The sequence below is a fragment of the Ambystoma mexicanum genome, chromosome 10 (genome assembly GCF_040938575.1).
Source record: "Ambystoma mexicanum isolate Mex_15411 chromosome 10, UKY_AmexF1_1, whole genome shotgun sequence".
Classification (NCBI taxonomy): domain Eukaryota; kingdom Metazoa; phylum Chordata; class Amphibia; order Caudata; family Ambystomatidae; genus Ambystoma; species Ambystoma mexicanum.
Genome location: NC_090932.1, coordinates 30,726,304 through 30,798,392, shown reverse-complemented (window position 1 = coordinate 30,798,392; position 72,089 = coordinate 30,726,304).

Genomic DNA, 72,089 nt, shown 5'->3' with positions numbered 1-72,089 from the left:
AGGACATGTGTTTCTGTTGCACTATGTGGACGCATGGTACTTCACATGGATGGTCTGTGTGGATTTGGCATTGTTTTATCTGGCCCACCTACCTGATTCTTCGGATGTCTGCACTCCTTTCTCCATCCCTCCGACTCCCTCTATGCTCTCCATTCCGATGGTGGAGGCACATATTTCTTCCCAGGGGGTCAACTTGATGGGTGATTCAGGACCTCCCCCGGTGGCTGTGGCAATGTTGCGGTTGGCAGAGAGTATGCTGCGGACGCGTATCCGCAGGTCGTCCCATCGCTTGCGGCATTGCTGTGGGGTGCGGGGTGCGGTCCCCACCGCACTTACCCGCTGTGCCACCAGAGCCCATATGGCCTTCTTGTTTGCAAGTGCCGTTCTGGTCATTTGCGTGGAGAAGACGACGGCAGCATTCTCCTGGAGGGTCTCTGTTAGCACGGTGAGTTCCTCACGGGAGAAGTGGACCTGCCGCTTGCGGTCGCACGCTTTCTTCGCTGCTTTTCCCATTTTACTTGGTTTCGCTAGGGTGGTTGACGGGTTGGGGTGTGTTTCAGGGTGGTAATTTTAGTGGTTGTGTGGTTTTAGTGTTTTTATAGGTGTACGGCGGGATGTTTCCCGTTCCGGGCCCATGTTTTAACTTCCGTTTCCGTATATTTCCGGTCACCGTACTTTACGGTAGGCGCACACTGCGGTGACCGCTGAGAGGGGTGGCGGTATTGCACCTAGGGCGCCGTACGGCGGCGGTGTGGGCCGTTTTGGGGTCATTTCCGCCATCGCGGACTTTGCACTTCCGCCGTGGCGTGGTGCTCGTGCCCGATGGGTCGGAATGGGCCGCACTTTGCTCCTTCGTGCAATGGCGGAAACGCTATTTACGCTGTGGCGCTCCGGTCAGTCGCTTTCCGCCAGGGTCGTAATGAGGGCCATAGTCAGTAATTAAAAGCTGAAACGGACCATTCCGTCAAGGTATTACGCCTGTAATGATTCTCAGTGTATGCACAGGAGTAAATGCAATTAACCAAAAATAATGCAACAAGTTCTAACAAATTTGGAATGAACCAGTCTTCCGCAATCATTTCAGCCAAACTCTCCCTAGTCACATGTGCAGGGTAATGCAGCTGTTCAAGCACAACCTTTAATAATGCTACTGGCATCTTTGGCTTTCCAGTGCTATCTTGTCACCATAATGCTTCAGTGGGGGATAAAGAACCCCCCTTTCCTTCTGTAATTCCGGCTCTTCCTGCAGTGCACTTCCTTGAATCTCCATTAATTGGGTCATTGACAATTTGTTAAACACTTCTTGCATTACCAAGGTCATGAATACTTTTTCCTTAACACTAAGAGTATCAAAACTCGAGATATCTGGAGAATATGCAACCCTTTCGGCTTCTACATTTCTGGCTTCATTCCCCCAAGAGATAAAATCTGTTTGCTTAGTGTGAACTGCACATTTAATGACTGCTATGGCCACTGGCAGTTGTAGTGCCTTAATAAGCCTGTCCAATAGGGATGTGTGCTACCCTGGATTGCTGTCTGCACGGAGGTAGCACCTCCTTTTCCAACGTGCTAGCCTTGCATGCATAGTTGACATCACATAGGCGGAGTCACTGTACACCATCACTTCCTGCCTTTCATGTTTCTGAAGTGCATCAATAAGCGCTACCAATTCTGCTGCTTGCATCGAAAAGTGAGACGGTAGCCTTGCACTTGCTAGTACTTCAAATTCTCCATTATCAATGCCTCAATACTGCTGCACCTGAATGCCTTTCCCCACTAGTCGGATCAATTTTTGAAGAATCATCAATAAAGAGAATTTCCCCTCCTGGAAAAGCATGTTCTTTTACACTAAGTATTTCATCATAACAGAGTCATAGAGCAGCCGATGACAATTCAATACTTGTAAACTTCTCGTTTGCGAACACGGCAGCTGCCACTGATTGTTCACAAGGAAAGTGTGTACCTCAATGTGGTTCTCTGTGTAAGCACTGCTGTCATGACTGTCCCATTTGTGTGCGAAAACAAATAACATTCCTCGGCATAGTTGGGAATTCCCAAAACAGGAGATGTACAAATTGCCCTTTTCAACTCCTCAAACCCTTCCTCCATTCCCTCAGTCCATTCTATTTTTAATTTATCAACTTGTGCTTTCTTTAAAGCTTGCAAAAGGGGTTTCATGATTGAACTGTAATCAAAAATCCAGGGTGTGACATAGCTGCATAGCCCGAGAAACTGTTGCATCTGTTTCACTGTGTTTGCTTTTGCCATTTTCATAATTGCCTCACCCCTTTCAGGTGTCATCTTCTTTCCTTCATGTGAAATCAACTGCTCTATGTATAACCCTCTTTCTTGGCAGTACTGTAACTTCACATTGTCCAGCTTGTATCCCTTGTCAGCTAGAATCGTCATCCACTGAATAGAATCTTGACAGCACTCATCTTCCATGGTGCTACAAATTAAAATGTCATCCACGTATTGTATCACCACACTCTTAAGATCAATATTGCCTAGATCCATCTGTAAGACTGTTAAATATTGATGTGGACACACAGTACCCCTGGGGCAAACAAGTATGTTTCAGTTGAGTTTGGCAGAATGTAAAGGAAGTCAAGTCTTGTGAGTCTTTATGCAACGGGATCGAGAAAAAATATTTTTTCAAATCGATCCCTGTGAGATATCGAGCTTCCACTAGGATAATACACAGTATCGTCACCAGATTAGGAACTAAAGGAAACTCTGCTTTTACAATCTGATTGATAGATCTCATATCTTGTATAACTCCACAACCCTGCCTTCAATTTTTTGATTGGATACATGGCGGTATTACACGATGATTCCGATGGCACCCGAATACCTTGTTTCATCAGTGCTGAAATATGCCCTCTTCAGCCTCTCGAGACATGGGGTACTGTCTTGCTCGAGGTAAAATTGTCCCTGACTTCAGTTTTATTTTGACTTCCACTATCCCCTTCAATATACCTACGTCACAATGGCCTGTGGTCCAAAGGACACTCAGTACTTTTTCCAAGTCTTCCTGAAAAAATGCCGGATGGTGCCACATTATTGCCATTCACTGTGGGACGTCCCTTTTCTCTATTCTTATCCAAATGTGATGCTCCTAAAGAAAACTACCTCATTCTCCGTTTTGTTGTCCATAAACATGTCGTCATTAGTAATGTCAGTCAATCTGTGCCCTTCCTCGAGAGCTATTTACTTTCTCCATGGTCTATCCTCATCATCCATTCCTTCGAGCATCCCCATTTCTCTTAGTACTATGGCTGCTTCTAATTCTATAGGGATATTCTGTCCCCCCTCTTTGTCCATAGGTATCTGTGTCCTGTGGCCTAAACAAGAACTCATCAGGTATCCACACAGTTTTCCCCACTAAGCCAGGTAGCCATGTCAGTAGAATGCTCACTCCATACAGAAAAAAACACCTGGATCCACTGGAACACCTAGTAGTGCCACTTTCCCTGTGAACGCCAGTATAGATTTGCCCACATTTAAATAGTGTATTCCTGGAGTGCAGCACACTATCCCTTGATCAGTAAATTAAATCGTCATATTAAGTTTTGTCATTAAATCTCCTCCCAAAATGTCAACTGGTGTTTGTCGCAAATATAACAAAGGAACAGACATGTCACACATTCCTATAGAGACTGGCAATTCATCAGTAAAAGGAACTCAACTCCAGAGACCCCTTGAGCAATCATGGCAATTCCCGACATTGGATATTTTTCCTCTTGTATACACAAACGAGCAGCCCCAGTATGTATTACAAAATAAAACAATGTGCCTCCTATCGTCACATTGACCTTTGGTTCCTCTTGGGGGTCTGGTGTCACAGATGGTACTGTACACATGAAGTCACACTGTGAGCCGTCCTATTGTGGGTACAGGCATATTCCCATCCCTGTGAACAGATTTCCTTCGACCACAGTGGCACCTGCTATTCCGGGTGTCAGCACTTTTCCTGTGTTTGCATACTGCTGTGTCTGCATAGGGGCTTATTGCAACTTCGTTGTGGTGAATTAATTTGCACTCATTCTGGTTGCTGTGCCTGCTGCACTTGCAGCATGTATGTCTGATACAATATCTGATCTTGGGCATACCCTTCCCTAGTTTGTGTGTTATATGGTGGAGGATAAGCTGTCCCTCCTCTTGAGAATTGACCATGTTGTACATTCCCTTGGCTCCCACATACACGTGCAATGTGCCTTGTTATCCCACAAGTCCAAAATATTGGGGATGTTCATCTGACAAGTCCCCCTTGTTTAAATCCTCCCTTGGTATTATTATCCTCAATCTGTGCATGCAGAACCCCACCTTGATTATTCTGGAATCATCCTCTTCCTCTATAGCCCACACCTCTGCCTCGTGGCATGAACCCATATCCACCTTGGTCCATCAGGCACTGATTACTCTCCTTCGATGCACCCATTGCTTCCTGCATTCCTATCCTTCTCTGCTTGTCAATACTGCCCCTTCCATGGCACATTTTGATAATTTCTTCTGAACTAACTTGGTTTCCTTGATTTTCCTAGTCTTATCTTTCTTCCTATTTTTCTCTTGCAGTAGTCAACAGTGATGCACTATTATCAACTGTATCTCAACCCACAGGTTTGCTTCCATTCCCACTTATTTTTTTTTTGTTCATCGGCCACTGTACTGGCTCAGGTAACCCCTGACATAAAATGTTGTAAAAGAATGCCACCAACATTTCCCAAGGGTCGCAAGTTTCAATTTGCCATTTCTCTTGAATATCCTGAATGTAAGCAAAAGGGTCTCATCTTCCTTCATCTTACGTGTCATAATTGCACCCATATCTGATGTATCGGGATACTGTACCCTGAGAGCCCTCCACACATCAGCTGTGCAATTATTAAACGGCGCTCCGTTGTGCGCTGTGTTTTGTGATTTAACAGTTGAATACCCTGTTCTCCTCCATATGCCATCAGCCCTTTCTCCAAGGATAGCTGACACGATACCCTTTATGTCCCCTATGGCCAGCGTATATTACCTCCTGTCATTTTTTCTAACTCATAAATCCATTTCCCAGCACCCGAAGTCAATCTCAGGAGCTTACACCTTAAATTATCCTTGAACATCTGCGGCAATGAAATATACTATGGTCTTGCTCCCCCTTTTTCCAATAAGGGAAACTGCGTAAACCCTAACCCACAGTCAGCTCCCATCGTCAGCCTATCCATGGCAGGGACTATTGTCCTTGACACTCTTCTTGACGGTAGCAATCTGAACCTGCTCACATATGGCTGTGATTCTCCCTTCTCACTATACGATCGTCCTCAGGGACATTCTGGATATGGTATGGGATCTGGCATCCTATCCTTAGGTTGTTCCAAATCTGACCATCTCACTTCTTTGTCTATCTGCAGGGTTCCTTCAGGGGTGCACGCGCTCCCCACTCCTGCTTCGAGGAGGGATTCTCTGTCCTCGTCTGACATATCTTGTCCCCGAGAAGTGGGACTATCCTCCCCTTCACCCTGGTCTAACTTCAGTCTGCATCAGGACTATGCTCTATGCTTGTGACTGAATGGAATTTCTTCTTCGATTCGTGATTGAAATGCTGGGGAATGATCCCTCCTCCCTCGACTTCCATAACGTAACTTTAATTCTTGATAGGCTTTATCGATCCTGTCTCCGATGCTTCCTTCATCAAAGTTTTCTTCTTCCAATACTACTCTAGATGCCACTGACCTTGCCACCTTTATCAGAAGTAACTCTTCTGATCTGTCTCATCGTATTGCTCGGATTGGCCCTACTGGTTCCTTACAAATAAAACTAATATCAAGATCCCTCTGTCTCCTTTTTTGCTCTAGTTCTTCATCAAATTTCCTTTGTTTTCTTGGCTCCCTTCTAATTCTGTCTTGCCTTCATTCTTCTCTCCTTATTCCTGCCCTTCTTTCCTTTTCCTCTCTTTGCCTCTGTATCCTTTTGTCCCTTAATTTCTGTGCTTCCTCCTCTTCTCTCTTCCTTTCTTTTCTATCCCTGCCTTCCATCACACTCAGCCTATTGTCATACTTTCTTTGCTCTTCTGCACATCCTCTTTCAATCTCTTCTCCCGTTCTCTGTCCCTTTTATCTTGTTTGTCCTTATCTTCTCTTTGCCTCACTTCCTCAATGTTTTTCCGATCTAGATTGAGTAAAATCTGTCCACCCATACATTTGTTCTGCACAAGTGCAACATCCTCAGTTTTTTCCTTCTCTCCTTTCCATTTCTTAATTTCCCTTTCTATTTCTGTTGATATGTTCGACCAGTAAACTATTTTCTTCCTTGTCTTGTATGATCTTATAGATCTCTTCTTTTGTCTTTTCTCCTCTCGACTATAGTCACTATTATAAGTGGGCGGTTCATATATTGGATTACTATACCCTGTCACTGCTCTCACCTGCTGTAAAGGGTACAACCTCATTTCTTCAATGCTATCGCCTTTTACTTAATGTGAGGTAAGGGGAGCTGAGGGCTCAACACCTTCCTCCTTACGCTAATTAAGCATTCACTCCTCAGGTGGCAGATCCTCTCTCTCTTCCTGGTACATTTTCCAGAGCTCTAGAATCGCTAACCTTTTATCTAATGTCTTCCCTGTGTACGCTGAGTGCCGGTATGTGTTCATGTGTTGCAGTACCGCTTTTGACAGTGACCCCCTTGTGACCATGGCATGAACATCTAATCTGCCGCGCCTTTCACCCATTCCGCACTATACTGTTTGAGGTTGGGCATGTGCTTTGGTAGTGTCTTGCATAAGTGCATAAGAGGAGTGTCTCCCATGATGACAATTCTCAATTGACTGTCAATACTTACCAGGCTTATAAAATAACTTGTATACTTTAGTTTGATTACCACTTTTTCAACACTTTAAAACAACAAATATGAGCGTGCACCATCAATCGCCTCTCAAGCCTCTAATTTCTCAATGTAGCTATCTCTACCTCTGGATTGGTACCAACCTCTTCACTATAGCTCCTCAACTTTTCTCAATTATTTCACAACTTCTATCGTTCTTTGATACTTCTATTTAACAAACAGCATGCAGACTAGTCAGCTTTACACATTTATAAAAAAGACTGTTATCACACTTTTTTTCTCCTTTGCCTTTTCTTAATACCTTGCGCAGGGTTTGATACGTCACTGTACACTAACCTTTTCATGCATTATATTTTTCTGCTCTACCCCAGTTGGAATTTGAGACATTTCCTTCTGAAAATCTCTTGAGTTTAGGACTCTAGGCATTATCTCTTCTTCGCACAATATTTCCTGTTACTCAAAAATGATCACAACCCCATTCCCTTCATTTGCCATTCCCCTTAGTCTACTCATCATTAGTTTGTTAATTGACTCGAGGCCTTTGGTATCGTCTCCTCCTCCAAACGATCACTTTGCCTTCCGTCTACAGAGCACCCGTGGAAACCGGGCAGGGATTTCATCAAGGGGGACCTGTCAACCGTCTCGGTTTTTCTTGCACAATTTATTCTCTGGTGCTTTTCACAGGAAACCCTGCCATCCTCCGGCTAATGGTGGAGGATGCCCGATCATCCGAAACTCTGGAGCAGAACTAATTTGGATCTTTTTGAACCATCCTCTGCTACCACGTGAGCTTAGAGCCCTTTGGGTAACACACATGCAGTGGATTGGATGCAGCATAACTCTGACACCAAATAATTGAACCAACTCAGGAAGACGGCAAGGTTTTCTGTTTTATTATCAATTGTCTAAAACAGGGAGATGCAACGGACATCAACGGACGTTCGCTCAAGCTCTCATGCATTTCATTACAAATCACAGTTATATAGTAAAAATTCATCATCCGTGACATCATAGTACGTGGCAAATAAGAGAAACCTATGAGTGGTTGTGATACGATCAAGGGAGACATCTAAGTATCCTTTATATATTGGGTTGGGTTATGATTGGATCTTAATGTCAGGTGGACAGCTTGGTCCCAACTCTAGTGGAAGTCATCTTCCACACTATTAAGTACACTGTATATCTTTTTTAATTTTTTATTTACTTGACTTAATTGTGTTTACAATTTTTGCAAGAGGATTATCATATTTCTCAAGTCTCAAGAAAAATGAAATCGCCTGTGTTCAAAACTCAGATTGCCACTGTCGAGCGTGTTACTTTAGGCAAGAGTGTGATCCGTACACAGTATATCATTTGCTCTCTAAACTATATGGCCCTCCATTATATGGCCGTCTGCAATTGGTTGGCACACTTGTTCCATGTCTGGAACATTCGGTTCACTTAGCAGCATGTAAGCTCATACCGAGGTGTCAGCAGGTGGACATGACTTTACCTCCCCACCCAATTAGCCCATCGTCTCATATCACCTGTGCCTTCTGGCATGAAGATTGTCTTTGAACTTGCAGACTATTCTTGTCTCTGGGAATATCAGGGGTGCAAGTGTGCACTATTGTTGTTTCTAGGACTTCATGCTCAACTCTATTTCCATCCATGACTCACGTGACAGCAGACCAAGATTTGGACCATTTTACAACAAATACATTTCTTAAATGAATAAAACTTGGAAGGCTTGGTGTTCTTCCTTAGCACCTTAACAAGGGATGATTCAGCTTTGCACGTTCACTGCCTTCAACAATAGATAACCAGTCTTGGCTGCCTTCAGCCTTGAGACCAGGCCAGACAGCTTCGCCATTCAAGTCAGTGATCTCAGCTAATTCTTACTGGGACACAATTATCGGTCCTTCTTCTCCATTGGTTTGACCTTACTAAATTCATGACACCGATGTCCAGCTTCTATTTTAGGACGTCTCAGCCTGCAGCCTATTCACTACATGTAGCCAGCTTCTTTGATCACTTAGTCTACTTGCGTTTCTGCATCTGTACATTAATTGAACAGTTTGCACTTTATGCAGCGCTTTTCAGACATGCAATCTTCTCGTCACATATAACAGTTTACTCGATTCTTAACTTCATCAATTTAAATAAGGGTCATGCATTTTCTCCAGCCAATGTTCTTAGTGCGTCACGCTCATCTTTCGTGACATCTCTAGATCCTCTTTTGCTCTTTTTCATATTTCTTCAGGGAGTTCCTCCCTCAGCGTGTCGTCTCTTCAGGGATGCATTTGGTAGGGGTTTCTCAGAGGGTACATTCTTTCTAATATTCTCTGCAGAATGGTCACAACTGTTGGTGTAAACTGTGGCACTATTTCAGGCTTCCAGCATAGAGGTGACAGGGGGGCGAGAGTTCCTGTCGAGGCATTCAGCTGCGCCACTACACTGTGCTACAAAATTGCAATGGGTACAGGTACATGTTGGTAGTTGTTTGCCCTTTTTCTCGATGGATCGAAGTGATTCCATGCACGCATCCCGATGCCAAATGTGTTGCAAAATTCCTCGTACAAGAGGTATTCCTTAGATGGTGAGTGTGCAAAGTCCTCCGATCTGACAATGGACCGAATTTTGTAAACTAATTGTTTGTGCAAATCACATTCCTGCTGGGTATTAAACATCAATTATCTTCTGCGTATCACCCAAAGGCAAACAAGCATTTTGAGTGACTCAATGGCCTTCTCAAAGAGAGGATAGGCAATCTGAAAATAACCCAGAAAACCACCTGATCTACTGACTTTACTCAAACCACCCACCTTGTACATTGATGATTCTGTTTTTTGTGAAGAACTTTGTGTGAACGTGGCACAAGCCAAGATTTGAAGGGCCTTTTACGGTGGAAAAAGTAACTTTTACTTAAAGTGCAAGGAAGGCCCTCCTGGCTCCAACTCAGCGACATCAAACTCTGCAAAGCAGCGATCCACATGCCACCAGTCCCAGATGATAAACCAGAAGAAGGCGTGATGAAAATCCAGACGAGTTCAACAAGAAACAGACAGCAACCTGCGAATCAGAGCCAGGAATACAGTGTTGTTCTTATATAAACAATCAACTTGCTCAAATGACCTTCCTCCCCATGAACATTTTACCTACATAACAGAGCAATCACTTGTATCTTTACAACAAAAAAATAGGGATAACAGATTATTAAAATATGTTACCTCTAAGAGTACTGCTGTATATAATTATTGCCTTTATGCTCCATAGCTACTGTGCCTTGAAGACAACCAAGGTACCACTTATCAGGCTATTAATAGATCCCAAGACTAGATTTGTTTTGGAAAGGATCCATCTGGCCATCATGATACAGTTTTGTTGTAGCCAATAGTTTCTTGACATCAATGTGAGGGTTCCCAGTGTGCAGAATATACCTGGAGAGGAGAAGCAAAATGATGAATAATTCAGTTAAGTACAGCCCTTTGGCACGCAGACCGTATTATGGCCGTGCCCCCGTGCAGCAGGTGGACACACTAGCAGTGATGATTGTTGCTGCCTTTTTTACATTCTGCTGTCTCTATCTCTTCCTTTTTCTGGCAGTACGAGAAGTCCTTCTATATAATGTGCTCGAGTCAATGCATGCTAACGTGACACCCATTCTATGTTAGATGATACAATACAAGAACCCTTTCCTATCACTATCCAACAAAGAGAATGATTTGTTCTGCGATGATTTATTCTCCTGCCTTCCCACCCTTAGGGATGGTCTCAGGTGGGCCACCAGAATCCTATATCCAATGAAAATACAGACTAGTTTACATTATATATTTAGATAATTCCCTGTACCAATCTCACCTTGTCGTAGGTTTTAGCAAATGCAATGTCACCTATGACGTATCTTTCGACTATAAGCTAGTGGTGGGCATGACATTTCTTGAGAGCACTGAGCTATATTGTGCTTGTTGCTGTCTTTTGTTATAGTGATTGTTAATAAAACAGGCCTTTGTCATTCCGCTTGACTCTTCCGTTTCTTGGGACTGGGAATCCAGGCCTATCCGGTCTGCGCAGGGCTGGCATTTGTTCCATTTCTTATAGAGCGCAACACGCCCGTAGGTCTCAGTGTGCACAGAAGCAGTTGCCAGACTCCCTTTTGAAGTTCCCCACACCCTTGTCCATCCTTCAGGCCCCACTATGGGGGCCAGCCCCACAGTTTGAAGACCACTGCTATAACATATGTGTGTTACAGTATGCACACACACATTCTAATCCTACTCCGTGACCTCCGACACTCTGGACTTCGATCCCTGAGGGTGTTCCCACCACTGGTGCTTTGAAACAATAATAATGGTGAAAGGTGCTATATACATGACAACAACACTATACAACAACTACAATACAATACAACTATCACAAGGGACTCCTCAACAAGCCACATGTTTCAAATGCCCACACAAACCTGCTCTATGTTACAATAGCTCGTGAATAATAATGCAGGCTGAATGTAAGACGAGGAAAACGTGAAGAGGTGCACATAACTCATCTTGTGTTGCGACTGGTGTAAACAGTAAATGCCGCATGGCATGGGTCACCACCGAGCGAAAGACGAGAAATTCCACCCTGGTGCCGCGCATACGATGACAAGTGCCTTCTTGGGAGCTCCATGTAGCACACAGAAAAGATAAGCCCGATAACCCAGTGTAATCTATGACAAGCAGAGCCTTGCTCGGTCGCTGGCCACCCCCCACGCTGTGGCTCGCCCCCTCCTAGAGACCATGGCCTGCTTTCTGGGTGCACATCACGTCTGTTTTTGTCCACCTTGTTGGCCACTAGTTTGAATTCGGGGCGTTTGCAGGAGTCATGTCCCCGCACATTCCACGCGGCACTTGCTGCCACTCCCGCTGTTTGCTGATACGCCTCTGGGTTTCTGACGCCCGGCCCCAGCAGCCTGGCCGGCCCCCACTACCCGCTGCTCCCTGAAGATTAACTCTCTGTCGGCCATATGGAGCCAGAGCCACCACCGCACGAACCCCACTCATTTTGCTTTCTGCACTTTGCTGAAATAACGGCTCCGTTTTTCCTGAAACAGTGAGACCTGCCGACGGCCACATGGCCCGCAGACACCTGCGCCGTTGCTTAAAGCGAGCCCCCATCTGCCAACCTACTAAGCATTGTCTGGGGGGCTGGGGTTCCCATCACACACCCTACAGCCTTCAGAGGGTGTGTGTGCACCGGATCATTGTAGACAACACCAGAGGCAAAGGTCATTGTGGAACCTCGCTTCATTGAGTGCCTACTACAGTGAACTGCGTGCAGCCGACTCCGCCTTTCATCCATCTGATGGTGTTAAAAAAGTAATACTCAGTTACGTAATACCACCACTTTTTATTGACAAACCGATTCATCAGTCTGAACGTTTTTTCCACATAGAAATGGTGTCATGATATTAGGCCAAGATGTAATAACTGTGATATAATGCATGCTGTTGCAGCGCTTAGAAGCAGGAGTAATTCTGCATGCACGGCTGTCTGAGGGCAAACATCCTACATATAGTTCTGTAGGGATGTCTTGGCATTGTGGATTGTGTTGGCAAAGACAACCCTCCCCCGAGACCAGGCTTCCCCCGTCAGCACCCCCTCTTCTAAAATTAAGCAAAGGCACTCATGTTGTCCTCACATCCACACCCGATAGTGTCCGAGTGAGTATAGATGGCTCATTCTTATGAGCACTTTAATGTCAGGTTGAGTGTTGTGAAAAATGACATGAACACTAAGCCTAGGTTGTTATATGCACTTTACGATTCGAGCAGGCAACCATTGTATCACAAGCATATAGGCAACTATTAAGATCTATGCTCATCCGATGTCTTCATCATATTCTTTGTATGTATGCAAAGCAGCCAGGAATCCACAATGGTGCTATCTGTCCCTTTCCCATTTCTATCAAAACAATGTATATGGTTATTCTAGACTTTGATAATATGCTTTGTTCGGTAAGGCAAGTGGGACAGTGCTATTATGCCTGCATTATAAACTGGAAGAGATCATTCAAATCAAAAAGTGTAACATTGTAAAAAAAAAAAAAGGAGACAGTTTACGTTAGTCCTCTTGAATAAGTTCCCTATTTATTACCTTAGTTTGCCCCAAATACACGCCAAGGGCCCAATTCATGGCATGTTTTGCAGTGCAAAGCCATTTTGTACTGCGTAAATTAATTTGTATTGACTTTGCATTGCAAAAATACACATTGCACAGTTCCATGAATCAGGGTGTGTGTCGGCAGTGCAAGTCACTTTTCAGAAGTGCAAAGTCACTTTGAACCGGGCAAATATTCCATGAATCGGGCCCATGTAGCCTCTCAAAGGCTTTCTTAGACAGGGTCCAATTGAAACCAATGGTCTGTTTCTTCTCTGAGCACGAGGGCAGTGGTTCAATTTGCAAGATGACCAGTGTTTTCTTGGTAGTGCTGCTGAAACCCATATACATTTGTTAAAATATTCAAAAACAAAAACAGTTCACAAAAAATAGAAAATGCCAAGCACACTTGTAGAGCCTGCACCCGGGTCTTATAGTTTTGTTATAACCATAGCACCCGCCCCAGCCGGGCATATCTTGATGTCCCTCGCGTGCGCTGAACTGGACAATGCGCCTTAAGAAGTGTGATGCAGACATTCCTGCAGGACACACAGGACACATGCAGTGACAGGATATGTCTCCAGATAGCAGCGATGCCTCTGCCGCTGCAACTTTCATTCTACCTTTCCCCGTAAACACGCCTGACTCCCTGCAGCTTCCAAGGCACTGCGCGTGCTGCTGCTCCTGCTGCTGCTCCTGCTGCTGCTGCTGCTGCTGCTGCTGCTCCTGCTGCTGCTGCTGCTGCTCCTGCTGCTGCTGCTGCTGCTGCTCCTGCTGCTGCAGGCAATGTCTGCGGTGGCTCCAGGAAGCTGACACTTGCGGGGGAGAGAGGGCAAGAGAGAGATAGAATGCGATATAAGAGAGTTAGAAAGAGAGAGCGACAGAGAGGACAGAGATGTGTGTGTTTTTGAGAAGAGAGGAGAGATGTGTGTGTGTGTGTGTGTGTTTGAGAGAGGAGAGACAGATCAGAGATGTGTGTGTGTGTGTTTGGGAGAGAGAGAGAGAGAGAGAGAGAGAAGAACAAGAGAGACAGAGAGCGGGAGAGACAGAGTGAGAGAGCGAGTGAGAGTGCGAGGGAGAGAGATGGGGGGGGGGTTAAGCTAGGCCTGCCTACGCTGTCTTCAGCTCCTTATCAGTGCCATTATTAATGGGACGGATGTAAACGAGAAAGGCGAGTGGTTTGGTCCTGCTCCTTTGAATTTGACGAGAGGTGTGGGTGGGGGTGGAGGGGCAGAACCAAAGCTGGTGTGGAGAGAATACACAGCAGGGTGTGCGTGGATTAAGAGGCCGGTCCAGAACAGAGGGACAGATGTCCGAGTTTTTTGATATTCGCAGGCAGCAGCGGTTGCCACGCAGTCTCCGCGTTTGTGCTGAACACAGAATTGGAGAAGTATTTTTGAAAGTGCGCACATTTTCCCCATTGTGATGAAACATTTGTAGATGCTTGTGGTGGGTGTCGTGTCATCCCGCGGGCCTTTCCTCTGCCACCATGAATGTAGCCCTATTTTGAGGTGGCAACTTTTGCAGATCATAGAACATGTGTTCTTCTGCATAACGTGGGCATATGTCCATATTTGCACCAACACGCTTGCTCATTCCGTTCGCCACCCTTGATACCCCCACCAAGGAAAAAGGTGCGTCATGAAACCTTCTTTCTTTGTTGGAATAAAAAGGCCACTAATTTATTTCCACAGCATTGTTTATAACTACCAAACTTGTAACACTGCAAACCAAACTTTCTGAAAATAGTCCTGAAGGTGCGGCGACCAGCCGACTGCTCCGTGTCCAAACCTTGCTTCCCCCTTTCCCAACAAAGTCCAATGTAGGCCAAAGCTTCCCCAACCATTTTTGTCTGAACCCTGCCTTCCCTTGCAGGTGTTCCTGGGTTGGGTGAGTGCCGTTTTGTCGGGGGAAGCCGAGCCCTCATCGATACCTCCAGCACCCTTGCGAAAACCCTTCCCGCTTTTCCACGGCTTGCTGGTCGTAAAAACACTGTCTCGCCGTTCTGTGACAGCAAAGGCCAGGCCTTGCAATTCTGCCATCCTATAACCACAGTCGGTGGGAGGAAAACAAAACGAAACTGGTCCTCCTTCCACAAGTGTCCGGCGGTGTCCTTCTACTGCAGTGTCCCGGTGGATCAAACCCAGCAGCTTATAAGCCCCCTGTCCCGGCCCTCTCCTTTGTCCGCTTTTGCAGGCATTTTTGCCCATTTGGTGGGTTTCCAGCCCCTCGGGATTCCCGGGCATGTCTGCTTTCCTCCCCCTTATCCAGGAGGGTGGGAGAAGAGACGCGCCCCGTTATTTGGGCGCCTCCTCCATTTATTTTGTCATCACCTCCAATTCCGTCATGACAGATGTAATCTTGCACATGTGCATTTTGTTGCATACCAGTTCCCTCTCAAACGCGTTCACCTAAAACTAGGTGTGAGATGAGCAGGGTTACTGGAGAGGAGGTCTGTCAAGGTTTAATAACACAGCACACTCCAGCCAGGGACTCCTTCCCCGACAATGAATGTGGCGCACAATAGACATGCTTTCTTTCTTTAATAACCCGAGGATTCGTTTTGAGTAGAGCCTAACCCGTCTCGCACCCACCTTTCACAAACACCCCATGTCACAATGGACTAGGAACCAGGCCGGTGTGCATCAATAAGATATTTATTTAATTTATGATTTAATGAAAAAGGAAAAATATTCAAAATACTATTTTACAGCAGCCCCCTGTGTCGTGGCAACACAGATGCACGACTTCTTACAAAACAATGGGTTCAAAAGCCTAACACAATTCAGATTGATATCTAATGACAAAAACAGGAAAAATTGTTTTAAAGCAACTGACAGCACTAAGGTTATGCACTCCGCCCTGAAGCATTCACCCCCAAACATCAGCTAACTTAATTCCCTTTGAATTGGAGGCAGTAGCAGGGAGCAAGGATAAAGAGAGAAGAAATGAATTTAGAATACAACCCACCACCCCAAGATGGGAAGTCAGAAAAGAAAATGAAAACCTGATTTTTGAGCAAAACGGCAGAATCGGATTTGCTTGTTACTGGCAAAGCAACTCACAACCGTTAGTGGGACAGCTAGGAAGGAAATTTGTGTTGCCACGCTTATGGACGACTAATCAGCACACCAGGGCAACGTGAAAACATGGTAGGAAAATCTATTTTTACAGAGAAGAAAGCAAATGCAAACGAAAAAGACACACAGTAATTGGAAATTCATTTTTACACAGGATTTGTAATGACAGGCAGATGAGGAAAGGGGCTTAGCTGTCAAAAAATCGAAATCGTTTTTTAAGGACAAGGACAGAGGCATATAACCGATAGGATTATAACAGAAAGGGATTGCTCTCATTGGGACTACGGTTTGGGTTTTTAATGGGACAGATGTAAGTTAAAAGTTCCAGGGGTGATGCACACAGGACACAGGCAAATTTGTTTTTCAGTGACAATAACCAATTCTGTTGACTATATGTTAAAGACTATAGTTATTATGAAAGACACTGGCCACAATAGGGTTAATTTCGAAAATGTAACCAACCTGCACTGTGAATTTCCTTCTGGGGGAATTAATTGATTTACTTAAAAATTATACTAAGGACTTATACAGACAATAGAAAGATCAATCAGAGAAATACTCTAACATACACACGCTAATACAGATTATTCTATGGAAAGGTGAATGAATTATACTGGCAATCTGGAACATTCAATGGGATTTTCTATGGCATCTATGTTACAAAGAAAGGGGTTTATGCAGTTTGGGACTGGGGCTGGTTGCTACTTACAAAGTAATCCTTGGTTTGGGATTCTGGACAGCCAGGCTGGATCACAGGACTCTCTGGACAGCTGGCAAAGGGATCTGGTCTCTGCACTCTCATTCCTGGATGGGATTTTGGACATCAAGGCTGGATCTCAGGACTCTCTGGGTGGCTAGGCAAGGGATCTTGTTTCTGCACTCTCTTGGATGTGATCCACTGGGTAAGGGGTATGGTCTTTGCACTCTCTTGGAAGGGATCAGTCGGGCAAGGGGTCTGGTCTCTGAACTCGCTTGGATGGGATCAGCTGCATCCTCTTCTTTCTCCTGTCTCCCCAGATTCTTGTGTGTGTGTGGATTTGACCCTTGTATCTAGTACAGTCCACCCTTATATAGCCAGAATATTACAATTTATTGTACAATCTGGGGGAAGTACCCTAGAATTACTCCTACCCTGGCATAGGACAGCCACCATTCTTCCCTCCACCCCCTGACATCATTGGTTCAAGGGGAGAGAGCATCATTGGTCTGTTTGGCATTTATGACAGTTCTTTGTTCTCTTGGCAAACGTTTAGCAAAATGTAGTTATAAATCATAACTTCAAATGTATACTAGTCACCAACATAGGAATTAGATAGATGGTTTCAGTGGGCCACAGGGAATTAGACAGTCTGATCGCCAACTCTGTGTGAGGTAGCATAGCCCGTTGGCACATGTTTGCCTTTTTCATGGAATACATACCAGTTACGATTCTGCAAATGATCATGCATATTCATAATGAACATCTCCATCTTCCCACCGATTGTCATATTTGTCCCATTTTAAAATCAGACAGAAACAAGTCTTGACTGGCCATTTCAGTTCACTAAATCCTTGAAACATGCACTTAGTCTCTGAAAATCCAACTGGAAATTACATGGAAAAATATCATAACACAACATTATTTCTTATTCTGAGTGCTGGGGGAAAATGCCTGAAATGCATTCATCCTTTAATGTCAATTTGGAGGATCTGACACATATGAAAAGGCAGTGCTTCAACCCCCACAGCCAAATGTCTCCCCATGGCTCAGTTTGCAACAAAGGACTTGTATTGTGCCCTTTGAAGTTTGTCAGTTTGTCCCTCAGAGTGGGTGAAGCAAGGAACTCACACATTACTGGGTCAAGCTCTAGCCACACTTGCATTCTTTGTTTTTCTGCTAGGACTGCCTTTTAGTCTGGCAGAACCTGTAATTATCATGCCCTCAGCCCCTTCATATGTCCTTACAGAATAGTTCACTTATAAGTGTGACTTCCAGGGGAAGGCCAGGCTTCCAATTGAGCCCAGAACTGGTTTTTACTGGTTATTCTGAGTCTCAAAGTGATTGGCGTATTGTGGGGGAGAGCATACTGTACATGGCTTTGTCAGCCCCAAACCCCCAACATATTCACTGACAATTCTGTGCAAGCAAAGCTACCCTTTTCACAGTGGCTTTTAACAGACATTTTATTTTCCTTTTTCCTCTTTCACACGTGTGCAAGCGTATTTGTTTGAGATGTTGTTCTGTGAGTCATAGGATACTTTGAATGTGTCCTTCTTAAATAAGTTTGCATTTTTTATTGATCCATAGACACGGAGTGGAGACCCTCTGCACAGGGTTCTTTGATTTGACACTGGAGAAAATAACAAACTAAGCCGTTTTCTTTCATTTGCAGTGTTTCAAAGTGCTGACATTCACATGAAAGGGAAAACAAAAGCAATGTCGATTGCAATGTGAAATCCTTGCCCCTCACAGGAATGAACAGTCAGATAATTCTGCTTTCTGATGTATTGGCTAACTTTTTGGCATTCAGATGGAATAAAGTAAACGCAGGGAGGTTTTCCTAGCAGCGCATAACTTTGTGGCATTTCTGTTGAAAGAACAGCAAATGCAGGGCCATCTTGAATGTAGCGCAAAACTTTGATCTTCAGATGATAGAACAGCAAATGTAGGGCAGTTTTGAATGCAATGCACAACTTTATGGTTCAGATGAAAGGAACAACAATTGCAGGGTTGTTTTCCGGGATGCAAGGTTCACATGCTTGCCACACATGTACCAGGGAGAATACAACACAGCAACTCTGGTGGCAATGTTTAAATGTGGTTTTTAGGTGAAGAATTTCTGTTAGGGCCTGTAAATGCACCCCACAGATTCCCCCACTGCTTTTCTGTGAATTCTTTTTGGGGAAGAGTAGGGCAGAGTGAGGTTTTTGTTTTGGCGGAATTCTCCTTCATCAGGGAGCGGCACTCCAGGATCCCCTTCCATTTTAGCGTTGGAAAGTGTGGTGCAGTACCCTCTCCAGGCTGGAATGCAAGGAAGTTATTTCTCAAATAGTAGATAGAAAAAAAAACAAGTTTTAGTACTTTTTTCGGACATTATTCCCGGAAGATTTACAACAAGGGAACAATGACAACAATAATGCTTGCAATTTTTTTATCAGACATTTTTATTTTGGTATTCTTTTCCCGTATATCAATTTACTCTTCTTTTTCATGTTTTCAACACCAAGTAAATTACTCCCTGTTGTCTATATGATTATGATTTTCTTCCATCTGGGCTCCAATGCCATACCTGTATCCTTTAGAGTATTCTTGGGCTCTACCCTCACTGGGCCCTTCAATCAGCCACAAGTCCTGCTCTTTTACTTTTTGTGGGGATGGTGTATTGTCATGCTCGGCCTGGGATGGGGACCTCTTCTCCATTTTTGAACTTCAAGTGCCTACGGAAGGCTTTTTCAGGATTGTCAAAGCCCCTGGGGTGACCCTGCAGTTTGGGACAGGGCTTAGCAATTAATGGGATCCAAATGAATTGCAAATTGGTTGAGAATGTTACTGCCTAAGTAGAAGGCAGAAGGGACACCTGCACGACCCAACAATTATGCTCTATCCTTTTACCAAAAATAGAAATGTTTAACATACATCCGGTAAGCAAGAGATGTTTGGAATTGGATATGTCCAGCCCCCATACCCACTGATACACTGACTCAACACTGGGAAGGGTCTGATCTTTTGAGAATTTCCAGAATAACGCTTTGCTGATGAAGCTTTCCTCACTATTCTCAGCCTACTCTGGCGAGAAGAGGTTCCCCCCTCATTTACCTGAATGGGAAAGAACAGCTGTTCACCCTTTCCCAGCATACCGGCTAAGCTTTGAGCTGGCATTTCATCCCTTTTTATAATGGGACTTGGGTTTTCAAATTGTGGATCGGTATAAAATGTCAGGGTATTTCCTTCCAGTGTGGAATGCAACTTGGAATTGGAAGGAAGGTTGATTTTCAGGATTGGAGAAGAGTTCCCATCACCGGTTTGTTGTCCTACAGCAATTACAGTGATGTCGGGGACTTGATTGTTCCGGAAATGGAACTCAATTTTGTCAGACGGCTGCTCAACCACGTGGCATGTGCCATTTAGACTGACATAATTGGTGCTCTATTTTAATTTCATTGGCCGGTTAGTCTGCATCTAGAGGATCTTGTTCAGTTTATTAGTGGAGACAACCTCCGAAGGAGGTAATTCCCTAAGAGACAGGGAGTCCCCTCTGGAGTTACGACTATTACTGTGTGTTTTACCTTGTGTCGCCCAATTGTGATCTCCAGATCCGCAGTCCCCTCGACAGGAATGTCATTCCCGTCGAAGTTTCTGGAGTTGTCCAGGAAGAGGTGTGAGTGGAATTTGGTAACTCTACCCCCTTCCTGAATTAAGTTTCTCAAACGCCCTTTTGGACAGAAGAGAGGCTTGGGATCCGGTGTCCACCAGTGCTAAAATTGCCTTTCTCCTTTGATTCTGTGCTGTCCCCCTCTTCCTGGAGACAGTCCCTTGAATCGGTTTGTGGGGAGGATCCCTCAGTTATTTTGGAATTCTCAGGATGACATTTCTGGGATTCAGTGCTAGGTGGTTCTAGGCCAGTCCCCATACCTACCCAGTCTGAGTTATGGTCTTTTGGGACACATTTTTCTTTGGGAGGAATCTCCCCATCCTTGAAAAAGAAGCCTTTCTTCCCAGAATCCTCCAAGAATTCTTCCCCTTCAAACTGGAGGACACTGACTTCCTCCAAAAAATGGGTCTTCTTTGTCTCTTTGTTTCTCCTACATACCCTCTGTTCCCTAGGTTGCAGCTTTTCGTGGTAGGAGATTTTCAGAGGTCTCTAGGGGCTTTTCAGGGGTGTGGAAGGAAGCTCCTTCTACGGCTTTGCATCCCTCTTCCTCCCGAGCCTCCTCCTCTGGAACCTGCTGGTTGTCGGTGTTCTCTACCCATCATTGATTCCGGTGTGCCAGACCCTGTATTCGAGCTGTTCTGAGCAGCCATGACCTTCTGAGGGTTCTGCTGAGTCCTCAACATTCGACTCAGCTCTTTGGTCAAGCTCTGGACCTGGCGCTCCAGTTGGGACACCCTCTCTGGCTGATAAGGGGGTCCTGAGTCAACTTGTTGCTGCTCTCGGGAAGGGTAACTGTCCCTTCTGCCCAAATAGCCTTGATATGGAAGGTTTCCCTGGTAAAATTCCATTCTTGGCCTTCCTTCTCTCTGATTTGGTGGTCTAGGCTCCTGAAAGTGGGGAGAGAAAGGAAGGTTGTTTTGAATGTTGGGGTTTTGAGGGTACCTGGGGAAGAAACTTAAACTAGAGGGTGGAAGATTACTGCCCCCCTGAGGGAAGTTTGGAGGGAAGTTGGGAGGAGGATTTCCTGGGGCCGTACTTACCTGGTTGGATCCAAACCCCCCCTGTGCAGAGGGGAGTCCATAATACCCCAATATGGGTCTGTTCCCCTTGTATCTGGGGCTGAAGTAGGTGGCAGAGTCATGTGATACATTTGTGGGGTACCCTGCCTGGCTACCACCTGCTTGAGACTGGTCAGAGGGTATTCTCTGCCTTTGGTTTGATTGGTTAGTGGGAGGTGTATTTTTAGGCCCTCCCATTTCTAAGTCCAAAATGGGGGTAACCTTCACTTCCGCCACCTTGGCAGCAGCGGAGGTGTTGGCTTGTTTGGGGTTTTTGGAAGGATTCTTATTTTCTACCTGCCTTTGGACCCCATAGATCTGGGTAGCTTGCCGGATTACCCATTCCAGGGTCCTTTCTTTGTGGAAGTCCCTAACCAACTGTGTCATAATATATTTAGGAAGCGCATGGAAATAGGTCGTGATGAACTCCCTACTGTTTGTGCGCACCCGGCTAGTGGTTTGTGCGCATGCCCGCTTCAATTCCTGAACAAATTCTCTCGGGGCCTGATCCTCTACACACTGCAGGTTGTAGGCCACCACGCGAGCCTCCTGTGGGTTTCAGTGTGTGGAGAAGTGCTTCAAGATGGCCACCTTGTAGGTAGACCACCTTAAATGGTTTTGATTCTCCAGCCAGCAAAGAAGCTGGAGTATTCTTGGAAGAATATCCATTTGGAAAACTCCATAGAATTCTGATAATTTTTAATGCCAAATGATGTCATCATCTGGTCATATAGCTCCAGGTGCTCCCAGATGGAGTATTTGGCATTTTTGTGGTACAGGGTCATGAAACCTCTAATGGCTTTTATGTGTCTAATGGGGTCTTTCGCTAAAGTTCCTTTTTGTTTGGCAGCCTTTATTTCCTGCTGCACCTGAGTCCATTCGCCCTCAGACTGAGAGCTGCTGCTATCTGAGGTCTCCTCCCTATTTTCTAGGTGCTCCCTGATTCTGGGAGACTGGGAGTCTCTCCCAGGAAGATGTGGCATAGTCCCTTCTCCCCTCTTGTATTGTGGGCTCCCTGGGTCACTTCCCTTGGACTCCCTCTTTCGGCAGCGGTGTAGTCATCTGACTCCTTCCTTCTTCTGGGGTTGGTGGAGAACTCCCCCACCTCCCTGATTGGGTGGAGGTTTTCAAAATACTCTTTTGGGGCCTAAACTCAGACTCATTTTTGTCCGCAAAGTGGACCAGGTGGTTCCTTTGTAGGTGATGTTTCTGCCATAGGAGTCTTCCTGGTCAGATACATGGGCTACAATATCTTTGAACCTGAACAATGACGCACGCCAATGAATCTCTGATGGACGCTGGCCTGCCTGCTCATTCATGCTGGGCCTACTTGAGTCCGGCTGCCTCATGATTCCTGGTTCTTGTGACCCTGTGGACATGAAGTCAGCAGTGCCTTGCGCATACATGGTGGTAAATTGGCTTGACGCACTAGGTACAGAAGGCATCACAATGTAATCAGAGTTTGCCCTGTCACTCTCTAGCTGTTCAGGGTTCCTCAAGTCCTTATTTAACCTAGCACACTATTTTTTATAAATTCTCACATTTCTGTTTCTCAGCCCCTATTTCTTGATAGTATGCAAAGGCCTGAGCCTTGTGCTCGGCTATCTGGGTTTGACTGGCCTCTATGACCTTCTCTTGTGCTAGTACTTGACTCTGGAGTCCCCTGGTCTCATCACTCAGGGCCTCATTTCCTTTCTGGGCCTCTTGTATTGTCTGAGAGTACTCAGACCATTTATGTTGCAGGAGATACATCTCCTCACTCTGAGCATTTCCTGTCTGTATCGTCTGCTCTAGATCATGTTCTGTTTGCCTTATGTGCCCCATTAACTTTTCATTCTCTACTTTTAGGTCAGGCAGTTCCTGAAGGCCTGACTCCCTTCTCTCAGGGCATTCTTTAATTTACACACTTCCTGGCACAGGTCAGCTTTTTCCTGGTACAGTGTGCAATTCAGTTCACAAAAGTTATCTCTCTGTTGTTTTATAGCGCTTAACGTCTGGCGCTCTTGGTCAAATTCTGTTTGGGAATGCACCTCCTTAATAATTAACTTGCTATTCTCCTCTTCTAGTTGCTTGATCTGCTTTCGATATGTACAAATTTCCTCTAAGCAGGCCCTATTGTATGTCACTTGTTGGTCCAATTTTAGTTGACTCTCATTGAGGTTCTCAACCCCTTCATGGCACTCTTCTTTTAGTGCAGACAATAGGGACTCCTGCTCTGAATTATTTTGTTGTTGTAATGCCAACTCCTCCTTGTACTGCTTGAAGCGGTTTCCTGACTCTAACTCAGAATATTGGTTTCTCGCATTTTCTTCTCTGCCTGCCTTTACTCACTCTGTATTTGATTTAAAAGCTCAGACTGGTTTTGCCCAGAGGTTACACTTTCATGGTATTTTTCTTCCATAACTAACATGTGGAAGTACAAGTGTGCGGTGAGTTGGACCAGCTTAATCTGCTCATCTTTGATGCTCTGAGTCATATAAAACTCAGGGCTTCATGTAACAGGCCACTGTCCTGCCACACAGCCATACTTATAGAGGTCACCTGTTGCATCATACTAGATAGCCAGGTTTCATGTTTTTGTTCTGCCCATTTCCCTCTAATGAATAATTTGGACAGAAGGTGCTACCTGGCCATATTAATTTCCACGGTGCTCATTATGAAGAGTGTTTTTCCTTTGGTTATCAATGCAAGGACTACATCTCTACCCTGCTCTTGCCTAGTTTAGGGTAACACTATTTTGTTTTTGAGTCACAGGCGTGATACCTAGGGTATATGTTTGGGATGGTGCCTTTACAGGGTAACACAGTTTTCTAGCCACTGAATGTACACTACCTTCAATGGCTTAGTCTGCTGTGTTGGACTATCACAGGTGAAAACCCTAACCTCAATCACGGCACAAGCCCTCACTTTGTCACAGTTTTATAACATGCCACACTCCAGTCAGGGACTCCTTCCCCGACAATGAATATTGACACTCAATAAACATGCTTTTTAACTTTAATAACCCATTGATTTGTTTTGAGTAGGCCCCCAACCCATCTTGCACCCACCATTTACAAACACCCCATGTCACAATGGACCAGGAACCAGGCCGGTGTGTAGCAATAAGATATTTATTTAATTTATGATTTAATGAAAAAGGAAAAATATTCAGAATGCAGTTTTATAGCAGCCACCTGTGTCGTGGCAACACAGAAGTAAGACTTCCTACAGAAAAACGTGTCCAAAATCCGAACACAATTCACATGGATCTTTAATGACAAAAACAGGAAAAACGGTTTTAAAGCAACTGACAGCACTAAGGTTAAGCACTCCCCACTGCAACACTCCCGCCCAAACATCAGCTAACTTAATTCCTTTTGAATGGGAAGCAGTGGAAAGGAGTAAGGATGAAGAGAGAAGTATCGAATTTAGAAAACTACCCACCAACCCAACATGGGAAGTCAGAAATGAAAACGAAAACCCATTTCTGAGCAAAATGGAAGAATCGGATTTGCTTGTTACTCGCACAGCAACTCTTAACCGCAGTAGGACAACTAGGAAGGAAATTTGTGTTGCCATACCTAAGGAGATAAGAAAGCATATGGACGACTAATCAGCACACCATGGCAACATGAAAACAAGGAGGTAAAATACATTTTTGGGGAAAAGAAACAAATGCAAAAGAAAAAGACACACAGTAAATGGAAATTTGTTTTTACATGGGATTTGTAATGACAGAGAGCTAAGGAAAGCGGCTTAGCCGTCAAAATCGGGAATCGGTTTTTAAGGACAAGGACAGAGGAACATAACAGATAGGATTATAACAGAAAGCGATTGCTCTTAATGGGACTACGGTTTGAATTTTTAATGGGACAGATGCAAGTTAAAAGTGCAGTGGGTGATGCACACAGGACACAGACAAATTTGGTTTTCAGTGACAATAACCAATTTAGTTGACTATATTTTAAAGACTATAGTTATTAAAGAAAGACACTGGACACAAGGGGGTTAATTTTGAATTTCAACCAGCTTGCACCATGAATTTCCTGATAGGGGAATTAATTGATATTCTTCAAAATGATACTAAGGACTTATACAGACAACTGAAAGATTTATCAAAGAAGTACTCTAAAATACACAGGCTAATATAGATTATTCTATGGAAAGGTGAATGAATTATACTGGCAATTTGGGACTTTCAGTGGGATTTTGTATGTGATTTATGTTACAAAGAAAGGGGTGTATGCAGTTTGGGCCTGGGGTTAGTTGCTACTTACAAAGTAAGCCTTGGTTTGGGGTTCTGGACAGCAAGGCTGGATCAACGGACTCTCTGGACAGCTGGGCAAGGGATCTGGTCTCTGCGCTCTCCTGGATGGGATTCTGGACAGCCAGGCTGGATTTCATGACTCTCTGGATGGCTAGACAAGGGATCTGGTCTCTACACTCTCTTGAATGGGAGCAGATGGGCAAGGGGTCTGGTCTCTGCACTCTCTTGGATAGGATCAGCTGGGCAAGGAGTCTGGTCTCTACACTCTCTTGGATGGGATCATCTGACTCCTCTTCTTTCTCCAGTCTCCCCGGATTCGTGTGTGGGGAACAGTCCACCCTTATATAGCCCAACTGACATCATTTATTATACAATCTGCGGGAAGTACCTTAGAATTACTCCTACCCTGGGATTGGACAGCCTACCATTATTTTCTCCACCCCCTAGTGTCATTGGTTCAAGGGGAGAGAACATCATTGATCTGTTTGGCATTTATGACAGTTCTTTTGTCTCTTGGCCAACTTTTTAGCAAAACTAAGCTATGCATCATGACTTCAAATTTATAACACCCACCACCATAAGAATTAGATAGGCGGTTTCAGTGAGCCACAGGGAATTAGACAGACCGATCACCCACCAACTCTGTGCGAGGTAGCATAGCCCTTTGGCACATTTTTGCCTTTTTCATAAAATACATAACAGTTATGATTCTGCAAATGATCAAGCATATTCATAATCTACATCTCCTTCTTCCTACCAATTGTCATATTTGTCCCATTTTAAAATCAGCCAGACACGAGTCTTGACTGGCCATTTCAGTTAATCTTCCTGGAAATTACATGGAAAAATATCATAAAGCAACATTATTTCTTATCCTGAGTGCTGGGGAAAAATGCCTAACATGCATACACGTTTAATGTCAATTTGGAGGATCTGCCACATATGAATAGGTGGTGCTTCAAACCCCACAACCAAATATCTCATCCTGGCTCAACTTGAAACAAAGGACTTTTATGGTGCCCTTTGAAGTTTGTCAGTTTGTCCCTTGGAGTGGGAGCAACAAGGAACTTGCACTTGTGGGTCAAGCACCAGACACACCTGCATTCTTTGTCTGCTAAGACTGCCCTTTAGTCTGGCAGAACCTGTAATTATCACACCCTCAGCCCCTTCATATGCCTTGCAGAATAGTTAATTTATAAGTGTGACTTCCAGGGGAAGGCCATGCTTCCAATTGTGCCCAGAACTGATTTTATTGGCTATTCTGAGCCTCAAAGTGATTGAAGTTTTGTGGGGGAGAACATGATGCACATGGCTTTGTCAGACCCCGCCCCCAACATATTCACTGACAATTGTGTGCAAGCAAAGCTAACCTTTTCACAGTTAATCTTAAAAAAACATTTTCTTTTCCTTTTTCCTCTATCACACGTTTTCAAGCGTATTTGTTGAGATGCGGTTCTGTGAGTCATACCATACTTTTAATTTGTCCTTGTTAAATAAGTTTGTATTTGTAATTGATCCATAGACACATAGGGGAGACCCTCTGCACAGGTTTTCCTTTTGATTTGACATGGGAGAAAAGAACAAACTAAGCCGTTTTCTTTCATTTGCAGTGTTTCAAAGTGCTGCCATTCACATGAAAGGGAAAACAAAAGCTGTGTCAGTTGCAATGTGAAATCTGTGCTCCTCACTGGAATGAATAGTCAGATAATTCTGCTTTCTGATGTTTTGCCTAACTGTTTGCCATTCAGATGGAATAAAGTAAACACAGGGTGGTTTTTCAAGCAGCGTATAACTTTGTGGTATTTCTGATGAAAGAACAGCCAATGCAGGGCCGTCTTGAATGTAGTGAACAACATTGATCTTCAGATGATGGAACAGCAAATGTAGAGCTGTCTTGAATGCAGTGCACAACTTTATGGTTCTGATGAAAGGAACAACAATTGTAGGGCTGTTTTCCGGGATGCAGTGTTACATGCTTGCCATACATGTGCCAGGGAGAACATAACACAGCAACTCTGGTGGCAATGTTGAAATGCGTTTTTAAGGTGAAGGATTTTTGTTAGGGCCTGTAAATGCACTGCACAGGTTAGGGGTTCTTGGAAAGAAAGTAAACTATGCCCTCACAGGACGTGAAACTGTGGGTTTACCTTGGTGCGGAAAGGAGCGCAAACATCTTATAATGGACGAGGGGAGCGGAGAGAGGTAATGTGGAGGAAGGGAGAAGTGGATAGTAAAAGAGGAGACAGAGAGGGGAGTCGTTTAGGCGATTGAAGGGTGTTATAGTGGGTTCCCTGCAAGGGAATCGTAGAATAAAAAAGGTGGCACATGATACTTATAAATGTATACTCTGCTATTCGAAGATGAAAATGCACAGAATGGGCCTCATTACGACCCAGGCGGTAAGGGGTTTACGGCGGCGTAAACAGCGCCGACCCTTACCGCCTGATTCCGAGGTCCCTTAGCGCCATGGAGGATTTAACACCTGCTTTTAGCAGGTGTTAAAATCCATGGCGCTAAGGGACCTTGTCGTTAATTACGCCACCGTAATTTACGATGGCGTAATTAACGCCTTCCCCACTCCCATTATGCCCTATGGGGCAAAAATGGGAATGGGGAAGGGTAAATGGGGATTGGGGACTTACCGCCCCGCCAACCTTGGAATGGGGCGGTAAGTCCGCCAACCACCATGGCGTAAACGTAGTTTACGCCATGGTGGTAAAGGTACGACCCAGGCGGTAATTTACCGCCTGGGTCGTAATGAGGCCCAATGTGTCTAGTCAGGCAACCAAACACACTTCTTGTAATCATGCCCCCACAGGGAAAGTGCCCAATCGTCCCTGTCTTCTCACAGCGAGGACTGTCTGTTGCCGACAGATCGTGGTGGCCTTTGCTGCAACCAAAGTTCTTGGCTTCCTTGAGGTCCCCTGCTGATGGAGGCCTACATCCTGTCATGCCAAGGTTCTCATTATTCCAGTGTCGTCTTGTCAGAGGCTAGAACCGACTAGCCAGACCCAATCCTGATGCCCAAAGTGGCCTCTGCACCAAAGTGACCTTCTTTGTAATTCAGCAGCAACGTCACTGTGCAAGGCCCACAATGATTAAACCCAGATGCTCTTTTGGTGCAACTTTCACATCTCTCTTGCTAGCTCTCTCTAGAGCGCTGCTTCCCATAGCATACAGCTGAGTCCCTCTATGCAGATAGCTTTCCAGTCTATCAGGCCTTCGTCCTGCCTTCTCCATTCTTGTTTAGCCTCCTATGAATATTGCTCCTCAATCCCAACTGTACACAACGGTTGTGTACCCTTCTCTGTTGCAAGCAGCTTCCTACCCCTCCACTTGCCTCTGGGACACTGCGATGAATTATGTCAGGAGCTGCTATACATATGCAAGATAACATAACATGGATGTGTAGACCCCTCAGACTATCTCACCATTATAACCTTTAAACATCGGATTGATATTCTCACCCATGTGCTGTACTTTGTACTTAACCTTCCAGTAACCACTGGATTGACACTCTCAGCCCTGCGCTGTGCTACCTATGTGTATCTTCTTATTTGATGTAGACCCCCGTACCATGAGGAGAGGCTTTCCCAATTTGTGCACACATCCTAATATTGCATCTTACCTTTTTGTACCTGCATATTTGATGTAGCCCCCAGTACCACGAGGTGAGGCGTTCCTATGTTGTGCACCCATCCTAGTGTTGCATTGCAACCATTTTGCCTGCATATTTGACGTAGCCCCAGTACCATGGAGCATGGATCTGCCAAAACATGCTTCCTTTAACTTGACAATTTGCACTTAATGTAACTAGCGCTGTGATACCTCAGGGTCTTGAGCGCTGCTATAAATGCTAAAAATAAATAAATAAATGAATAAATAAATAAATAAATAGCATTAGTGTGATGTGCTATGACCAGTATCTCTCCCCCAACCTCTCACTCCCTTGTACTTCTTGATACTGCACTTGCATAATCTGAATGTCACAAGGCCTATTAGGACCGTTTTTGTTATTCCTCATCCATGCCCCATTACCCCCACCCTCGCACATCCTGTTCTGCCTTGTTGCACCATGTGCTGCATAGGTGCATTATAAATGACCAATGAATACATAATAAGCATTCGCATAAGCAAAAGAATCATGTTTTCTTATAGTGCTTCTTGCCGGATTGCTCCCATTTCAGTGCACTGTGATGGAGCAGGCTATTATTCCCCACTTCCATGTTCCTGAAGCCAATATATCATTGTTGCCCTCAAGGGCTTTGAAATAGTGATCTGCCCTTAGACCATAAGGAACATTTTATTTGGCAGAAAGTGATGAGATCTCTTTATTTCGGGCCAAAAACATTTTGACAATCTGGGCTAAAATGTTTAGTGCTCTACTTTTTCCTAAAATACCAATTTGGCAAGTGCCGACAATCTCCACTCAGGAAAACTGCAGCACTCAAGCAGTTCATAACTGAGCATCATAATGACAGGCTTTATTTCAAGAGGGAAGGATCTTTTGCCTCAATTATAAATCTGTATTTCTCCTTTCAGTTCAGAATAAGGCTGCACCGTTTGCCAGCGAGTTGTGTTCTCCGACATGACCTCTTTCTGCACCAACTCTCACAGGTCTGCAAATGATGGCATTAGGCACACTCATTTATGAAAAAGTTTCGAGGTAGTACCAGGAATACAGTCCAAAAGACAAATGGGCCTCATTACAAGTTTGCCGGTCCAGTAACCACGGTACCAGTAGGCTTGCCAGTACCATAGTTACCGGACCGGTAAACTACGAGTTCTGCTTGCAGGTGTCTTTTCGCCCACCAGGTCTGACCTGGTGGGCGGACCGGACCTAGCGGACAGACCGGCACCCGCGAGCAGAGCATGTCGGTTGCACCGGCCCCATTCATGAATGGTGCCGGTGCATCCGGCCTCCCCATTCCCATTGAGCCCTGCTCAAATGGGAATGGGGAAGAATATTTTCCGGTGCCCGGGAATGGGCGATTACCGGCTCCACCAGGGTTGTAATACCAAGGAAATTGCCCATTCCCGGGCATTGGAAAAATTTGCATGTTCGGTGGCAGCCTGCCGGTTTTACTAGCAAGGCTAACGCCGAACTTGTAATGAAGCCCAATGTACTGGAACTCCCTCGGCTCCATCACAGATGACGGCTGCTATCTTTCACCAGGCTCGGCATAGCCTGTTGTCCAATGGGGGAATGATCGAAATGACAGCCCATGATTTTAGTGTGGGGCAGTTTTTTTGTGCAGAATGGGCCACTTTTACTCAGAGTGGACCAGTTTTGTAAGTTGCTACAAAAGTGTTTGAGCAAAGATTCTAAGCAAATATTCTTCAAATGCACTATTTTAAAAATAGTTTACAAACCATTCCCACTTGACTAGTATTCAAACAGTTACTTCTGAAAAATTCATTATTTTAAATTTACGATTGTGGAGCACTTTTTCGTTTTTTACCCGTTCACAATTTTATGTCCCAGCCCAACCCTGATAGTTACCAATGAAAAAACTCCTGGGCTGATTGGTTGATTAATTTGTTATTTATTATGCGCCTATACACAAGTGTTTCAAGGCGCAACCAGGCAAGGGGAGGGGGACAAAGAGAGAACAAGACAAACAATCTCACCAGGCCTTGTGTCAAGACAAAGAAGGCTCCAATTGGAAGGATGAACTGCCGCACAAACGAATGCTCTCTAAGTTGCACTAGTGGGTGGGCAACTTGTGCCTCTCCAGATAGGCTTGGCCTTCATTTGATTGCAGAAGTATAATGTGCCGACCGTGGATATAGCCTCTTCGTACAAGCGCCTGCAGCCTAGGGAGTGGGAAGGGGAACATTGTTGAATCACAGGGTTTAGCGACTTACAGATCAGTAAAGTGTGAGGGCAAGGGTAGGAATACGAGCCGAGTGGAGGACGAGCAGCAAGTCCGAGTGAGGATAAGTGCCTGTTGGGCTACTATTGGCAGCGGCTAGTACAATAAGTCAATCCAACAACCGTCCCACTCATGCAAAAGAACTTATGAGCTCAGCCTAGGTTAACGCGACAGGAACCGATTCAGAGGCCGGCACAGTAACCTTAATACACTGGGAAGGGATTAAGTCTTTTCCAAGACTAACCACATATTGCATGTTCAGTGGAAGGCCTGTGCCCCTCCCCCGCCCCTCCCTCATGATTGAGTATATTGCCTAGGGCTGATGGAAGCAGTAGACCAGACTTCAGAAGAGCCACAGGTTGTCTACCCCTGCTCTTGAGAAACTGAATAGTGGTGGTCCCCCCAACCAGCAGAGTCACATCCCTTAAAGCCCCCAAGATAGAGTAGCCTGACCACCAGCCACCAGCAGAGGTCATTAAGACCACATAATGCCTGCCTGATGCCCTTAAACATGTTCATCAATGATGATCCAGTTATCAATCAAAAGATAGAGCAACCCACTAAGCCATCCACCAAAAATATTCCAGGCGATTTGCATAAGAAATGATCACAGGTGCCTCTCTTAATCTGGTGCAAAACGTAATCGGATGCACTCACATCAGATGAGAGGAAGCAAAGAATGGAAAAAAAAGATCCATTCTAAGAGAGATCAATTTGCCTACACAAAGGGGGTCATTAGGAGTATACTGCTCCGGAAATATGCTGTAAGAAACAACGTGTACTGGCACCTTTTCCTGCTGGTAGGGAACTACCAGCAGGCCTGACCTGCCGGTATTTCAGGCCCCTACCAGCAAATAATTCACTGAAGCACCGGAACTGTTAGGAACGGTGCTGGTGCTTCCGTGGTTCCCATCCCATGTGGTCCTGTGGGACTCCATGGGAATGGGAACTTACTCCATTGTCTGTAATATCCCAGTAATAACTGGATATAGGCCGGCGGAAATGGTAAGCCAAGGTTGCCGGTTAGCACTACCGGCGGCTTATGGGAACCTCCCAATGAAAGCCATAGGCCTGAGTAACTCCTACCACTAGCCGATCAATAAATGTATATATTCAATATTGAAAGCACCATACTCGAAAGGTGAGCTGTATCACATGTATTGTCAAAGTCACAAGTTCTCAAAAACAACAGTACTGTGAGCAAAATGTTTCCATTTCACACAAATCTCTTACACACACAATTAACAGCAAATCAAAAATACATAATACCATTACAAGCTGCACGTACATGTGCGCAATAAACACCATTAACACAAATAGTATCACAATGCCATGGTGTACAATTTGGCATCATTCAATGCTAACAAGACAAATAATTTCAACAAGTAACACATCACTTGATAGCCACTTGATACCTGAGATAGCCATAAGAATAACAACTGTTACCATCTAACTTCAATGTTTTGAGCACTCTAGTGCTTAAAGGCATGGACCAAGCAGCTGATCCAGGAAAACAGTCCCAGCAGAATCCATTGACTGTTGCTTGTTTAACAAATACACTGGGCCACATGACAAGTCTGGGGGTAGTCTGGTGGAAAGTCCATTGAATTAACCTCAAATGTGGTCACTGTTACCATTACTTGGTCCCATTCCATTACCATGGGATCACAAGTGGTGGTACGGTATTGTACATCTCCATGGGACCGCATTGGGATTGTTAGCGAGTTTACTGCAAGTGGTATGCACTCATGATACATCTGCCACGTTTTAGATGTAGAGTGAAGGATTTACCACCAGCAAACTGCTAGAGGTACATTATCTACTTTATCTCCAAACGTGTAGTACAGCAGTGCGTAATGTGGCAAAGAAGTGGCAGTAATGGAAATACCACCACTCTATCGCTGTTTTTACTCCACCTTCGTGCTTCTAATGATGACCACTACCACTTTCCAAGAATCCCTAGATTCCTTTAACATATGCCACAGGTAATATCGTGCATGTCATTCCTTATCCATCGATCATTTAATATGCGCCATCGTTACGGCAGTCTGAATAGAATATATCCCGTAACTTGCGCAGCACGCGTCTTCCAAAGCCTGGAAGCCACAAACCCTATGTCAGCCTTTTCCCAGAACATATGGAATGTGGGACTAGTCCCAGATCTTGGTCCTTCAGGAAAGAAAAGACAATGGCCTCATTACAATTTTGGTGGTAGAAATCCGGTTTTACCATGATGGTGGTGACACTGATTCCGTCAACGCATGAAGGCAGAAATAATGTCGAATTACGGCTTGGCAGCCGCGTGCATCCGCAATGTGCGGAAACGGTGCCACCGCCAGTACAGTAACACTGGCGGAGACAGATGCACCACCACAAATGCCTGCAGTACATCTGTATCTGCCCCGTGCATGCCGCACATAGCGGAGGCAGAAATACCAGTGCCGGAAATACCGTTATCGCCGAAGCTGGAAAGAGATTGGCGGCCATTACATAAATCACAATCCACTGCAGTCCTCTGGTACCAGAAGGCCCACAGCTACTGTGATATGCTAAAATCTCAGAGGGAGAAGTCACAGAGGATTCCAGTGAGCCGGCAGCGCAAACCCCTCTTCAGTGAAGCAAAACTCACCCTGCTTGTCGACCAAATAGTCAACAATGCAGGGGAGTTTTTCACAGCAGACCAAAGGCACAGCACACAGCTGAGGCGAAAGGCCATATGGGCTTAGGCTGCCCAGAAGGTGTCAGTTGTGGTGGTGACACCCTGTTCGGTCAAGGACTGCCACAAGAGGTGGGATGACCTGCGCTTGAAGGTACAGAACATACTGGCAGCCCACAGACAGCAGTGCAGTGCTACAGGAGGTGGACCACATTCCACAGTGAAGCTGCTACCGTGGGAGGAGAAATGTAGCAGCGTGCCGCACCTCGAAGGCATCAAGGGAGTTGGTGAAGCAGAGACTGGAGCAGTGACACCTGGAGAGGTTGGTGAATACAGAAAGTGTGAAGACCTTAATGTGAATCAAGATAAACTTGCCCCCCAGCAATTCCATACAGAGCCACATATCCCAGTCCCCAACGACCCTAGCACACGCAGTAGCCCCATAGGCCCCTCCCCCCACCAGCCAGATGGCATGCACCAAAGTGGAACCCCATACACACTCACGTGACCACAGCATACATAAATGCAGATAACCGCTGCTTGAGGAGTGTGTTGCGTGTAATTGTAACATGCACATCCTGTGACACCACTAACAGCATGCCTTTCGATCTCCTACAGGAACATCATCTGAGATTGACGGGGGTCATCCAGGGACGTCAAGGGGGACTGGACATGCCCATCGTTGAAGACGACAATTGACATCCGGTGCAGGCACCTCCAACACCTGTGTCGTAACGACGGTCCAGGTGCACTGAGCTCAGGAAACCAGCACCCCTGCAGAGCCAGCAAACCAGCAGGTACCTCAGCCAAATCCCCCTGCAGCGAAAGCAAACCAGCAAGCACCTCAGCCAATTCCCCCTGCAGAGCCAGCAAACCAGCAGGCACCACAGCCAAATCCCCCTGCTGCCACTGCAAGTACACCTGAAAGTGCACCACCACCACCAGACCTGCCTGAGTCTGATGGCGCGGATAGCACCCGAGACCATCATACCAGTGAGTCACCTGGATCAGGAAATGAGGGGTTCCCCCCCACCCCTGATCAACTGGGTGGATTCAACCCAATGGACCTCAGGAGTTCAATGCGCTCCCCAACGTCATCACTACAAGAGTTGACCTGTCGCCTGCAGCGCATAGAACAACAGCAGGACACATTGGCCACACTGGTGGAGCAACACCTGGAGGAGTCCAGGCTCCAACGTGAGTAGTCACGGTTGCAGCAGGAGAGCATCGAGAAGTCAGTCCGCTTGTTAGCATGTGCAATTGGCCATTGCGCCAGCTCAAACATGTTGATGTCCCAAAGGGTCCATGAGGGCAACAATGTGCGTTCCAACATCGCAGAAACAATGTTGCTGGCCATGCAGGCCTTCCTGAGCCGCATGCCCCTACAGAACCCCGCTATGCCCTCCACCAGCAACACTCCATCCAGCTCACAAGCAGGCAGCCCCAGGAAGAGGTCCACACAGCTGTCTGGGCGAACTCCAAGGGACATTCATGTGCCCACATGTGGGAAGAAATAGAGTGTACTCAGAGATACCAAGGTTTCACATGTTACCATATTGTGTCTTGGACCTGGGCGGTGGGTGGGCACGTTGGGGAGGTTGGGATTTCCATAGTGGGAATAGCTAGTTGGGGCCTGGGCACTGGGTGGGCAGGTTGAGGAGGTGGGGGTGGTCCATCGTGGGAATAGCTTGGTGGGGCCTGGGCGGTGGGTGGCCACGTTGGGGAGGTGGGAGGGTACATGTGGGCAAGCTTTCTCATTGCACCTGTTCCTATTTGTTGTTTTGTTAATACACTGGTTTGCAAATGTGAATCACGAGTTGACAGTCTTCTTCTGTGTGTGTGTCAATCATTTAATGTAAATGTTCCAAACTGATGCGCACCTTGTGCATTTGAATTTAATCAGAAACAATTGTCAATAAGTGACTCCTGTGCATGTAGTGGATCCATGGCACCCAGGCCTGGTTGTACACCTGTCCCATCCTCATCGTCCTCATCCTCTTCATCCTCATCTGCTGGCTCCATGCCCGGGGACAGTGGAATATTCCTGCGTATACACATATTGTGCAGCATGGCACATGCCAGCACAATTTTGCCTACCTTCATGGGCTGTACTGCAATGCTCCGCTGGATCGACTGAGGCAGCGGAACCTGGCCTTCAGCAGTCCAAAGGTCGCTCTATCATGCACCGTGTCCATATGTGTGCACAGCTGTAGGCCTCCTCATGCCTGTCCCGTGGCTGTCGATGGATGTCATGAGCCATGGTGTGAGCGCGTATCCGGCATCATCTGCATGGGAGTGACAGTAAAGTGATATGTTTGTGTTTGTGTTTTGTTTTTGGCAATGATAGCAGTTACAGACTCTCTGCATAAGATCAGCACACAACATAGCACAACACACAGATGTGAATGTTCTATCTGGTATATTGACTTTGATGAACTCTTCAATTTTGCACACTTCGGGCACACATTCCTACAGAGACTGTTTTGTCTGATGTCTCCATTCGTGATGTTCTGCTAGGCAACTTCATGTCTCCTTCATTACAATTTGCGCAATGGGGTGTTCAGATGTACTAAGTGCCTCACGTATTGTAAGGTGCTGGCAAAATCTGCCTCAGGCAGACACAGCCCACATGATTGAAGAGACTACTGAGCACAGCACAACGAGGAGCCATTGTGCACATGGTGTACCTACTATTTTTTCACCGGTGGAGATACTCGCTCCCACATGTTGGCATTACATGGTGTGCCACTCGATGGCTAGGTTGTTTTTTTCCATTAGCCAGGGTATGTTTTCCCTTGACATGGCATACTGGCATTTGCCTGTTGCAGCGGTAAACTGGATGGACTGTGGTGTGTATTGGTTGTTCTACTCACCCAAAAGCCAGGAACACTGTGGTGAGTGTGTCTTACCCCCCTCCCCACTACACAGAGGTCACGCATTGGTTGTTCTACTCACCCAAGAGCCAGGGACAGTGTGTTGAGTGTGTATTGCCCCCCCCACTACACAGAGGTCATGCATTGGTTGTTCTACTTGCCCAAAAGCCAGGGCTACTCTGGTGAGTGTGTATCCCCCGACTACACAAAGGTCATGCATTGGTTGTTCTACTCACGCAAAAGCCAGGTAATTTCTCCCGCATAACGTGCCATGTACCCTGGCAACGCGGAGTTCAGCAATACCATAGGGTCATGCGTGGACCCCAGAAAACATGCACAGCAATGTGTGATGAGTTGTTGTGCATCACAGACCATCTGCACATTGAGTGAGTGAAATTGCTTTCGATTGCGATAGACCGCCTCAATTGCATGTCTGACAGTCAACTCCACATGCGTGCAATTAATGCATCAATGCAATTGGGCATACCAGCAAGGGCATGGAAGGCCACTTTGGTGGCATTGACCTGTGCAAGGGTTCGGGGTAGGGCAATGTGGTCTGACACATGGCGCAGTAGAGCATCCAGTACCTGGAACATTATCTTTGAAAAACAGGGTTGTGACACCCCGTGCAGCTTCCCAACAGTGTGCTGATAGGTTCCAGTGGCAAGAAGGTGCAGTACCGGGACTACCTTCAGCAGGGGTGAAATAGCAGTCCGGATGTTCATTATGCTGCTGATGTCTTCATTGATGAGGTTGACAATTGATAATATTTTGTCCCTGTCAAGCCGGTATAATGTGTGGATTTCACTTGGGGTCAGGTTCCAGGGTGAGGCCCTGATACAGGGTATTTGTGGCTGCCCACATGGTGGTACAAGCTGTACATTGATGTTTGGGATGGCCACCGGGTTCCTCATTTGCCTCCTGCGCCTACACCTCCTCTTCTGTATCAGTGCTGCCTCTAACTCCACTATTGCTTGCAGGTTCCCCATCCCAATTGCTGCTAGGCCGACTCCCAGCATGGTTGTGTTGGGAGGTAGGTTGGGTGTGGCCTTTTTGTAGGTTCCTAGTGGCCAATGATGTGCAACTGGCCTAATTATGCACACCTGGGCCTTGTTGCAGCTCACCTGGCATTGTTTAACACCTCGCAAGCGGTGCCGCTATCACAGGCGCAGTGTTCACGGTGCTACCACCATTTTTATGGCAGTGTTTCCATGTACATGGTACTCGTAATGTACCCGGTATAACGCTGTGCCGGTAGTTCAGGGAGACGCGGCGAGTCATCCTGCTTTTTACGGTCACGGTGCTACCGGGATTGGTAGCAACGTGGGGGAGATTTGGCACTGACAATGTTTACGCCACCGAAGGTACTACCGGCACCATTGTTACTAGACCAGCACACTTGTAATGAGGCCCAATGTGTTGATTTGCATTTTGACTCTTGGGGGGGTCAAGCAAGCCTTTGCATATCTGTCAGTACTTTAGAGCAGTTGTTGGAGTCTCCCAGAAACATTTACAAGAGATGTCTGACCTCGTCACAGAGATCTGCGACAACCTGCAATCACACACCTGATCCAGCACTTCATCTGTCGGAGCCAGTACAATGGATGGCTTCAAATTAGCTAATAAAAAATATATATATATATATATATTATTATTATTATAACACCCTTTATTACAGCATTTGGAGACAATAGGAATTTGCTATGATATGACATTGACATTACCAGCAGGAGTACTGGTATAATTTCAACTGACTATTGGAATATGCAATCTGCTTTTATGATTTAGATAACATCAGATTTGTAAATCTCTCCATATTCAGGATCAATTGATTCCCTGTCACCAAGAGAATGCAGCTCAACTCTTGCTGTATTGATTATCCGACTGGCTAAGATAATGGGGGTCATTCCGAGGTTGGAGGTAAGGGATAAACGATGCCGGTAAAGGATTACCGGCATCGCTTACCGCTACGGTCTATTCCGACCAGCCAAACCACTATTAGCGGCATCGTAAATTACGGTGCCTCTAATAGAGGCATGGGCGCAGACATGCGGGCCATCATACAGGCAATAGCAACATGCTGTAAACTGGAGGAGATCACAAGTGAAGCAGACATGCAAGTACGGCATCATGAAGGCGTTAAAAGTGGTTTCCGGCATGCCATAAATACCGGCATCTCTGACCAACCGTAAAATGCCATGTGCAGTGTACCCAACTGCCACAGGTGCACACCATCAGCACAGGTAGAGGCAATGGAGCCTGGGCCTGAACAAAAGGAGCACACCCACACACCACACCCCTTTCCACACCAAGATCAATCCTACAGTAGTATCAACACTTCAGCTGGAGGACATGCATGCATTGCAACACCAGCAACAACACCAACACCAACAGCAGGCACCACAGAGGAGACACAGCAGGAGAAGGACGGTGAGACAGGCCCAGCATGCCCCACCAGTGCAGTCAGCATAACCATGCATCTAGCCCCCAATCCCGAACATCAGAGCCAGTCCCTCCAACCCTGCAGCACAACCACACCCTGTACCGTCTGGACCGGGACACCATCAACACCATCATGGACATGATACACGATTGTCAGCCTCATTTAAATACGCACCGCCATCCACCCTCTACTGAAGGTAGGTTTGGTGCTCCACTTCCTTTCCACAGCCACCTACCAGCACACAGTGTGGTACATGCATGGCATATCACCACCCTCATTCACTTGCATCCTGAAGCAAGTGCTGGATGCCCTCCTCAAGCACAGAACAGAATACATATCCCTACCACAGACTCCCCAGGAGATTCATGAAACAAAAGGTGGCCTCCATGCCATGGAGGTGGTTTACTGCAATTGCAAACTATACCACTACAAACAGGTGCAGATGGAAGGCGAAAAAGCAAAATCATTGCACATTGTTGTGCCCGATATCCCGGATCAACCACAGGAATGCTGCATTTCACCATTGGAAAAATCAGCGCAGAATGCCTAACATTGCAGACCCTACTGCCAATGCTCTCCATCAGAAAATCCTACAGAACACAACATCACTAAATTTACACAAACACAGCTGTATGCGTACACAATGCATGAGCTACAATACGGCAGAGCACACCGTGTATCATCTTGAAGATGCAAACCACACCATTATACCATGGCACAGGACACACTGAGGGCCTAAAAATGGCATCCATACAACCAGGGACATGTGCATGTGACCAACGATAATCTGCCGAAATGTGTGACTAGTACAGCTGTCCATCATCAATCGACTGACATATAGCTTTTAATGCCTCCCATGCAGGTGACAGTGGCTATCCCTTGATGTCATGGCTCATCACCCCTGTCCAAAAAACACAGAACAGGCATGAGGAGGACTACTGTCGATCCCACACCCGTAACCGTGTGGTCATTGAGCAGACCTTTGGTCTGTTGAAGGCATGGTTTTGCTGCCTTAGGCTGTCAGGTGGGGACTCCTCTACAGGCATGAGAAGGTGGCCATGGCCATCATGGCATGTGTCATGCTGCACGACATGTGTATCCGACTCAACGTGCCCCTGCCCCCTGACATTCAACTGCTACCACCTGGTGATGATGAAGGGGATGAAGAAGAAGTGGCTGCACATCATTGCGCTGCCGATGCACAGGAGGGACGTGCTGTGCGTCAGTCAGTGATTGCACAATATTACTGACACACATGGCTGCAGAGGGTGACATGATATGCTGACAGAGGCCACTGGGTGTGTAGGTACATGCACACTATGCACTGTATATGAATAAATGACACATGTGCAATGTCGAATGTCCACTCAGGTCTTGCTTTTGACACAACGGGTGTATTAAATATAACAATGATAACAAAAGTGCAAAAACCCTCCACCACCCTCACCATCTGCCCCCTTCCCCCACAACTCCCCCACACACCCTCCCCCCTCCCCCTCCACCCCACAACTCCCCCACACATGTCCCATCAAGTCTCCAATGCCTACATGAGGCTGCCCAGACTATCAATTCACACTCCCTGGTCCAGGTGGCGGCGTGTCTGGCCGGCGCAGGGTACGTGCTGACCTGCGGAGGGGGCTCATCTGGGTCTAGCTAGATGATGATTGTGTGGCCGCCTGCTCGTATTGGATAGCCGTACGCCCTGCCTCCATGGCATCGGCTATGCGGCCTAGTACCTGGCGGAGAGCGGAGACCTCCTCGCAGAGACAGCTAGTGTTTTCGGCAAATATTTTGGCCATGGAGGCGGTGTTCTCGGAGATGGACCTGCCTAGAGCGGTGATGTTCTCCTGCCACTCCTGCCTAGCCAGTGTGTTGTCCTCAACAAACTGCCGCACAAGGGCAGTAAGCTGTTCTGACCGCTGCGGCCCTCTGGGTGCACCTGTGGAGGTTGATGGTTCCTGGCTGTCCTGCTCAGCCTGCTCAGCCTCAATACTCAGCAATATGGGACTGAAATGCCCTTCCGTTTGCTCCTGCCCAGACTGCTCCGGGGTGGTGGCGTGGTCAGTTTCGAGGGATGATATTTGGGGGGATGCCGGTGGACTGGGCGTGCGGAGCACTTCTGATGTATCGTCCTCAATGGGCCATATGTCATCCTGTGGGTCCTCCACAGCCTGGGGTGCTGTGGCTGCCACCTCCCCAGCCAAACTGGACTCCTCAAAGTGTGGTGCCTCGCCTGATTCCTCAGGCTGGCCAATTGGTGGTGGTGCTACGGCCTCTAAGGCCCTTGGCGACACCGGTGTACTGGCAACCTGGGGTGTCTTGCCTGGTGGTGCACGGCAGCTCCTGGGTTGTCCCTTCGAGGCCGAAGAGCGGTTGGCGTCATCCCGGGACCTCTTCCAGGGTGTGGTCTTTGCAGGGGTTGCGTCCTGCTCATCGCTGTCATGGTCAGAGCCTGTGGGGATCGAAGAGAGGGACAGCATGAGTGATGTTTTGATAGGCATCATACATACATTAGGACAATTGATCATCCACACAATTGAGGGTAATAGGCATTTGAGTTTGGATGAGCACGTTGTTTGAAACATGGGTGGGTTATGCAGGCATACGTCGGGGTCACTCATGTTGGGCAAGAGCTATGCTATCTGACCTGCATATTTGTTGGGGCCTGCATGCTGTGTGAGTTATGGCATTTACATCTTTGTGTGGTATGTGTCAGGTACGGCATTGCCTTGCTGCAGGCATCTGCATGTGTCTGTGATGCGTCTGCCTACTTTGCTGGTAGTGTGTGTGTGTTGGACCATGGCTTGACTCTTTGGACTGACATATTGGTTGACTTTCATCAGACTCGGCATTACATTTTTTTCTTAGGACACTCACCTCCATCGGCTGATGTTGTGGCGCCACACTCCATCTCGCCAACATCTTCTATCCCCTCCATTCCGATCATGCTGGCGCAGATGTCCTCCCATGGCGTCAGCTTGATGGGTGAGCTGGGACCTCCTCCTGTTGCCATTGCCTGGCTCCTGTTGACTGAGAGGATATTTCTCACTCTCTACCCAGCGCTTACGGCAGTCTTTGGTGGTGCGTGGGGTGTTTCCAACAGCACTAACTTTCTGTGCCACAAGTGCCCAGATCCCCTTTTTTTCCAAGATGGCCTCCCTCTTCATGCTGTTGGCAAAGACAATCCCAGCATCCTCCTGCAGTGTCCCTCGTTAAATCTCTCCTTGCCCTGGCGGGCAGCTCCCTTCTTAAGGGCCTTGTGCATAGTGGTGTGTTTGGAGAAGGTTTTCTGACAAACAGCAGAGTCCTGCAGGCCCTGTCTGGTGAGGATGGCAATGGATTGTGTTTTTAAAGATGGCCGCCATGCTCCTTCCCGTTCCTCTGCGATGGCCCTACTTCCGGTTCCGCTTATGTACAGTGACTGTTATTAACGGTGAACGATAGCGGTCACCACTAATTCCGCATTGGTTCATGCCGGTAGTGCTATCTGCGCTATGCATGATGCCGCTAAGGGCCATTTTTGTGCCTTTAACGGCATGGCGGTAATGCCCTTACCGGCATGGCACAAAGCATGTGCCCACAAAGTCGTAATAGTCCTCTATTAGCAGACTAATGACTGCACGGACACGCTATTTACGCCATGCCGTTAAGGACCGTTCCTTTCCTCCAACCTCGGAATGACCCCCAATGTCCCTTCTCTTATCTTCAAATTCACCTGCACCACTCACTATCCAGAAGCCCAACATTGCAGGTGTGGGGCTTGTGCTAGAGTCACCCATCTCTGGACCTCCCTTCCGCATCTGCAGTCTATCCTAGACATTGAAGCCCATCTGGGCTTCCAATGGCTTTCTAGACTTGATGCTCCACAATGTTACATCATATTTTCCATCTATCGCTAGGAGACCTTTTGGGAGTGTGAGTCGCCCACCCAAAAGTGTTAAATACATAAGTAAAACAATGGACAAAAAACAAAAGGTCCAGAAATATGGCAGAAAGATGATAGCTTCTAAAAGAATTGGGGCTAGTAGAGTAACTACAATGCTATTTTCCAATAGTTATAGAATGGAAGTAAGAGACCATCTTCCTTAAGCAAGATTTAAAAAGCGGTCAGTCCTCCTAGATCTTCCCCTGCTCTTGCATGCAAAGGACATAGGGCTTCATTACAAGTTTTGCAGTAAAGACGTGGATATAGCATTATATCAGAAAATTGAATGAATTACAAAACATTCATTCCGGTGGCGGAATTAGCACTGAATGCAAATAACGTACTCCCCAAATGGGAGGCCATCTTTAAAAATGTAGCACATTCTGAATCATCCATTTCCGGTTGCTATGCAACCCTAGAAGCAGTGGCAAGCACGCCAGGTGATAAAGGCAAAATGAAGATGCCTAAAACACAGACTCAAAAACTAAAATGAACTGAAGCAGAGCTTCAGGTACTTGACAAAGACGTGGTCAGCCATGCTGATGAGCTTTTTGGGGAACAACAATGATAAACGCCAGTCCAGAGGAAAAAAGTTATCTGGACAGCGATACATGAAAAGGTGGAAGCTGTTGGCACTGTACCACAGGACAATGAAGACTGTTGCAAGAAGTGGAATGACCTGACATCTGGGATACAAACCCTAATAGAAGGGTTTCAAATGGAGTCTGAGTCAACGGACTAAAAAAGCACATGAGACCATGTGTCCATCCAGTGTCAACAAAGGTCATGGCCAGCACCCTATCCCTGTTGTGGAGTCAGGATAGAACACCCTGAAGCGGAAGGGCTCTTACCACAGGATGTTCAACCTTCTCTTCTCTCACACAGAAATGTGCCCCAATGAACTGGGGAGACTGGGAAGGAGTTAAACGTGACTCTGGGATGTTTATCAAAAAACCCAAATGGAGCAAAGATTGGCAGGCGGTGCACAGATCTCTGAGGACCACTGCCCTGTCCACTGCTCCAATCAACCAATCACCCAAGTATGGGTACACTTGAACACCCTCCCAATGAAGGGTCACCGCCAGAGAGGCGAGCGTCGTTGTAAACACTCTCGGGGCTGATTTCAGGCCGAAAGGCTGAACCCAGAACTGGACATGGTCTTGCCCCACTGTGAACTTCGGAAAACGTTAGTGTTTCTTGAGAATGCAAACCTGGTAAATAGTGTACCGCAGATCCACTGACTCCATCCAGTCCCCCCCAGAAAACCTAGGATGATTTTCTGCAGGGTCTCCATCTGGATTGATCAAGGTTGCATTAAGCATTTCAAAGCCTTTAGATCGATAATCAGCCTGAACTTGCTGCTGCTGGTCTTGAGCACCAAGAAGACTCTGGGGTAGAATGCCATCTACGACTGCCCCCTCGGCACTCAGATGATAGCCTTTTTGAGAAACATCTCTCTAATTGCAAATGCCATGGCCTTCCTTTTACCTTTGTCCTTTTGAAGCAGGGTCAACACTTTCCCTGAGGCTGGGGATGGAGGGAGAACTTGATCCCGTAGCCCAGAAACACAGTGCTCCATCGTCTGAGGCCAATTGATCTCAAGCCCCGAAAAGGGCATCAGCCTATCTCTGAACAGCCAATTGTGGTTGTCAGGACTTCGGCCCTTTGCAAGAAGAACTGGGTGCTCCTACGTTCCTGTGGCACATGCCCTTCCATTGGTCACCACAAGATCTGGGGGAATTAGGTTTCCATTGCGTTTGTCCGCTTCCAAGGAATCACCATATAGTTTCTGATCTTCAAAAGGGAGTGTAAGGGCTCTAAATGTCTGCAACTCTTCAGACTTCCCATCCCTGATGTGTATGTGGTGTCTCCCCAGAGCCATTGTGGTACCCCAGACACTGTCATGGAACTGATCCAACATGTTTTCCACTTGACTTTGCTTGTCACTAAGCACTGAGGCGCAATGTGAGCTATCTCACCTTGTCTTGGGGGTAGGTACCTACCCCCAAGACAAGGTGCTAAAGAAAGCAGCTTTCTTTAGCTTTTGAATCCAGACAAGACCATCTCTGTTGCATAAAACCCGTAGGTATCTACCCCCAAGACAAGGTGAGATCCAACATGAGATCTCTTCAGGGCAGTGCCTACTTTTCTGTCAACCTAGACTCTGACAACTGCTTTCTCTGCCGACATGGAAGACCAACACTCCAAACTGGCAAGAATACCATCAATCTCAATTGCTTCAGGGAGTTTTGATTCCTCACCCATAAGAGTGTATCACTTGAGTATGAAGCATGGCAAGTCAATGTGCTCCAGGTCTTTCCATTCTTGCAAAGTCTGGTCCTTGCTATCAGATCTGTTTGGTAGCGCATTCCTTGTGATGTCTTTGATTTGCCTTACCTTCACATCCACAGATGCACCAACTGCATTATGCCCCTTAAAGCCCATGTACTCTTGAATCTTCTCCGGCACTTTCTTGACTTCATCCTTGTCCAGGTATTTACCAGTCACTTCTTCGTCATAGAAGGAGACTGGCAAACATGAAGAGGTGGAGAAAGAAGACAGGCTTAAGGATGAAGAACGGGGAAGGAAGTAGAAGACTTCCTCTTCCTACCTTGTCTCGTGCCTAAAGAGCATTTTCAGCTCTTTCTTGGAGAGGGGTCTAGCCAAGTGTTTGGACTATTGAGCTTTCTTCTTTTTCTTGCTCACATGTTCACTGGCAGATGTTTCATCCACTGTCTCATCCAGATGTGTCTGCTTTTGTGTATTTGCCCATGTCGGTACTATGTCTGGTGTTCTTCAGAGTTATTCAAAGGTCAGCAGGGATATTGACCAGCAGCCCCCTGAACACTGTCATTTTAATCGTCCAGTGTATGGCAGATGCCCAGCATTATCAACTGCACGCAGGCGCGGTGCCCACATGGTACGCACACTTGCTTATTTTTTCTGTTTTTGCGATCCCCTCCCGGGGCAGATGGGTCCAACTTGCCAAGCCCCCCTTGTCACCATTGGCCATGTCCCTTCACCCCAAATGGTACCCAGTCAGTAGTACTCAACTCTCTCCCTGGAATGGACTCGGAACCCTATCCGCGAGAAATGACACGGGCCACTGAGCGGTGTAAACTCCAAGGCCGCTCACCTGGAAAGGGCCCGTGCTACTCCAGACTGATCTAGATCAAGGTTACATCGAGCCCGTAATGCCAACAGTAAATGCTAACCGCCACTAGGTTCATGTGCCTCAAAGGCATGGGTGTAATTTTAGGGGGGTACAGGGGTGTTTGTCCCCCACCAACTTTCATTGCACGCCATTTTGTCCCCATTCATTTGGCTGGGGCACCTTTTCTTCAGATGTCATGTCCCACCCAACATTTTCAGAAAAGTTACTCCACTGTTCAAAGGGGACCTGGTAGCCATCCTCTATTGCTCAGTACTACTTGCCCTGTAAGCGGGCAGATCAGGCTAAAGACGGCCAACTGTTCCCTCTCAGTTCCCCACCCCGAAGTGAAGCCTGGGTTGGGGGTGCATACACACTTGCAGGAATGGAAAAAACGGTAGAGTTATGGGTAGCAGGGAGGCTCTATTTTGCAGGAGGGGCATGGTCAATGAGAAGAAAGCTTGGAAGAAGTGTTCCAGAATGGGAGGCAGGGCCTCAAAGGTAGGTAAGTACCGGGACGATGCAGAGGGACATGATGCAGGTATTGTATTGTGTTTCTAGTAACCGTGACAGGGCCCAAAATGACGTGTGTGATTTGTGCACTAAACCTAATCCAGGTCACGGCAAGCTTGGTTTCGAGTACTGAGTGCACGTGACCATAACCTGGGCACTTGGCCATTTCCTGTACCACAACCCCCAGTTCATATGTATCCCATACTTGCGCCTACCTTATAGCACTATACAGAATTGTCTGAGCCAGTTGTTTCCTTGTGGCTTATCAGGCCACAGGTTTATTACATGTTACAGAACAGTCAGATAATTCACATGTACTATATGATTGTCATCACTGAAAAAACACACTTTGGTAAAATTGTTACTCGTGTGAGGTGATCAGGCGACTAACTCACAAATTCCTTGCTTCCCCCTTTGTTTCCAACCAACTGCACTTTATTTGTTAGGCCAAAATTCCCTGCCGAACATGTCCCGCATGAGATCTTGGGCTGGAGCAGTGCCGTTCATGACAGGGTTAAGCCGAGCACTCATCTTTTCTTCAAGCCCCCTCGCTGCTGGGCCTCAGTTGGTGGCTGATCCTGGGAGGAGCGAAACCCCCTCCTGATTCTTTTACCAAGCTCACTTCATAGTCTTTACAGTCCAACTGATCCTTTACACACAGCCATGTTACAGAGGGGTCTACACCCATCTTTGGCTCACCCCCAATTGTGTCATATCATAATTCTATTCGTTTTGGACTTATGTTCCAAAAGAAGAGCTCCACACTTTAACAGGTGTACCCCATCTGCTTCATAATATTCTGATGACTTTAGATTGATCAGCCCATGGTGGATCTGTGTGAACCCCATGCTCTTTCAAAACGTTGCCATTGCTCCATTCAACTTTCCATAATTTGCAACTTTCCTCGCCCAGGACCTCTGTTTTGAGGTACATCTGTAATAGCCTCTCAACATGCACCTCCAGTTCGGCCAATCTCATACCTGCCACTCCCCACCATTCGACCTTAAAGTGCCTTGTGGTCATTTGTTCTCTTTGTGCTGTCCACCTTGCCTTGGCCCTTGTGACGAACGAGTGGTGCACCACCCACACTGTTCTTCTGTCTCTTCTTGATGCTGTGAATTGGCGAAAGGGAAGGAAAGGGTTCAACAATGAACTTTGATCTGTCACATTTTCCCCAACCTCACGTACCTCTTAAAACAGTTTGATTTCCACCCCCAATTCTCTTAATAGTTTTAGGGGGCATGCCTGCCCCTGCTGCCGATATGGCGGCTCCGATCTAAAAAGAGTGTGTGCCGAAGACCCTTTTGGTTGCCCCTATGTGTTTCAGCACCAAGTCCATCACACTTTTAAATTGAAACCTGCTCAAAGTTTAGCCATCTGCACAGGGGCATAAGAAATGCGGGGGGCGGAGGGATAAATTCCCCCTACAATCGTAGGTAGGAGGGATACTATATGATTTATCCCCCCCACAATTTGGAGCAAGGGAAAGAAGGGCTATTTATTTTTACAATTGTGGCGCAGAGCATTTTTTTTTTAGAAATGTGCCTTTAACATTCCAAATGCTTGAAATATATACAGTCACTGCTTACCTTCCAATGAAGGCTCAGTAAGGTCATAGGGCCTCATTATAAATTTGCCGATACCGTAGTTCACGGACCGGCAAACTACGAGTTGTCTTCGCGGGGGCTTTTCTGCCTGCCAGGTCTGACCTGGTGGCAGAGTGGCACCTGCAAGCACAGCATGTCAGATGCACCGGCACCGTTCATAATGGTTCTGGTGCATCCAAACTCCCCATTCCCATTCAGCCCTATGGGGCTCAGATGGGAATGGTGAAGAATTTTTCCCGGTGCCCAGGAATGTGAAAATACCGGGTCCGGCAAGGCCATAATGACCCGGTAATTGCCCATTTCTGGGCACCAGAAAAAAAAAATAACAGTGGCAGCCTCGTAATGAGGGCCATTCTATTAGTAGTATAGGGGGTGAGTGAATCCATAGCTACCACAACCCCTCCCACCTTTATGCCAGAGGCTGCATGGAGCATCCCAACCATAGATGCTAATCTGCAGAACATCTTTTTGAAGACAGTGAAAAAATTTTACAGGCCGATTCATGGAATAAATGTGCGCCGAAAATTCCGGCGCAGAGGGGCCTATACGTGCGCTGCGCCGAAAAATAGCGAAAAGCGCAGGGAAACCAGCGCACGTCGATTCATGGAAGTCCGTGCGTAAGAAAAGCATAGGACGTGCGCTGAAAAAGTGCGCGGCGCACGCCGGCGCACAGGTCAACCAACGGCGTGCGCCACGGCCACTGCGCTATCACTCCGAGCGCAGCGCACAGCTCTAAAGTAGGCGGAACACAGGGCGGGACACTCGGAATGGGGAATAAAATGGGGCACAACACTCGGAATGGGGAAGAATGTGGGCGGCACGGGGAAGTACAGGAGGCAAGTGCGCGGAACGCCCACACGCTCTCCGGCAACACGTATTCATGGATTCGAACAGGGCAAAACAGCGCTCGATCAAACCAGCGCACAGGCCCAAAAACGTACGCCACAAGTAAGCAGGCGGTAGCGTCCCGACGCACTTAACGAAAGTGCGCCAAAACCTGCGCCAACAAATACCACCCACATACAGCAATGGGCCATACCGTGACCCCAAAGGACAAAAGAGGTGCAAAGGTGTACGCCATTAACACGGACACCCACTGTTCAACAATTCGCGCGTGTGTGTACAACGGGTTGCGCGAGAAGTCACTCACGCGATTGCCCTGGGTACGTCGATATCAGGGGTGCGTGTGAAGTTCGACACGCGAAAAGCCAGGGTACGTCAATTACAGGGGTGCGCGGGAAGTTTCACACGCGAAAAGCTAGGCTACGGGAATTCCAGGGGTGCGCGTGAAATCCTACACGCGAAAAACTAGGGTACGTCATTTACAGGGGTGCGCGGGAAGTTTCACACGCGAATAGGCTGGGCGCGTGTGTACAGGGGTGCGCGGGAAGTCCCACACGCGATTACAGCAGGGTACGTGTATTTCAGGGGTGCGCGGGAATTTCCACACGCGAATAGGCTGGGCGCGTGTATTTCAGGGGTGCGCGGGAAGTCCCACACGCGAAAAGCCAGGGTACGTCCATTACAGAGGTGCGCGGGAAGTTTCACACGCGAAAAGCCAGGGTACGTCCATTACAGGGGTGCGCGTGAAGTTTCACACGCGAAAAGCTAGGCTACGGGAATTGCAGGGGTGCGCGGGAAGTCCCACACGCGAAAAGCCAGGGTACGTCCATTACAGGGGTGCACGGGAAGTTTCACACGCGAAAAGCTAGGCTACGGGAATTGCAGGGGTGCGCGGGAAGTCCCACACGCGAAAAGCCAGGGTACGTCCATTACAGGGGTGCGCGTGAAGTTTCACACGCGAAAAGCTAGGCTACGGGAATTGCAGGGGTGCGCGGGAATTTCCACACGCGAATAGCCTGGGCGCGTGTATTTCAGGGGTGCGCGGGAATTATCACACGCGATTTGGCTTGGTACGTGTATTACAGGGGTGCGTGCGAAGTTACACACGCGATTAGGCTGGGTGGGTCCTGTCACCCTCGACGGCCCCTGCAGGCAGCCCACAAAACAGGGGACTACCCTGCACACCTGCTCATGTCTCCCACCACCCCCACCCCCCACCATCCAGGGGCAGCCTCCACCAGGCCCCCACTCATGTCTCCCACCACCCCCACCCCCCACCATCCAGGGGCACCCTCCACCAGGCCCCCACTCATGTCACCCACCACCCTCACCCCCCAGCAGTGCAGGGGCACCCTCCACCAGGCCCCCACTCATGTCTCCCACCACCCCCACCCCCCCGCCACCAGGGGCACCCTCCACCAGGCCCCCACTCATGTCTCCCACCACCCCCACCCCCCCGCCACCAGGGGCAGCCTCCACCAGGCCCCCACCCATGTCTCCCACCACCCCCACCCCCCAGCAGTGCAGGGGCACCCTCCACCAGGCCCCCACTCATGTCTCCCACCACCCACACCCACCTGCACCAGGGTCAGAACCCTCAATGGGGATGTCAGTGTTGGCAGCTAGGCCTTTGGTGGTTACGGATGCAGGGTCACACTCCGCGACATCTGATCCTGTTCCTGGGCCAGCAGATCAGAGGGGGAATGCAGTCCTGCAGCCTCAGGCAGTGCCGGCACAGCAAGGCGCAGTCCGCCTTGCCCCAGACAGGTGTGGTGCCCGCCGACATGGTGGCCGTACGCCACCTGGCAATACCGTATGGGAGCAATCCATTTACGTTATGGCTACCCAACAGGCAGCATCATCCGAGATGATGGCTCAGGTCATGGATAGGGTGGCCACTTCCATTGTCCCCCCTGAAAGGCTGATGGAGCGACTAGAGCAGGCAACCGACTCCATCTGCCAGTCACACAGGGAGGACATGTTGGCGTCCAACAGGGACAGGCTGGCGGCACTGGCGACTCTGCAGGAGGCCTTCTCCATAGAGTCCCAGGGCCACAGGGAAGCCCTGAGGCAGGAGCTACATCAACTCAGGACGACTCTTGTTGAGCTAGAGGCTTCAACACACCAAAGGACAGAACAGCAGCTGGAGCGTCTCACCCGTACGCTCTCAGCTGAGATGCAAGCAACGAGGGCGGAGGTCCGGGCATCCCGTGAGTTGTTGCATGGGGACCTCCGCACCCTCATCCTCCAGAACGAGACCTACCACACCCGCATGCTTGCAGCCATGGAGGAACAGAGTAGGGCCTTGCGTGGGCTGCCTCCCATAGTGCAACCACCTCCGGATGCAGCTGCACAGGGTGATAATAGCGACAGCAGTGATACTCCCACAATAGGGTAGCCGTGTGGGCCATGAGCCCATGGAGGTGTTTTTTTTCCCCAGGATCCACACAGGTGGTTTCTGGTGTGCACCCTGACCTCGGACCTCCTGGGTGGCCTCCCCAACCCCCCCGGGCCCTTTAATGGCCATTTTTGATTTTCTTTTTATTTTTATATTTTTTAAATTTTCATTTTTATTTTTATTTTAATATTTTTCCCAATTTTTTGGGGACACATTGTTGGCTTCCGTGGTTCCTGTGGGCATACGCTGCATTGTGGCTGGGCACATGCAGGCTTGTCATGTATTAGGTTCAGATGCCTGGGTTTGAGTCACACACACCCCTCCAGCTTCCCGTTTCCATGGGCTTGCAAAGGGTGTACCCAAGTGACATTGAAGTACATGGTGACATTGGACTCCCACTACATGTGTGGGTAGTCTAGTCAATACTGTGTATACATTCCTAGTGCATATTGCTGTTGTGTTGTACACTGCATGTTGCATTGATGTGTAACTCATCATCTGTGTCTGCCTCCCAATTTGCAGGTCCCTTCCTCATGTCTACACAAGGCCCTCTAGTCTGGAGATGGGGTCCTTGTTGGCAGCAGTGCACCTACAACTCTACATGGCACCAACACTGTTCAGTTGGAAGTGGTGGGAGTGCAGGCATATCCAGGTGGTGAGACAACTGATTTATTACATTACTGAAGTCATGTTTATGGTAGTACGTGCTCAAGTATGTTGTTTGTCCTGCATTACAGTGAGCATTTCAGGTGTAGGAAGTTTCAATTGGGACACTGTACATCGCAACACATGTCACGGTGCTGGGGATGGGTTGGGTGACATGGCACTGTCCTCTTGTTGCATTTAGCAAGTGGGTATTAATTTTGGCTGCTTGAATGTGTTCCTTCACAAAACTGCATTGGTGTTGTGTGTGGGTAGGGATGCACACATTGTAACACTTCCAGGTGAACAATCTCAGGCTGATATGCTTTTCACGGTTGAATCTCCAGACATTCAGGATCAGTGTCAGGTTGAGTCATCATTGATTGTCAGATGGAATGTGCCAGGCCAGTGTGCACTCCACAGGGGAGTGAATACTATGTGAAGTAATTAGCCACTAGCTGTGTACGGGCTGCCTCCCCTCGTGCCCTTTCCCCTCCCATGCGCAGTGGCTGTGCATGTGGTTGGGGATGTGGGGCCACCACCATGTCCACGGGCAGGCCCCGGCGTGTTGCAACGTTGTGCAGGACACATGCTGCCACTATGATCCTGCACACTACTGGGGGAGCGTATAACAGCTGCCTGCCAGAACGGTCAAGGGAGCGAAAGCGTGACTTTAGCACTCCGAATGTGCGCTCCACTATGCCCCGGGTTGTAATGTGGGCTGTGTTATATCTTACCTCGGGTGGCGTGGTGGGGTTCCGAATTGGCGTCATCATGTGGGGGCTGAGAGGGTAGGCACTGTCCCCTGTGGAGGTGGTGATTGGTATCATTGGTGGGGTTGTGACCTTGCTCAGTATCCAACATGCATGCATGTGCAGTGGCATACATACTCACCGAGAAGCCATGTATCGCCATGCCGCCCAGCATCTATGTCCCGGCATAGGGTGGACATTCGGTAAATGAAGCTGTCGTGGGTGGACCCGGGATAGTTGGCATATACTGAGGTGATGATTCCCTTGGCATTACATACTACCTGCACGTTGATGGAATGCCAGTGCTTGCGGTTCCTATAGATGTGCTCTGATGCCCTGGGGGGACGTAGAGCCACATGGGTGCAGTCGATGGCACCTAGCACTTTGGGGAATTGTGCCACTCCGTAAAAATCCAGGGCGGCAGCATGCCTTTCAGCAGGTGTTCTGGGCAGGTATATGTGCCTGCGGACTGATGGGCGTGCAGTGATGATGTCCAAGACCTGGTGTAGGCAGCGTGACTGGGTGGCCTGTGACACCCCACCCACTATGGCACTTGTCCGCTGAAATGATCCAGTGGCTAAGAAGTGCAGTACATTGAGGACCTTCTCCAGGGGGCTGAGTGCTTGAGAGCACAGGGTGGGTGATGTGAGGTCATCCTCCCACTCACTCACCAGGTCCAGTATTATGTGTGGTGGAAACCTGTACCTTCCATACACCTGGTTATCAGGCATCCCGAAAAGGCTGGTTCTGGGTGTGAATATTCTGGCCCTGACTCTCCTCCTCCTCCTCCTTTGGTAGCCCACTGCCACTGCTGCTAGGAACGGTATGTTCATCCTGGCATCTGGCTTGTTATTTGAAAAGTGCGCAAATTAATGCTTTGCGCGTGTTCTAGGCGAGCGTGTGACCCGCGCACCCCTGGAATCTAGTTCCCACTCCAATAGCGTGTGGAAATTCCCACGCAGCAGCCATACAGGTGCGCTGACGTACTTGCGTGTGTAAGTGCCCGCGCACCCCTGAAATACACGTACATAGGCCAATCGCGTGTACGCGCACTTTTGTCCAATTACACGCAATGAAATACACGTACATAGGCCAATCACGCGATGACACTCTGACGTGCAGTATTTCCACGTGTGTTCCGTCATCACGTGCTGAGTGGGGAACGCCCGTGCGGGTCACGTCAGACGCGCTTACGCGCTGAGGGACTCTGGTCCAATAGAATCGCGTATGCGTGCTGACGCGCTTACGCGCTAAGGGCCTTTCCTCGGATTTCACGCTGACGTGCAGGATTTTCACGTGCCAAATCACTCCGTATCAAGCTGGCCACCCGAAAACACACGGAACACCACGCTCCTGCCCAGAAGGCCGAGTTACTGCCCCCCAGTGCCCCGAGCAGCCTCCCACGTGCTATCTGCTGCTGCCTGCCTGCCTGCTGCCACCGTGCCCTGCCATTTGGTGCCTGCACATCAGCCATCTGCAGGGGTCCAGTTGCTGTGTCCACCCCAGCTGGAACTGAAGACTCCCAACTGGGATTCCATCGCTCCACAGCCCAGCCCCAGGACCCAGTTGCCCACCCACACCTGCCTCTGGGGTTGCCATGTCGGGCACTTCCACATCTGGCACCAGTGGCAACCCCAGGCCAGAGGGGCAGAGGGGCACCAGCTTCACTGCCACCGAAGTTGGTGTCCTGGTGGAGCATGTCCTGGGGCAATATGATGCCCTCTTTGGATCATCCCGCGCCAGCAAGGAAGGACGGGAGAGGATCTGGGCCGACTGTGTGGTTGCCATCAACGCGGACGGGGTGGCAACCCGCAACGTCCAGAAGATCAAGAAGCGCTGGGAGGACTTGAGGTCCAGGACCCTTGTGAAGGCCCGGCGCCTCGTGGAGGGGGGCCGGGGCCGCATGAGTTCCATCCAGAAGAGGGTCCTGGAACGCGTACGCCCAGCGCTCCACGCCCAGGTCCTTGAGAGGGAGGCCCGTCTGGAGTTGAGCGGTATGTGTCCAAGCATTACTGTGTGAGACAGGGCATGTTGCGGTGTGCTGGTTCTATGATACTTGCCTGTATGTGTGCCATGGGCCATGTATGCATGTATGTGTGCAGGGACATCATGGTAATGCATGTGCGACCAGTGATGTGTGACCCACATGGTTGTTGCATGTGTTGAAATGCGGCATGGGGAGCCCTATGCAGATTTTGGACATGAGAGCATGCCAGTCTCTGTACCTGGACATGGATGGGGGTGAAGGATGGGTGCTGATGCCAGGTACATATATGGTAGCCATGTCTGTGTGCCTGACCTGCGTGTCTGTGACTTGTGCATGCCATGGATGCATGACACATGTGTGTGACAATGCACAGATTCAGTGACGCACCCAACTTACCCTTGTTTCGCCTGTGTTCGGTGTGATTGGGGCCAGATGGATGTGACTGAGGTGAAGTGTGTGCATGTGATATGCATGAGCCATGATGCATGTGAGTTACATATCATTGAATGTTTCTAGAGTCCATTGGACATGCATGGAAATGTCCATGGCATGCACCATGCCTGTTACTGTGTGTGTTTTGCCTGGACTGACCCATGTGTTGTGGAGGGACATGATGGAAGTGTACTTTGACAGTGGTGCTCATCTGCTATTGCTTCCTGTCTAGGGGACCATTCTACAGTAGCCTGATGCTTGTGTCCTTTGTCTCCCTCTACGCAGCGGCTAGTGAAGAAGAGGGCGGAGACGGCGCTGTGGAGCAAGGCGGCGGGGATGCCCCCACGGCTGCAGCGGAAGGGGTGGGTGAGCCCCCACAGGGGCCTGCTACGGCGGGAGACGGTGAGGAGCCATCCAGGTTGGTGGTTTGCACAGAGGAGGAGGAGGCCGACACTGGTGCACACATGGGGCCTGGTGGGAGCATCCCTGCTGGTGCAAGTGGTGCAGTCCAGGGCCAGGGGCAGGAGGCAGCACAGGTCACCGTGGAGGGGCCTGTGCATGTCACTGTCCCTGACCCTGTGAGTGCACCACCATGCACCAGCAGGGATGCCCCGTCCCAGGCCCGACGCAGGTAGAGGGGATGTCCATGTCACCTGACTCCCCTCCACCTGCGGACGTGGTAACCCCTGGCCGCGTGGAGAAGGTCCTGATTGGGGTCGCGATGCGCACGGCTGTGATTCGTGATGACGTGCGTGCTTCCCGGGAGGAGCACGCACGTCATCACGAAGTGCACCGTGCCGACGTGGCCCAATTGGGATCGGCCATGTTCGGGGGTTTCCTGCATGTGTTGGCCAATCTGACGGCCCTCTCCTCCTCTGTGCAGGCTATCCACCGGTCGTTCTCCTTGCCGTCTTCCGGCCCAGATGCCACCAGGGCCCCCTGTGGACCTGCCCCGACCAATGCAGCCAGCTCGGTGGGGATCCCATCCCTGCCACAGTTGGGAGTCGGAGGTCCAGCAGGGGTGGACAACACAGCAAGTGGACCCCAGCAGATGGAAGATGTGACGGCATCATCGGGCAGGGCACGTGCACGACGGCGTCGGTGGTTTCCATCAGCCTGGATGCCGTCGTGCTGGCAGAGGCAGTGGCGTCGGAGGCAGCAGCGGGCTCGACGTGGGAGGCATCATGGCTCGGGGCCATCAAGATCAGAGGGGCAGGCATCGGCCGGAGGGCAGGGCAACCCTGGGATGGTGGTGTGTTCCGTGTGGGAGGAGTTTGGCCAGCGGATAGGTGCGGAGCGGCAGCGGGCGGAAGAGGAGCGGCTCGCCATGGTCAGGGCGGAGTTCTCCATGCGTCGGGTATTGAGGCGGGCTGAGTGCCTCGAGGAAGCTCGCAGGGAGTTTGAGGTGGACATGGGGTTGTCCCTGCGAGACCTCGGGGCCAGGACAGAGTCCCGCCTCCAGGACATCGACATGGAGTTCGATGATGCCCTGGCCAGCAACATCACCAAGTGAGCCGCAGGACTTGCCCGCTGCCTTTGTATATAGTTATTTAGTTAGTTAGTGCTAGGTTTCCTTTATTTATTTTTATTATTTTGGACCGCTCGGACAATGGCCACTTTTTTGTACATATATTTTTCATTAGTTAGTGGTAGGTTTCATTTTTGGTGTTGGGCTCATGGACCCTGGAACATTCCTGTATATAGTTTGTTTTTTTGGGAGATACATTTTTTTAATTTCTTATTGTTTTCACCATGACGTAATGGTTTTTCATTAATTTCCTATGACATGATATTGCTTTGGACAAATTCATTTTAATTTTTTATTTCTTTGTTTTTTTGTTTATCACTTTTGTTCTCGGACATGGACCATTTATTTACTTAGCCACATCGTTGTATGTTTGAAAAGTTCACTTATTTTTGGTATTTAATACATTTTTTATATTTTCTTACACTTGTGTTATTTTCTCATTGGTTTGTTACATGTCATGATATGGGTTTTGACATTCACTTGCACCCATTGTGTATGTGTGTGTGATGGACATGTGTTCTTTTGCATACTTGGCATTGGGGTTGTGTCATGTGATTGCATTCACTATGTGGGTGGATGCAATCCTTGCCTGGGTGTTTGTGCTGGGTATGCTGGCCATTACTGCCATGATTGTGTATCGTCAGGACCTGGGGCCAGGGGGACATGTGTGGGGGCCTGCTGGCAGGTTCCCCACAGTGCTGGGGGGTGGGGGTGGTGGGAGACATGGGTGGGGGCCTGGTGGAGGCTGCCCCTGCACTGCTGGGGGGTGGGGGTGATAGGGGACATGAGTGGGGGCCTGGTGGAGGGTGCCCCTGGTGACTGGGGGGGTGGGGGTGGTGGGTGACATGAGTGGGGGCCTGGTGGAGGGTGCCCCTGGTGACTGGGGGGGTGGGGGTGGTGGGTGACATGAGTGGGGGCCTGGTGGAGGGTGCCCCTGGATGGTGGGGGCTGGGGGTGGTGGGAGACATGAGTGGGGGCCTGGTGGAGGCTGCCCCTGCACTGCTGGGGGGTGGGGGTGGTGGGAGACATGAGTGGGGGCCTGGTGGAGGCTGCCCCTGGTGACTGGGGGGGTGGGGGTGGTGGGAGACATGAGTGGGGGCCTGGTGGAGGGTGCCCCTGGTGACTGGGGGGTTGGGGGTGGTGGGTGACATGAGTGGGGGCCTGGTGGAGGGTGCCCCTGGTGACTGGGGGGGTGGGGGTGGTGGGTGACATGAGTGGGGGCCTGGTGGAGGGTGCCCCTGGTGACTGGGGGGGTGGAGGTGGTGGGTGACATGAGTGGGGGCCTGGTGGAGGGTGCCCCTAGTGACTGGGGGGGTGGGGGTGGTGGGAGACATGGTTGGGGGCCTGGTGGAGGGTGCCCCTGGTGACTGGGGGGGTGGGGGTGGTGGGTGACATGAGTGGGGGCCTGGTGGAGGGTGCCCCTGCACTGCTGGGGGGTGGGGGTGGTGGGAGACATGGGTGGGGGCCTGGTGGAGGCTGCCCCTGGATGGTGGGGGTGGGGGTGGTGGGAGACATGAGTGGGGGCCTGGTGGAGGGTGCCCCTGGTGACTGGGGGGGTGGGGGTGGTGGGTGACATGAGTGGGGGCCTGGTGGAGGGTGCCCCTGGTGACTGGGGGGGTGGGGGTGGTGGGTGACATGAGTGGGGGCCTGGTGGAGGGTGCCCCTGCACTGCTGGGGGGTGGGGGTGGTGGGAGACATGGGTGGGGGCCCGGTGGAGGCTGCCCCTGGATGGTGGGGGGTGGGGGTGGTGGGAGACATGAGTGGGGGCCTGGTGGAGGGTGCCCCTGGTGACTGGGGGGGTGGGGGTGGTGGGTGACATGAGTGGGGACTGGTGGAGGGTGCCCCTGGTGACTGGGGGGGTGGGGGTGGTGGGTGACATGAGTGGGGGCCTGGTGGAGGGTGCCCCTGCACTGCTGGGGGGTGGGGGTGGTGGGAGACATGGGTGGGGGCCTGGTGGAGGCTGCCCCTGGATGGTGGGGGGTGGGAGTGGTGGGAGACATGAGTGGGGGCCTGGTGGAGGGTGCCCCTGGTGACTGGGGGGGTGGGGGTGGTGGGAGACATGGTTGGGGGCCTGGTGGAGGGTGCCCCTGGTGACTGGGGGGGTGGGGGTGGTGGGAGACATGGGTGGGGGCCTGGTGGAGGCTGCCCCTGGATGGTGGGGGGTGGGGGTGGTGGGAGACATGAGTGGGGGCCTGGTGGAGGGTGCCCCTGGTGACTGGGGGGGCGGGGGTGGTGGGTGACATGAGTGGGGGCCTGGTGGAGGGTGCCCCTGGTGACTGGGGGGGTGGGGGTGGTGGGTGACATGAGTGGGGGCCTGGTGGAGGGTGCCCCTGCACTGCTGGGGGGTGGGGGTGGTGGGAGACATGGGTGGGGGCCTGGTGGAGGCTGCCCCTGGATGGTGGGGGGTGGGGGTGGTGGGAGACATGAGTGGGGGCCTGGTGGAGGGTGCCCCTGGTGACTGGGGGGGTGGGGGTAGTGGGTGACATGAGTGGGGGCCTGGTGGAGGGTGCCCCTGGTGACTGGGGGGGTGGGGGTGGTGGGTGACATGAGTGGGGGCCTGGTGGAGGGTGCCCCTGCACTTCTGGGGGGTGGGGGTGGTGGGAGACATGGGTGGGGGCCTGGTGGAGGCTGCCCCTGGATGGTGGGGGGTGGGGGTGGTGGGAGACATGAGTGGGGGCCTGGTGGAGGGTGCCCCTGGTGACTGGGGGGGTGGGGGTGGTGGGTGACATGAGTGGGGGCCTGGCGGAGGGTGCCCCTGGTGACTGGGGGTGGTGGGTGACATGAGTGGGGGCCTGGTGGAGGGTGCCCCTGCACTGCTGGGGGGTGGGGGTGGTGGGAGACATGTGTGGGGGCCTGGTGGAGGCTGCCCCTGGATGGTGGGGGGTGGGGGTGGTGGGAGACATGAGTGGGGGCCTGGTGGAGGGTGCCCCTGGTGACTGGGGGGGTGGGGGTGGTGGGTGACATGAGTGGGGGCCTGGTGGAGGGTGCCCCTGGTGACTGGGGGGGTGGGGGTCGTGGGTGACATGAGTGGGGGCCTGGTGGAGGGTGCCCCTGGTGACTGGGGGGGTGGGGGTGGTGGGTGACATGAGTGGGGGCCTGGTGGAGGGTGCCCCTGGTGACTGGGGGGGTGGGGGTGGTGGGAGACATGGTTGGGGGCCTGGTGGAGGGTGCCCCTGGATGGTGGGGGGTGGGGGTGGTGGGAGACATGGCTGGGGGCCTGGTGGAGGGTGCCCCTGGTGACTGGGGGGGTGGGGGTGGTGGGTGACATGAGTGGGGGCCTGGTGGAGGGTGCCCCTGGTGGCGGGGGGGTGGGGGTGGTGGGAGACATGAGTGGGGGCCTGGTGGAGGGTGCCCCTGGTGACTGGGGGGGTGGGGGTGGTGGGTGACATGAGTGGGGGCCTGGTGGAGGGTGCCCCTGGTGACTGGGGGGTGGGGGTGGTGGGAGACATGGTTGGGGGCCTGGTGGAGGGTGCCCCTGGATGGTGGGGGGTGGGGGTGGTGGGAGACATGGTTGGGGGCCTGGTGGAGGGTGCCCCTGGTGACTGGGGGGGTGGGGGTGGTGGGAGACATGAGTGGGGGCCTGGTGGAGGGTACCCCTGGTGACTGGGGGGGTGGGGGTGGTTGGAGACATGAGCAGGTGTGCAGGGTAGTCCCCTGTTTTGTGGGCTGCCTGCAGGGGCCGTCGAGGGTGACAGGACCCACCCAGCCTAATCGCGTGTGTAACTTCGCAGGCACCCCTGTAATACACGTACCAAGCCAAATCGCGTGTGATAATTCCCGCGCACCCCTGAAATACACGCGCCCAGGCTATTCGCGTGTGGAAATTCCCGCGCACCCCTGAAATACACGCGCCCAGGCTATTCGCGTGTGGAAATTCCCGCGCACCCCTGAAATACACGTACCCTGCTGTAATCGCGTGTGGGACTTCCCGCGCACCCCTGTAATACACGCGCCCAGCCTATTCGCGTGTGGAAATTCCCGCGCACCCCTGAAATACACGCGCCCAGGCTATTCGCGTGTGATAATTCCCGCGCACCCCTGAAATACACGCGCCCAGGCTATTCGCGTGTGGAAATTCCCGCGCACCCCTGAAATACACGCGCCCAGGCTATTCGCGTGTGGAAATTCCCGCGCACCCCTGAAATACACGTACCCTGCTGTAATCGCGTGTGGGACTTCCCGCGCACCCCTGTAATACACGCGCCCAGCCTATTCGCGTGTGGAAATTCCCGCGCACCCCTGAAATACACGCGCCCAGGCTATTCGCGTGTGGAAATTCCCGCGCACCCCTGAAATACACGCGGCCAGGCTATTCGCGTGTGGAACTTCCCGCGCACCCCTGAAATACACGTACCCTGCTGTAATCGCGTGTGGGACTTCCCGCGCACCCCTGAAATACACGCGGCCAGGCTATTCGCGTGTGGAACTTCCCGCGCACCCCTGAAATACACGTACCCTGCTGTAATCGCGTTTGGGACTTCCCGCGCACCCCTGAAATACACGCAGCCAGGCTATTCGCGTGTGGAAATTCCCGCGCACCCCTGAAATACACGTACCCTGGCTTTTCGCGTGTGGGACTTCCCGCGCACCCCTGGTATTCCCGTAGCCTAGCTTTTCGCGTGTGAAACTTCCCGCGCACCCCTGAAATGGACGTAGCCTGGGATTTGACGTGTGAAACTTCCCGCGCACCCTTGAAAATCGCATGGGCCGCTTGCCGTGATGGTCCAGGGTTAGCGCAGCCCCTTGCGCTGGTTTGTGATTTTTATGAGATTTCCCAGCGCAAGGGGCGTTCCTGGGGGCGTAACTGGCGCTGCAGCGAGTCGCTGCGCCACTGTGCGCCACGGCTGCCTGAGGAAGCTAAAATCCATGAATACGCTGTGCGCCGGATTCGGTTTTGGCGCACGCGGCTGGCGCAGACTATCGCACGCGCACGCTGTGCGCCAGCCGCGTGCGCTACTTGTGCGCTGAATTCTATGAATTACCCTGTTAGTGTTAAGGCCACAAAATAACATTTGCCTTGTATAGGGCAGAGTTAAAAACAAGAATTTGTATACACATAAAATATATGTGACTGTGTAATGTATTAAAGCATTTGTAATAAAATATTACTATGCAAAATGTCACCTTCTAATAAACAGAGTTTAGCAGAGAATTCATCCATTGAAGTTTCCTTCTCCAGTTAGGAGAAATATTGAATCATTATTTGCTCATGGGATGGTGTAGCCAGACATTGGGCCAGATTATCAAAAAGCAGCAGAAATGAAAGGAGCGCAGCCAATGCACTCATTTCATTTTTGCTGCTTTCAGAATTGCTCAGATCAACTTATTTGAAAAGTGACCTGAGCATTTCTGTTGACCCCCCCTTGCATACATTAGTGTCGGAGCGCTCTCCGGACACTAATGTATGACAGGCTTCCAGCAACCACGTGATTGCTGCACGTGCATTTCACCAAGACAGACCATTAAATGGCCAGTCTCTGTGAAATGCTCAGAGAAAAAAAAGCATTTCCTTTCCTGCTTTGGGGATGAATATGGGGTGTTATGTTGAGTTGATTTATTCTGTGCACCACTGCCATATCCATGGTCTCCAGGCGCTCTCATGGATCTATACGGTAAAGTGGGTGTGTTGATGCATGTAGAACCAGGAATTACTGGAGCCTGTGCATGTGTGCTTCCTGGGTGTGCTTTGTTTTGTATACTACATGCTTATTTTTTCTGGATGGGCGTGTCCAGTGTTCGTGTTGTTTGGGTATTTGAGTTGGTTTGAGAGCGATGTGAGGTTTTGGGTGTTTAGCAGGATGGTTCACTAGCCATTTGGGCATGGGTGGTAAGTGTGTGGTGACAGAGGGTGGTAGAGAAGAGGACGTGGTTAGTAGGGTGTTGGGTGGTCTCTGGATACTATGCAGCTATGCTATTGTTTTCTTTTTGTAGGGCAATCACCTTTGCATTGGCGTGAGGTTAGAATTGGATTGGTGGGACGAGACTACAATGAAGGAAATATATAAGTATGGTAGAACTTATTGTGTAGGGGACTGTTAGCTGTCACTGGGGTGGGTCATTTTCTAGAGGAGCTGGGTGTTGTCAAGGAGTTATTGTGTTTCCAGGGTCCTTTTGATCCATTATGCAAATTTGTGTGCGTGTTTCTTGAAACATCGGTCCGAAAATTGTAGAGTGTTCGATTGTAGGGGTCCTCAAGGTTCTGTCCCCCAGGGCTAGAGTTCAAAGCCTTTGCGGGTGTGGTTTCAGCATTGTATGGGGGTGTAGGAGCCTGCCCATGGTTTGGACGTTTTGTGGCTTTGAAATGGCCTGCTCCTGAGGGTGATCATTGTATAGTTATTGTTGATCTGTTTTTATCTTTGCACATTGAATAACCACTTTTTAAGCCATTTCCGGAAACTTAGGTGGTCTTCTGTCTTCTTCATTTCCTTCGGGATCGAGTTCCATAGTTTGACTAAGAGAATGGAGAAAGCAGTTTCTCGGAATTTAGTTTTCTCATAGTGTCTTGTTTCTATTTGGAGGTTGGTACTATAATTTAAGGATTTTCTGGGTTGGTATTGGGTGATTTATGCTTGCGGGAATTTGGCTCCTTGTCTGTGTAGTGATCTATTTGCAATTCAGAGGGATTTGAAGTTAATTTGTTTCTTGACTGGCAGCCAATGTATAATTCTCACGGCTGAGTTGATCTCTTCTATTTAGTCTCAGGAGTAGTCTTGCATGTAGAATTCTCAGGGCTGAGGTGATCTCTTCTATTTAGTCTCAGGAGTAGTCTTGCATGTAGAATTCTCAGGGCTGAGGTGATCTCTTCTATTTAGTCTCAGGAGTAGTCTTGCATGTAGAATTCTCAGGGCTGAGGTGATCTCTGCTATTTAGTCTCAGGAGTAGTCTTGCATGTAGAATTCTCAGGGCTGAGGTGATCTCCTCTAGTTAGTCTCAGGATTAGTCTTGCATGTAGAATTCTCAGGGCTGAGTTGATCTCCTCTAGTTAGTCTCAGGAGTAGTCTTGCATGTAGAATTCTCAGGGCTGAGGTGATCTCCTCTATTTAGTCTCAGGAGTAGTCTTGCATGTAGAATTCTCAGGGCTGAGGTGATCTCCTCTATTTAGTCTCAGGAGTAGTCTTGCATGTAGAATTCTGAGGGCTGAGGTGATCTCTTCTATTTAATCTCAGGAGTAGTCTTGCATGTAGAATTCTCAGGGCTGTAGTCTCAGGAGTAGTCTTGCTGCTGTGCTTTGGATGTGCTGTAGTTCTTTGGTGAGGTGTTTGGGCATTCCTAAGCAGAGGCTATTTGCATTGTCTATTCTTGATAGTACTAATGAGACAATAACGAGGTACAGTGTGGGAAGAGGGTATAAGGGAGGATCCCTCTTATTAGTCGAAGACGGTAGAATTGTTTGCTATTGCTTTGACCTGTGGTTCCAGGGTGAGACCACTCTCCATGAGTATTCCCAGGTTTTTTGTCATGGTTGATGATTCAGGTTCAGTTCCCATACATTAGAGACAGGAGAGATATCTGTGTTAGGTTGTTGTTGTGTGGGGAGGGCATTGTCAGGGTTGTTGTTGGTAGTCATCTTGTAAATGTGTTGGTTGTCGTCGGCATGCTAGTAAGATGTCAGTCCGTGAGTGTCTATGAGCTTCATTGGGGGGCGGGGGGCATGTAGATATTGACAAAAAGTGGAGAGAGGCTTGATCTTTGTCATATGCCACAGGTGAAGTGTTTTGTGTTTCATGTGAACGGGGGGCTGGTAGGTTATTTTGGTTCTGTTGGTGAGGAAAGATTTCAGCAATTGAAGTGCTGTGTTTTGAATGCATGCTTCTTCCAGTCTTTTGAACAATAGTGTGTTTTAAATTGTATGAAAGGCAGCTTATATGACCAGAAGTATGAGGGCAGATTGGTTGTTGTTGTCGGCATTCATCTTTAGGTTGTCCCATATGGAGAGGAGTGCTGATTCAGTTCCTCACATGGGTCTGGAACCAACCTGGGATTGGTCAAATAGTCTGTTGGATTCCACATGGTTGAGCAGTTCTTTGTACAAGTGATCCTCCAAGATTTTTGCCGAATAGAGTAGGCTTGAAATAGGTCTGTAGTTCTCGGGGTCATCTGTTTTTCTGGCCTGATTTTTTAAAGAATGGTTTAATATTGGCCGATTTTGGATAATTTTGATAGTGTTCCAGTGTTCAGGGATAGGTTCTTTAGTAGTTGTATGTAAAGGGCTGGTGTTTTAGGGGTGAGTAGCTTTTTGTAGATATCCGGTGGGCATGTGTCACTTGGAGATCTGGTCCTATTGGTTTATTTCAGTATGTTGCTGAAGGTTTTCTCGCTAATTGGTTTAAATTGGGTGAATGTTGCATTGGGTATTGGGGATCTGGTTTCTGGGAAGGTTTTGTTAGTTGTCCTACTGGATGTCTCTATGGCTTGCTGGATAGAGCGTATTTTTGTTCTAAGGTGGTCTGCGATACTGTCACATAACATTTATGAGGGTACGGTGTTGTTACTGAATGAGGTTGGGTTTGGGGGTTTGTTGCCGATTGGATTCTTGTGGCGTGATGTGCTTTCTTGGCTTTGAACACTGCCGATCTGTATGGATACATTTGTATTTGGAGGTAATGCTATATGAGCAGAAGAGACCACTTTTTTGTTAGTGGCTTGTGGGATGTGGCCTGTAGTACATGGGCAAAAGAAGAAGTCCCCAAAGCAAGCTACCTATTGATGTCAACATATAGGTTTGGAAATTTAGACTAATATGAGGCAACTGTAAGTAAAGATCTTGTGTGGAAACATATATCACAAGATATGCGCAGGAACCAGTGTTACAAAAAATATAATCAATTTTATTTTTGGTGCATACTAAAAAATAAGGACGTCAATGGTCCATTTATAAAAAAGGGCCAACATGTAACAAGATCTTTACTAGTTTATTAGTTGGGTTAGAGTTTCTAGATGAAGCCTATTCTAGTTTTTTTTGTTTGTCATCAGTTGCTTTATGTTTGTGGGTATAATATGGGTTGGTGTTCTAACTGTGAATGGGATCATGTGATGGTCCCTCCAGATGATTGGTACCAGTGGGGTGGTAGTGGAGACGGTCTGTCCAGCTCTGTGGGTGGGTCCGTTCACCATTTGTTTGAGATGGAGAATTTCCAGGAGTGCCCTGATGGAGTTAGCTTTAGTTCAGTTTTCTCTTTCAAACCAAATGTAGAAATCTCCCAAATGATGATGTTGTCATGATTTACAGCTAGGTTGGCTATGGCATCAGTGAATTTTGGGGCGAAGTTAGGGTTGTGGGCGGGCAGTCTCTAGATAAGAAGGAAGAGTAGGTTGGATTGTTTGCTGAGTTTGCGGTTGACTTGGAGTGATATGCAGTTTTCTATGTCTGTTGAAGGTAAATATGTGAGCGCATTTGGTTTCTGAGTGCCCCGGCAATTCCTCCTCCTCATCTGCCTTCTCTGTTAGATTGTCTTTGTTTATAATTGCAGGGTATGGCTTCAGGAGCGAATACGTTATAGTTGTCTGATAGTCATGTTTCTGTGAGGAAGAGGGCGTCCATGCCGCATTCGCTAAAGAGGTCAAACATTTCCATTTGGTGTTTTGCCATAGATTGAATGTGAAACATACAAGAAGGAATACAGTTGAAAATCGAAGAAATGCACTTTTTTACACACCAACTTGTAGTCATTTTTAGAATGTACTTTTGTATTTGTATGTCCTGATGAGGCGCACTAGTTGGAAATAGTTTTACCAACTATTTGCCGGAAACTCGAGTCGACAAAACCAGATGTTCCACTCCATCTCGGTGTTGGGCTCTACTTAGGTTACATAGAAATATTAGAGCAATTGTATATATCGAAAGAAATGTGTTAATATATACTCTTTTTAGAATACATATTGATGCACTTCATAAGACTACAAATATGCTTTAGAGACGTAAGGTTTATTGGTATAGACTGGTTTGTTCTGTTCTTGGAACACATAGTAGAGACTGCGTTGATTTGCACAGGTATGAATGATTTTGGTTTGAATGAGAAGTAAAGATTAGGAGATGAATGTTGAGAGACAATGGTTTTTGGTTGGTGTGGTGTTTTTTGATATTTCAGATTTGAACACTTGTTCAACTAACAAATGTATTTGTACACATCTTTTTATGTGTCGCTAGTTATGACTATATAAACAAAAAAATAAACTCAATGAAATTAGTAATGCCTTGTCTATAGATTATTGTGCATTAAACAGCCACCTTTCCGTGGAAGGAATTGGTCGGTCGTTCTTGTATTAGTTACACATTATAAATGGTTAGAGGGCGGTACTTGTCCCTTGCCAATCTGCATCTTTTGCATGGTGATAGATTGAATGTTGACCAGGCTGCAGTGTAGCATGTGTGCTTTGGATAACTCATTGCTGGATGCTTTTCCTGGCAGTCCTGTGGAGGTGAGGTGTGTGTGTTGTGTGTACCAGTTTGGTGGGGTTAGTTTTTTCGTGGTGTTTGTCTAGATCCTCTGTGCCTTTGTCGAGGAGTTCCAGGGGCTGTGCACCTAAAATAAATAATCATGACAGAGTGAGAAAGGACCCTGTCATGACTTGCGCCTCCTCCCTGCACCCTTTTCCAAAGGCACAGGGGGATGACCCTCATTTCAAGGCATTTAAATGCCCTGAAACTCCCTCTTATTTGCTCAAATGCGCAAAAGGGGGATGGAGGGCATTTCAATGAGTGCATCTAGGTTGCACTCATTCAGATGACCCTTGTGAATTGGGCTTCTCCTTTTCTTGGCTAACGTGAGGAGATGAACTAGCACATCTTAGATGCACCAAAAAAAAAATTTTGAGAATCTGGCACATTGAATTTTTCTAATGACCCACCCACCCATGGCCTTGAGCCACCTATAACCCAAAACTATTGCATTATAATACAGCTTGGGAGAAACTGCATATGAGGAGGGACACACAGTGTGTAGGTTATTTGCCCATCCATTGACTGCCTATGTCCAAGCTAATCTCTATGGCTATTTCACCAATTTGCAGCCCCATACCCATCTGAACCACCCTCCTCAGGGGAACTCTTTGAGCTTTCTTTAATCAAGGCTTACCATAAAAACGTTGCCCTCAAAGTGCCTGCCAATGTTCTGAGAGTTAATTACTTAATTGAAGCTGTAAACATGCAACTGGTGTAATACAAATGTCTTAACCAAGTCGGCCTTCAGTCACTGGATTTATAAGCACTATGTTTGTCCTTCATTAAAGTTCTATGAAAAACAACCATTGGCAAAGCCAACAATTCTGCCTTCTGTATTTGGCATTTGTCAAGCACTGATTTTAGATGCCCAGGTCATCACACAATTGTGAACCTGCTGCCATCAATGGCCAGTTAATACCACTTCAGCAGTGCCTGGTAAGTGCCTCTCCCATGCCTACACAAATGCCCACATTTTTAGCATTGCCAGTGCTTTTTTAAATTTTGGCTGAAAGTTGGCAAAGCTGAACCTCTTTAAAAAGTGTGAAAACAGCACTTGAATGCATTTCTTTTCGATTAATTAGGTATATTAAAAGGACATGCCTTCTGAGATGTGGTCAACATTAAGAAACTGCTTTAATTATAAGTATGAAGCAGGACAGCATATGCCCAACTATGCTCTGCCAATAAACATGCCAGAACTGCATAGGCAGCACTGCCCATCACTGCATATATACCCCATGCAGCACTGCACATACACACCACTGCACACCCACACCAAAGTGCACTGAGTATACACCCAATGCAGCACCGTGCATACACACCACCCAACTGCACTGTAGGCCCCCACCCAACCATGCACATACACATCACCACACTGCACACACACAGCATTCCAAAACAGAACTTCACACTGCCCGCAGCATAGCAATATACACACTTCACAGCATTGTGCATACAGTGCCCGAGCACTGCACTGCACACTCCCACTGCCCCCAGCACCACACACATACATCTGACTGCACCACACACATACAGCCCCCTAGAGAATATGTAAGTGCAGTGCTATCCAAGCATACTGAAGTCTGGGCTTACTGTGCTGGTGTTCATAATGCTGTCTTGCTCTACTGTGGAAACTACACATAATGTAATGTGGCATCACTGTGCTAGTTGGGCATATTTGAGTCCGCCATTGCATGTGATAACTTGGCATATTAGTATCTGGCCTTTTTGTGCTAAGTAATATACTGGAACCTTGCATTAACATCATACTTGAGTGAACCCGAATCTTGAACTGCTATTCTAAATGGGCCTAATATAGCCAGGAGCCTCTTTGCCTCTTAACTGGACATCGTGGACACTGGATCCACTATGCTAATTTTGCATAGCCTCGATAATCGATTGAGTACCTGGGCATTGGATGGTAGTTGTGCGAAAACCTGATGTATTGAAGGCAAGACCTGGTGATGGTACGAGTACCTTGGAGTTTGATAATAAAACGTTCAAATTGTAAGTACTTGGGCTTTTGATTGTGTTACTTGGTATACGTGCGCAATATATGGTGCATGGTGTGAGTACAAGAGCACATCATGCCCATACCTGACAAATTGTGGTACTTTCTGGGCCTATGATGGAAATAGCTGGTAATGTACATGGGTACCTGGAGATTAACACCAATGCAAATAAAATACTTTTTTTTTACGTCAGGCTAACACTATTTGCTTTGTCAGTGCTTGTTCTAAGTGGAGTTTAAAATGCTGCAACAGGCATGGTAATAGTCAAATAAGTAATTGGATCTATACATCTGTTTTTGGACATTATCTATACTGCACTCTCCCTCTTGAATGCTCCAACTTCCTGATCATCTTTTTTCCACCACTCTCACAATGATTTGTTAGCAATTATCCTACTGTCCACTACTCCCTTCTTTCACTCTCTCCTAGTCCCCCTTCTGAACTCTTCCATTACACGCTTCCACTACTCAGGGAGAAGCTCTGAAATGATTGTTAAATATCTAGAAATCAAATATGTTCTCCTCTCGACACAATTGACAACCTTATCAAGCATCCACAAGTATTCTCAGTCCCAAAACTGGTAGATATTGTTCTAAGGAATCTTCCCAGACAAAGACCTTTCTTTGCGCAGGTGAAGCTACTGCCCATCCTCTTAACTGTTCCAGCTTCTTCCTGTCAGGCTGCGAGAAGCTTTAGTGTTTTGCTACGACTGAAAACCTGACTGTGTTCAAGTACATCTCAGAAAAGACTGAATCATATTACTCTGCTATAGACATAAAGATATCAGGAATCTGGTAGAAATGCAAGCAATAGCAAAACAATTTGCTTGGATTCTAAAGGATGCAAAGATGCAAAAAATTACAAACCATCAAATCCTCGTTACAAGAATTACATTTTTGAGAGCTTCAAAAAGATGAGTAATACTTTGTTTGCTTAAAATCCCGGCTGTAAGATCGCGAATGTTTGAAGGTAAGTTTTAATGTGCAACAAATACTTTAATTCTAACACTGTTTTGCAGAAAATGTGTTTATAATGAGCTTTAAGTACTGTGCTGTTGATGAATTATCTGCAACTTATTGGAAGTGTGAGTGTCTTTTTAAAACGGTCATTATTTGTTTTTCTTTTTTTAAATAAATCTAAGAAGAAAGAACACATATATTTAAAGGGCTTTAAGGATTGCCACTCGGCGCTCTGGCGGTTTGGATTGAGTTATGTTGTGTCTTTAGCGAAGTCCAAAACGTGTCCCCTGTGCCCCCCAGATTCTGTGTGTTACCTGCGCCCCTGCGTCTGCATGTATCAGCTGCAGGGTCTCTGTGTTAAATATTCTTGGATCCTGCACACCGAGCAGCACTGCCTGTCCTTAATACAGTGTAGCACTACTGCCCTCCCTTTCCCAAACTGGTAAGTTTTTGACCTACGCAAGTGCAACTGTGCTGTACCGCCCAAGACTGCAACCTCTTCCATTCTGAGAAAGCCTATTGCTCGCACTTCCATATTGCATGGCACCTGCTCACTAATCCTAAAGGCCGTGAAAAATGCCAAGGAAATGGCTGCTCCAGACATGGCTGTTTCAAAGCTGTCCCTGCATATTCCCCAGCCCTTTGCGTATGTCACACAGTTTTGCAATGTCTATGGGGCGCCTTGCAGCTTCTTTTTTTCCTGTTTGTCTGACCCATCCTTTCATTACCATCCTAGTATAATGCTCCTTTGTCGGGTCGGTCTTCCCCCTAACTTATGGAAACAGGCGATCGTTGCCAAATGGTATGTAACGCATGTTCTGGTCTTGTAATTGTGCCGCGCCCACCCAATGAATGCTCTCAAGGGCGCCCTTCTCTGATCCCTTTTCAGTCCTTCTCTGAAATTAATAAATGTGTCCTAAAAGGCCTCAGACCTCTTTGCTGTATTTGGGACGAGGGCTGCGCCGATGAGGGCGGTCAGGTCTTGCCAAGTGCACCCCACAGTTGTTCTCTGAATGGAGCTATCCAGTCGCTCGCATCTGGCCTCATCTCTCTGAATATTTCAGAACTGCAAATGAGAGAGAGCATCAGCGGCTATGTTCCTAACCTCAGGGATGTGTCTTGCATGGACCTCTGTGTTTAAACTGAGTAGGCTTGCTGTCAATTCCCCGAGTAAGCGCAGCACCCTAACACTGCTTGTGTGTCCTTTGTTTACCACCTGCAGTACTGCTAGGTTGTCTGAGCACAAAATCAACCTCCTATTCTTGAGCTGCCCCTCCCAGAGTTCAAACACTACTATGATGAAGAACAACCCCAGAAGCATTATGTCACCTGTGAGACCATCCTTATGCCATTTGTCGGTCCACAGCTGTG